The following is a 72,089-nucleotide window of genomic DNA, read 5'->3' on the forward strand; positions in this document are numbered from 1 at the left end:
GCTGTTCCAAAAATACCACAAAATTATCTCTCTCTCTCTACCTCTCCCTTTCTGTTTGCTTGTTTAGTAGAGACGATATAATTGGAAAAGAAAATGAATGGAACACAAAAAAGGAAAAATAGATAGCAAACAGGAAATGATGAAACACGAATCTGTGAACATACGTATCACTGTCAATTGATCTAGTTAATCCGACGACAAAAACATCAACGTTTTAAACCGAGATAAAAAGGATAAAATAAATATCTATCAAACGAGTTGAATATATATAAACCACGAAGCTTCTGTTTATATTTCGTTTGGAATTGAACGGTTGAAAGTTGAATTTGAATACACTGAAATTTATCAGGACTTTAACGAAACGATTGTGAACACGATACAAAGGACAAATCGCAAGTATCAGTGAGGAAAACGAACCATCGAGCAAATCGAGAATTAATAGGATTAATTGTTACAACGGCGAGTCAATATCTCTGCTTACCTCGAAGCTTGTTGAACGAAGATCTTCTCCTTTCAATGGATCCTGTTCCTGGCTCTATAATTTGATTAAAAGTCCGTCTTTTTATCGTAATCGATCAAACGGACCTCCAGTAGCAGCTGTATACCGACAGGATCCATTTCTGCGTTGTAGATGATTCGACACTTGCAAAATTATATTCACGCTGGAAAATTGATCGACACTCCCGATAGACCGAAATTACATTGGTATATGCGGCGAAATTTTTACAGTAATTTAGAAGCGAAGCATATTAGAGTAATTCGTCGATTAATCGCGAGCAAAGGCTACGAAATTTCCAACGGAAGCATAAATTAACCAAATATATATGTCGGACGCATGTCAGGATTGTGGGTGGGGGTGTTCGGTGTATCTTCGTTGGAATTAGCCATAGGTGCGATGTAACAATGGTTGAGTTTATTGACACAAATTAGGGAGATTTACAGCGTCGATAGATAATCGCAAGGTTTCGATATTCGCGGCGCTATGACAATGGTCTCGGCTCCGGCAACGTTTCCGCGGTCAACGGATACTGGACTTTACCCTTCGTTTGCGTCTAAGTCACACTATATGTTAGAGCACGGGGGCAATTATTTCGTATACGAAAGACAGGTCGATTACTGATGAGATCGCACTAGAGAGTGACTCTCCGTCGCGGTGACGCTGTCGAAGAAAACTATGATGGGTGTGCCTAAGGGCACGAGATCATCGGATTCGCGGAGAAAAGTCTTCGCTCAAAGGGTGAGGGAAATTGACGTTGCTGTTAATTGGTCAATTTCCATGTTGGTGGTTAGAGAAAGATATTAGCTGTCCTTGGGGAAAGTTGCTAGCGAGAAGCGTCGTTCGTGGAAGGATAGATTTCTCTTATCTTCCCGTAGTTGGGACACAGGCCATTTGTCTATTTGAGAGACTTTTCGTAATTGAAATTTAATATTCGTAGCGGGTCCTCGCCCAGCTAAACATATACTGTGAAGATGCGTTGGCATCTGGCAATCGTCTTACCCGAAGGACAAAGTCTGCGTGTGGCGAGCCACGGGACAGAAATCGTTGAAATGTTTACCGTCGTGCCCCGTCCCAAGTATTTCTTTTAAGGAAAGCTATAGAGTTACTTCATGCCTCTGTTAGATAAAACGTTCATCCCTTGACCGCGACTACGTTCGGCGACCGGTTGTCACCTCGAGCCCGAGCTCACTATCATAAATTTCGAATAAGTACAGTCGGATCGAATTACAACAGTTTCTTAGTGCGGCTATGATGAAATCTGGGTTACAGCGCTAAGGGGGTTCTCCCACCGCTCCAAAGGGGAGGCTCCGGTGTTCTTTCATCTCCGACATATAAATTAACGCAATTTCCTATCTCACCATCGATTCACAATACGAGTCGTGTACGAACGAATTGCGATCGCAACCAACGAAACTCGAAGATTAAGAGATTAGCGGAATTTTATTTTTTCGTGTTACTCGTTTCGACGTGGCAGACTTGAAATCCTCGTTACATATTAATGAATCGTTCACGAACGTCCCAAGATCGCGACCAACGAAATTCGAAAACTAAAAAATTAGCGAAGTTATATGTTTTTGGCACATTTGCCAATTATTTCTACGCGAGAAACTAAAAACCTTCGTCACATGTTAACGAATCTACGAACGTTTCGCGACTAACGAAACTCAGAGCCGGAATTTTGTTTCCTTCCTTCGTTTTGTCGTCGTCGTCGTTCGGTCGTCAATCGTTTTGACAGGAGAAACTTGAAATCCTTGCCACGTGTTATTGAATCTACAAACGTTTTGCCATCCACAACTATCGAAACTCAAATATCAAAAAATTTGCGTATTTCTTTTTTCTTCGTGCAGTACGATTAGCAATTATTTCAGCACAAAATGCTTGAAATCTTCGTCACGCGTTCGTACACAATTCACGGTATAACATTGTACAACTGGCGATCGTAACTATCGAATCTTGCAGACTGAAGAATTAGCGTGCTTTTCTTTCTTCTGAACACGGTTACCAAACGTTTCGGCGCGAGGAACTTGAAATTCTACAACTGTATGCGTCACAATTCGATGTGTATTTGTTGGTTGTTGTCACTTACCATAGGAATTCTAATTGAATTCCAAGTGGATTCGCAAACGCAACAAGGAACGCGGCGCTGCGTAGTCGTAATCTGGTCGATTCTAGAAATTCCTGGCGTGGTTAATCCGCCGGAGCGACCATCGGTGATGATGCTGAAAGAAAAATACGGTGGAGGATGCAAAATAAATAACGCCTCTGTTTGGCTACTGTTGCGTCGTATTGATTTAATCCGGATCGACCAAATGCAACAGATGCATTCCTACGGGAAATCATTGCCACTTATGAACGCGTGCTCTCTTCAGCGATTCCAAATTCGCGCGGAATATTTACCCTCGCGCGGTTTATGTGTACTCTTAATTCATTATATCATTTGCACGAATGTTGCATCCATGATAATGTAATTAACCTTAACCGCCATTACAATTATATTAATCCACCTTCTGCCATTACAATTATATTAACATTCCATGAATATCATCGTAACAAATCAAGAATCTATTTAATGCACCGTAGCTGTAACATTTCTATGCGAACTTATATTCAGCGATTCCTTATCGGTAGAATATATTAATTTCCATCGAGATCTGATCGATGGAATGAATTATGCTTGGTTACCGCGTGACGGCCACCTCGACATCAACGTGGTAAACGACGTCAATGGTGAAACTCGATCAGGTTGATCGAAATCGAAGGATCACCGATTCACAGGGGTAGCTTGCTATATCGCGACCGGTCGACGGCCGGTGGGGGTTGATTCCTGGGTCGCACTTTCTGGTGTGGGTAGAGCAACCACCGCCAGTAGTATCACGGTGACGAGCAGACGCGGTTGTCTTCTACCTTTCTCGCCGATTTCTTGGTTTTCGTTCAGTATCCGCTACGGCCACCCTCGAAACGACGTTCATCAATTGTAAGTAAATTGTCACTATTCTACGACACGTAAATTCCTCGAGACATTTGAATCTTCCCTCCCGGATTTTCGCTCCGTTTGTCACTTTGCCTCCTTTTGTCCTTTCGCGCGTCTTGTGTGATCAATGACGGGACGTGGAAATCAAGCGTAGATCAAAGTAAAAGTGAGGAAAAGTTTGTGTAACGATACTCTGCTCTATTGATATTTCTAGGTATGTGTGGAATTTCTGGCGCTCAATTCAAAAATAAAAGCTGCACGTTCGATGGGTAAAACAGTCGATCAACTCCTAACGTTCCGACGCAGTTACGTTGCACAAAGTGTACATTTTAATCGATAAACTTGCATGTATCGCGTAAATGATGTTTTTGTAAAAACGGTGCGTGCTTTTCATCGATTTTATTGGCTACGGGCAATCTGTTCCATAGAGTCTATTTAGATTAAACCACAGTTTTTCGTCGCGTGAGACCAGACCGCAGCATCTAACAATGCGATGTCTATAGTCACGTCATTGCATTACACGCCCCCCTCGTCGGTTAAACGATCAATTTTAATTACGCGCACGAAATTGTGCCGCTAATTTAACGAGTAACTGACATGCCAGATCTCGTCACTAATCTTCTTGTTCGACACTCAACGATGTCTCCTTCGTTTTATTCAAATTGTATGCAAATACGCGTTGGATAGTTATCGCTCCGACGAAGTTACCGCGCGGACCACGACATCTATGTTCGATATCAACGTGAAAATTCAACGACACGAACTTTGAATCGGACACAAGAGGTTAGGAATTTGCAGTTTGCTTTGCATTTTCTAACTAATATAACTAGACAGAAGCTGAACTATCTAAGGATGATAGAGCGGATGTCTATTTCTGGAAATTGAATTATTATTTTATCGCTAGATAAGAAGAAACATTCACTGGCGAATACTCCCTTACACTCACGCATGCACTAGCTGTACACACATGCACATATCTTAACCTAAGCCTACGTGTCTCGTAAGAACTGTACCATCTCGTTGTTGTCTGCTGATTTTAAAACTAAACAGAAGCTGTATTCCTTTAAACTATTTACAATGTAACATTTATCCTAACTCATACATTAACGCTACAATTAATAAATTCAAAGAACGCCGTGTCGGGGATAGCAGAGCGTAGGTAGAGATTTCTACCAAAGCTATTAGTCGAGAAATTCTGATTAATTAACATTACAAGTGGCAATTTCCTAGAGAGAAACAAATCAGAATTATTTTGTCGTGTTAGAGTACGTAGGGGTATTTTGTAATTTGCATTTATCCGGTATAACTTAATATATGGAAATTTATATTTCTATTCGTGCTTTTAAATTTTGTTCATTATATTTGTCTTAATCTTGTTTCGATTAAGATTTTCATTAGAATATTTCTATACGAGTCTACCGTGTTATCTGTGTGACAGATTCAATAACAAATTAGGATTGTTCTTTCGAAATAGAATTGTGACACAATTGTTGAATAGGAAATTTTCTAACTTGCATCCTTGTGGTGAAAAATTTATATGCTTTTCAATCTGAAAATTTTACTTAAAGGAAACTCGCCTTTCCTTTAGAACTTATGCTTTTCGTTGAATTTTGATCGATTTTCATTGTGAATTACTACGCTAATTTTGTGCAGAGAAACAAACACAGATTTGTTCTTTTGATAGAGATCTGTTTTATGTTAAATGAAAAATTCCTACGTAAAGGTTTCGTCCATGGCATTTTCCTACCGTCTTGATCGTTGAACCTCGATCGATAGAACGTCTCTAACGATATTTTAACATTCCGGTTATTTTGATAATTGAACGTTCCACGGAGAATGATTCTCCATTACTTATTATCGTGTTTGGCCTCCTTGCTTCCGTGACGATCAATATTTGGATCGTCGCTTGCTTAGGATGCTTAAGGTTAGATTAACTCGTATTTTTATGCGTCCCCAGCTCGCGTTATCGGATCGCGCACCTTTTACGACCAATTTCCCGTTTCTTTCCGGCATTCTGCACCCGATCGCCACATTTACGGCGTCGAATCGATGAAAATGTAACACAAAGGTTGCAAAGATGGACGACGAATTACGTAACACAAAGGTTGCCAGCACCGACGAAGAATTCCGTGATGCATTCAGACAACGCGTAAGAAACCGACTCGTACTCTCTCAGAAGCACTTTCGATTAATTTAACATCGAACTGGTCTATGAAAAGCTTTCAGAAATTACATTATTTAGGAAACCGGTGGTGAGATGCATTCGCGATTCGAACGAGATCAAAGGAATTTTCTCGAATCTTCTAATTCGATTTTAGAAAAATACGATCGCGAGCTGCCTTTATTGTTACATCCTTGCGTTCGTATTGTCGCACGTATATTCTAAAAGTGTCACAACTGAAAACTATGAGGAAAGAACACGATAAGTTTCTTATTCTCTTTTGATAAAAAACAGCTTTATAATTCAGTACGCCGTCGATCAGCCTATTACCTCAATTGCTTTTTGACTCTGGAAGTAAACATACGTTTCCCCATTCTCTTCGCAAATTTTCGAAATTTATCTTGTTTCATTCGTTTATTCATACGGGCAATACTCTTTGATTTAAGCATAATCAACACGAACATACATTTATCAACGTTTTACGGTTTTATCCACTTTACCCGGAAACACCTGCGTATCTCGAGAACAATAAAATAGATATTACACGATTTCCAGGGGTTTATCATGGTGATGTTTATTTCACCCCGAAGAGTCCTTGAAAAGCCCAATATTTTCTTATTCCACGTTCCTGCAACCACCATACAACATCAAAACATTTTCAGAACATTACCTGCTTCTACTACTACGTACTTTCCGCATAAAATATTATCGAAATATTAAATCTCAAACTTGATATATCGACATTATTGGCGTTATCCATTTCTCCGGTAGACTTTATACATCATTGATGGTTCTAAAAAGAGCTGTTTATGCGAGTACGTGTGTATGCACCGAAATACTATCCCTGAAACGACTAGTCGTTTCTAGATGTTTAATACAACTTCGCATCCTTCTTAAGAATTAATGTCCGGATATGGGTTTATGCAAAAAATATAAATAAGAAGCGCTTCAACGTCAGTTATGAAAATATGAAAAAAAAAGAATATAGTTCCCATTTAAAAAACACAAGCGTTACTTTCACAGGGCTTTTCAAAGTTATTCCAGCATAAAATAAATATCGGCATAATATGACCCCGTCAAAATTGTATAACATTTGCCTGAAAATCAATTTTCTTGTCTCATCTATAGTTTTCGAAATATTTCCAGATAAAACTGACACACTGTATAATTGGAATATGGCGTTTGTCATACGTGATACAAAGACGAAGACGAATGTCAAGCGTTTTAAATGTATTCTTATAAACGTGGGCAACGATTTACAGAAAAAGCGTAGCTGGCGCGTGAGCGAGTGGCGTGGTCACATATACGTTTAACACAACTAAATATCGGATGTATAGAATAAGGGAAATTTTCTGAATGTCCCCGGAGAAACATCGAGCTCCGATAGCTGCAGAATTTCCCAGCAATTTATAATATAGTCGTTTGCAATTTTGAAGACAAATGTAGTAGCGTATACTGCCCTCCCAGACACTCTGTATTTTCGAGCTATCGCGGGGAGACGCGGTCGTTAGAATACGCGTCAACGGGAGTCGTAAATTCCCGTTACGATTAGAATGATCGACACCACGAATAGTTCGATCCCCGTATTTCGATTAAGATAATAGGGGTGATTCAGGTATGATAACACTGTGGCTCACAGAGTTAAAATTTATATTTCCAACACTTAGTATACACGATTGAATAGATATAAACACTTAATAACTTAGAACGGTATGAGACTTAATGTTAGAAGTTAGGCGTTAGATCTTTGACTGTGGTAGGAAAATGTGAGAGATATAGGAACGGTGAGAGTTATAGGGAATGCAGGAACTCTAGTCACCGTGAGAGACGATGGAAAACTCTGAAGCTTATTCTAATGTGAATAAGGAGGAAAGCTTGGTATGGGTGTGCCCTTTGAACGAAGAACGCGGATTCGTTGCTTACATTTTTAGTTAGTAGAGTGAGGGCAATAATCCGCGATGTCGATTGGTTGGGACCAATGTTAGGAAGGAAGAGAGGAGGAAGAAACCTCCTACCAACTTGGGTCCTAGGCGACATTGTTTACAGGGAAACTCAGATTTTTCGTTAGGTATATCTCCGCTTTCTTCGTAATTCTTAAGAGCACATAATAAACCCAAGGACCTTTCTAAAAACCGGCCGAAAATACTTCTGGAATTAGAAAGTCTCTTCTGGCAAACAGATGTGCTTAGACCATGTGTGCGAACAATGCAGCTAGAATTGCAACTTTATAGTGGGTCCTTGGGCCTATGGAGTGTTAGAAGGACGGCAGGTAGACCGGTGGTTGGCAAGCCGCGCGGGATGGCGTGCAGATGTGTTGCGCGACAGAACACACTCCATCGCCAAAGAAGACTTCGACTACTTCCTGGACACCCTGGGCAATAGATTCATAGCCGGACGAGACTACAACGCCAAACACACCCAATGGGGCAGCAGACTGGTTACAGTAAGAGGCAAAAACCTCCTCAACAGCATAATAACCAACAACCTCAACTACCTTACCACATACGAACCCACACACTGGCCCACCGACACAAACAAAATACCCGATCTCCTTGATTTCCTCATAACTAAAAATATCTCGTCAAGACACGTCCAAATCAATTCCTCGGCTGATCTCTCCTCTAACCATTTCCCCGTGATAGTAACAATCAGTTCAACTATCATCCAGAATACACCTAATGGCTCCATTCATAACCAACACACCAACTGGCAGCTCTTTAGAGAAATCTTCACACACACAACTTCAGCCTCAACTTCACTAAAAACCAATGAAGAAATCGAAGCAGCCACGGAATACCTAAACACGAGCATAATAAACGCTATCCGCTTCTCCACACCGGCAATAACGTCCATCAGCAAACACGAATATCCCCAGTACATATTAAAAAAAATAGCAGAAAAACGTAGACTAAGAAGAGTATGGCAGACCCATAGAACACCGGAGGACAAACGCAAACTAAACAACGCAACTAGAAAACTATCCAAAACCATAAAAAACTACAATAATGACTGTTTTCACAAATATCTCGCCAGCTTATCCCCCACAGCCGACTCCAACTACTCACTATGGAAGGCCTCCAGGAAACTCACGCGCCCCCCACAAATAATACCTCCAATCCGCCGCCCGCAAGGCGGATGGGCGCGTAGCCCTATAGAAAAAGCCAACCTATTCGCCAAACACTTGTCTGAAGTATTCAAACCCCATTCCTCCGTAGCTGCTGCAGACGTTACCGAATACCTGCACACTCCCTTCCAAATGTCCCCTCCTATTGAGCCCTTCACTTCTGCAGAGATTAAAGAAGCAATCAGTCGCTTAAACCCCAAGAAAGCAGCAGGTCACGACCTAATAGGAAATAAAGCAATCAAGGAACTTCCCATAAAAGGGATTGCACTCGTCGCATCAATCTTTAACGCTATCCTCCGCCTTCAACACTTTCCCAAGGCTTGGAAAATCTCACTAATCACCCTCATCCCTAAACCCGGTAAACCAATATATGAAACCACCTCTTATCGCCCAATCAGTCTTTTACCTACCCTGTCTAAACTATTCGAGAGGATGCTCACGAATCGTCTCCTCCCACTCCTAGAAGAATTGAAAACACTCCCTGACCACCAATTCGGCTTCCGAAAACAACACTCAACAGTAGAGCAAATCCACCGCATAACCCACATGATCAGCCAAACCCTTGAAAAGAAAAAATACTGTTCAGCGGTATTCTTAGACATCCAACAGGCATTCGACAAAGTATGGCATGAAGGGCTACTCTACAAGATCAAAAAGATCCTACCCCATCCATACTACTCCATCTTAAAATCCTACCTAACCAACAGACAATTCATAGTTAAATGCCTAGGCGCCTCTTCCGCAACATTCCCAATAGAATCCGGCATACCCCAAGGTAGTGTCCTCGGACCCCTACTGTTCTCCATCTACACTGCCGACTTACCTATATCAAACGAGGTAACAATAGCAACATTTGCCGACGACACAGCACTATTAGCTACCCACGCAGACCCGGCAATTGCCTCATCCACTCTCCAGCGAAGTCTCGACACCATGGAAAAGTGGTTCCAAAAATGGGGCTTCAAAATAAACGAAAAAAATCCTCTCATGTAACCTTCACGCTCCGAAAACAAACCTGCCCCCAGGTCACCATTAACAACACAATAATCCCAAGCAAGGACTCCGTAAAATACCTGGGCATGACCCTGGACAGGAGGCTAACTTGGAAAAAACATATCTCAGAGAAATCAAAGCAATTAAGGGAAAAACTAAGAAAACTCTATTGGCTCACGGGCCGACGCTCCAAACTAAACATACAGAACAAAATAACCCTCTACAAGGCCGTAATAAAACCTGTCTGGACCTACGGAATCCAACTATGGGGAACAGCAAGTAATTCCAACATTGAAATACTCCAACGCTTCCAATCGAAAACGCTAAGATCCCTATTAAATGCACCCTGGTATGTTACCAACGAATCAATCCACCGTGACCTCAAGATACCTACAGTCAAAGATGAAATACACAAGTTCAGAAGCAGATATAACACAAGAGTCAACAATCACCACAACCCACTAGTCACCCAACTACTGGACACGACGGACCAGATCCGCAGACTAAAAAGAAAATACCCTCTAGATTAAATCCTTAGTTTCTACTAGAACCAACAATACAAAACTATTATAATCCATGTCATTGTATCACGCCAAACTTAGTTACTAAAAATTCTCAACGAGAATTGATTGTAAATATTCGAATAAATAAAAAAAAAAATGTAGTAGCATTGGCAATGAATCTATGCGGTTCCAACGTAAACAACCCGAGAGACGTTAAAAGTAAATCGTAGTTTTAAAAAATTGCTGCAGCGGAGTCGCCAATTTTAGAAACAACAAAACGAAGAATTCTATGTTGAGAGAACAGTGTTCGAGATGCGGGACAAACAGAACGGTATAGAGTTCTCTGTTAGAGGATTTTAAAAATTTGCCGACGGTCTAGCGATAATGGCGATATTCTTGTAGCTGCTTCGCAATTTGGAAGATTAGGTGTAAATATAATTATTAAGACAAAGTACTATTTTTATATTCTCATTTTATATCTCCGATTTTCTTTTAATCTCTCTTTGGCTGTTTTCTTATCTAAACTCTGTTGAAAGGATTGAAAGTGAATTAATAGATGACGTACGCTAAGAACTCTACTCAAAATCTCAGTCTGTATCGTAAAATCATTTGCAGTGTACATGGAATCGAATAACAAGTGATACAATAATAATATAAATATCAGAATTGATGAAAATTGAGATCAAGAAATAGAAGTATAAAAAGAATATTAATTATGTTACATCAGATGGACGAGAGACTTCATCGATGAGACGGCATGATATCAACGACGAAAAATGGATCTGTCGGGTGTAGGACGAACCTTTCGAACCAACACTTTGGGACAAACGTTTCGCACGAATGAGGGGAAGGAACGTTCAGAAGGAACAGTTGGAACGAATACTTGGAACGAACACTTGGAACAAACGGTAGGTTGTTTTCACGAAAATAATCGGCCACCACGCTTCAATCTTGTTCTACAATCGTGCACCAAGTGTTCTTCCTATAATTGAATATCTCGTTCCGTTGTATCGGTGTATCGAACATCTTGAAGAGGCCAGGAGTTCTCTGGTTCTCTCTAACTCGCTACCGTAACACGATTGAAATATGCAGAATACGGTGTTCCGCGGTGGGAATAAATATTGGACGCTCGAAGTTTGGTATCCTCTACAATAGATGAAATGTAAATGACACGAATGTACCTATCAAATAAATTCCAAACTGTTCGGTATTTAAGCTTCAAGAGCACCAATTCATCACACCGGCGCGCAGCGTTGGATTTTATTTGTCAGTTCGAAACAATACGTGCTTTGTTTTCCATACGCTGCTTTGTTCTTTTTATTCATCCTCTTTGTTTCAGTAGCCCAAAGTAGGGTTTTATAGGTGGGTAATTGGAGTATTATACTCTTTCTTTCTCAAACAACAGTTCGTTTTGTTCGAAGTTTTTATTCTTCTTTGGAAGTAGGAAACGGACTAGGGAATGTTTAGTAGTCAAGGGAATGTTTAGAGATTGCCAGGAACAGTCGGTACTCTCTTCAATTTCCTAAGGAACTATCCGCACGGTTCCCCGCCTTTATTTTATCGAAAGCTGAGGCACGTTTCTCAAACGAACACGACGGAGATCCACCAGGAAATAAACTTTGAAAGAGCAAAGGAACGCGACGGATCTTGGGACACGTCTTACTAAAGGATTCACTATGATTTCGTGTCGCCTTTACTGGCGGATATTGACGATGAATACTAATGCAACTATTTGATCGAATCGTGTAAAATACCTTTTGTCCGATCATCTCCATCTAATGTATTTTAATGTACCTTAAAATAATAAAAGCTTAAAAATGTTCAAACGTTCAGTCAATTAGGATGCAATTCGTCCATAAAAATTACGATCAAAAGATTTGCTATGATTTCAGTAAAGTAAAGCATTTCAATTTTGTTATCTCAGCTTTCTCGCGCAATAATTTGCAATTTTACAATTAGTCAACTGACTGATATCCTTAAGTTTATTTATCAAAGCTGCTGGTATAGACAATTACATAGTTCAAGTTTAAAAAATGTACGTAATATCGTTATTTTTCTCTGCTTTTCAATTTACGGAGTTCATCAGCATGGTTTTCAAGCGATTAATGCAATAAAACATACTTTAAAAAGTTCTTTATCTTCAGACCGCTCGTAAACTACGAGTCAGATAAAGGAGGTACTTCTAAACTCGCGCGAAGATTATTAACGCTGTTTCCAGCAGAATTATCCAAAATCCGGAAGTACGTCAACGTGATAGTGTACTTTATCTGAGAAGAAGATTATTTTTTATTTCTATAACGTCAGAACTATCAGAAGAGCCAAGCGATCAATTCATAATTCTTCGTAGAGAAATTTCGTAAATTTACAACGACGCATTTTTTAAAGAATATTGATTAATTTCAACTTTGGTTCATTTCTTTGTATTATATATTTTTTCATCCTGATTCCTTTAATACGAGTTTCATCTGATTCTATACGCGATCCTCGTTAACAGATTATTTGCGTTTATAATCTTCCAATTTCACGAGAACACACTAATCACCGTCTCTAGTCATTGATTTGCCATTAATTTATACATTTTGGAAAAATTGGTATACCATTACCACAAGTGCACATGGCAATTCAAATGGTTCCGTACAATAGCGTATATTGCCTATTAAAGATGTTAATTTATATTTCGCCGGCAGACTTCATTTAATTACTTAATGGAGATATTGACACGTCATATTGACATGCAATCTCGGTACTGCGCCGAATATCTAAATTTTGTGGCGTACTAACCACATAAATGTTCTCTGGAATAATACCGCAGTCTAAACAACAGAACGTACACTGGTGGCAATGCGCAACCCTCTATTGGCAGTTATAGAGGGTGGATCAACGCCGCCGACGGTCAAGAGCAGCCACTTTCTCAACTTTACGATCCTCCCGCTCGATGTTTACTCATAGCCTGGTGAAAATAGCTTTAAGACTACCGGAGGCTTCAGTTCGATATTTTTATGGGGGCCACCCTCAAGAAAGACGAAAGTCAACCTTACCGTCACACTAATTACGCAAACATCGCTGATGATTCAGTTTCTTATCTAAAACTGTTCTTTCAGTAATCGCGAGAAATTTATTTTTACGGTTAATAATTTAGTAAACAATAGTTGTGGACTATATAACGATACATATATGTAGTATCTAAATGGGTCTTTATGTTGGGTAATGATGGATTATTATGGGTAATGATGTTTTGATTTAATAAATAATATTCGAAGCAACGAAATGATTACAATGCTGTCGTACGTCTTATTTTCATACGCGGCTTTCGACTTCCCGATTCACACTCTCCGGCTTCTACACTCGCTCGCTCTCGCTTCTCACTCACACTGCACGCTTTTTGCATCCGTTCTCTCCGGCAACTCAACTAACACTGCCTTTAGCGTTTCTTTGTCTTTTCTCGTCCTATCGGACACGTGTCCCGAAACGCCCGTGACCAGGGTCACGCAGCCCCTTTCCGCGAAACTATCCACTTGAAAGGACCGCATTGATGTACCCGACGATGCCGCGGCTTTCGCGACTTTGTTTACGGTTCGGCCGATATCTTAGGCCTTTTGTCCACGATATTACATATATATTCCGAACGAAGTTTGTTAAATGTTACATAGGAAAAATATGATAAATGCTTTTTTGGTGATTTTCTAACTTTTACGCTACTTGATGATCAAAAGGAAACGCTTTAATATAACGGTAGAATTTTAGTGAAAGTAACGATTTTTCGAATTCAAAGAAATCTCGTTTGGAAAGAATGTTTAAGGCACTGCCAAGATGTGAGAGATGTACTACAAATTAAAATGCATTTCTAGATTCGTTAAATATCAACTAGCAAGCCGCTTGTTATCAAAACGTTCGTGTTCACAAAGTAAATAACAATTGATTAAACTGTGTCATTAACTATTTAATCCGAGTTCTTAACACTTAACTCGATTCTTCGAACGAGCTTTTCGAGACGCTTTAATTAAACGAAAAACCAGTGTTCCGTATTCACGTGACTTTCTAGTTAGCTCTTTGTACAATCTAGAATGTATTAATTAAGCCAGAAAGCGTAGAATTTGCTTGTAACTTTTGTTGTAATGTAACTTCCTCGGATGTAGAGATGGCGTTTTTAATTTACCCCCGTCACGATGCTAAACCGTAAACTCATTTCGCTCGCGTTTCCCTCGTCCATTGTTAAAGGTACGTAAATACCACTGTAATAAGAAATTTAATTCAATATGCCATTCCCCCACACGTTTCATTATATTTCGAGCTTTCCATTTTCGCTTAAAGATTCTACAATGTCAATGATGTCCATCAAATTTTGATAAACTGGTTGAGAAAATGAGACGTTTAAAATTAATTTATCAACGATAGAAATGATATTTGCTGAGGGATAACCAGATAGAATTATTGGGGCGGCTTATTCGATTTCTCGAAAAACATACTGTCAAGATGTTTCTATATATATTACATATTACATACTAGTTCGTTGTCCGACGAATACAAAGAAAAAGTCGAGCAAACCTAACTAATCCTTCTACTCGTTATGGTGTAGCATAGTCAAGCTCGTAAGAGGGGTTAAGAAGCTTAGGTTAGTTCAACTTTAAGCCTATCGACATATTTCCTCAAACCAAATTGTTTTTTTTTTTTTTTAACGGCATGGTATCTCCGTGTCTTTTGTGATTCTTTCGAGAAGATATCATCGTCTTACTGGGATTAAATTTGTTTAACGTCCTCGGAACTCCATTTTATCATCTAGCTTTACAGTGAACGCGTCAATCGAGAAAGGATTGATGGATTGAAAAAATTGCACTTGCGTGCGATGAACGGCGTTGACGCTTGACGGCCAAATATCGTGATATTTTTCAGTTTAAAAGGACCAACATCTTTCTCAATTTCCCGTAAACCTCTCTTTTTTCGATATAATATTCAAAATATTCGGACGTTGTGTTGTCACGAATTACTCAACATTTTTATCCTTAAATATATGATCTTTTAAGATACATATAAAACGTCTGTGTCAACGATTTTGTGCCATAAAATCATAGAGAAATAGTTTTACAGGCTAGTCTCGTTTTTTTTTTACTCGCGATTAAAAAAAGAAGCTACAGTCGTTTGAATAAAAATTATTTTATATTACAATTTTGAATTACGTATCCGAGAGATATAAATAGGTTACCTGATGACAAATTGAAACAATTGTATTCGAAATCCCAGAATTTCCGGAGTTTTTCTTCAATCAAGCTCCAAATAAGCGAATTAAAATATAGAATATTAAAACCAGCTGTGCCACCTTAATTATAATCAGTCCGGTCAAAGAAGCACCATTCATTCGACAGAATTATTAAGCTCCAGAAAAACTTGCACGAGTTCAGAGTTTTGAAACGTTCCAAGTGATATGGCGATCACAGTTCTCTCAGATGATGACGGAAGAATTCAATTCGTTAAATTTGATACACACTGTAATCATTTTACCCATTTATTACAATTATCCTAATACGATGAATAACAAGAGATCAGAATTCAGGGGACTAGTTCAAAGGATAGGTTCCAGTACAATGGATATCGGCGAAGCTGGATGAGATTAGTAGTAGAAACCGATATTAGTCAGACGGAAGACAAAAGCGCTGACAGTGCCGTTTAGCAATGAAACAGAGGATTCTTTGTACCCAAGGGAGAGTGGACACTCGAAGACTGTAAATACTCGAAGACTGGATTACCTTCTCCTTTTCTTTCTTATACTGCAATTTCATAGAAACCGAGTCTGTAAAATAATCTCGGTTCTCCCATGCTGCTCTTATCTTCATATATCCTGCCGACCACAGATAGGAAATTTTGTTGCACACGCATATCGTCCGACTATAAAGATAGGTAATACAGTGGAATCTCACTTGTCCGAGTAGGGACCATGGGATTTCGGATAATCGAGCAGTTCCAATGAAAAAGGTTCACCAGCTAATCCTCTCTATTTCTTTTTATTAGTTTGGGTAATAGGAACTGTCCACCTTGCACGATTGAACTAATGATACTTTACAAGTGATCGATAATAATAAATTATAATTTTAAATGTAAATTTTGGAAATTGCATGTTATGCAATTATCTTATATCGCGTAAAACTGTGAAATTGTAAAAAATACATGTACAATTTGCAGCTTGTCAATTGGCTAGTATAGCATTAGGTTGCTAAATTATTCTGTATGGAAGAAAATTGCTTCCGCATCGCGTTCTTCCGCATCTTATTTACTTTTATTCTACTCGACAAGAACAATAATGCGGCGAGCAATAAACTCGATTGTGAATAAGTCTTCAAAATGAAGTCTCTTTTAATCGAATATTGATTGAAAAGTGTAATCTTCTCTGATGATTTGGAATTATACAGTCGCTGGAAAAATAAGACTATTTCTTTTCTGTTTCATCTCTATTCATGTTTCCAATCTCCATGGTTACTGACCGTTTACTTCGCGCGTTTGCACTTAATATAATATTTAAAACAGTACTATTTTTAACTATTTTAACAGGAAGAAAGGAATCAAGGATTTTACTAATCGATTTGACCGGTTGTCCGCAACTAGCAATTATTTACAAATTTAGCAAGTGCAAATGAAACGAATAACGTTGCTTCGATTCGACCATGAGTCCGATGCATGATTATTTTGCCAACGCCCCAATTAGTAGCCCCCATGCGATTTCACGATTCTTCTTCTACGAAATCGAAATCGATCATCGGAAGTCGTTAAAACGTTGCTAATCTTGTGCGGTTCTTGATAGGAAATCCGAGTTTTTTCTCGCAATCTGCTCTCATCCATACCAACCACGTGTAATCCAATTCAATTTTCATAACTCGCGTCTTTGAAATAATTTTACAACTCGCGGGTATTGTATCTGGTATAAAAGAACCAGGTAATAAGAAAACCTCTGCGAAATAACAATGTATTGTTACATCAGCGGGACGCACGTGCATCGTTTCGCTGGTATTGGAAAGAATCGTAGTTTGATTATTTCATTTGTGCCTGTATGGAGAACCATGAAACGAAGTAGAGCGATGCAATGCAACGTTTTCAGAATTTTCCGCCGCAGTAATTAATCGATTTTCACCGGGTTTTATTAAAACTTGTTAGGTAACATGCGTGGTACCGTGCAACGCATTCTACACGTGCCTTTTTAAATGATACACGAGCAATTAATTATCAAAATATCCAGGAAATGTGGTGCTGTGAAGATTTCCATGGAAATTAACTTGCGTACAGGTGATACCGGGAAGATTGAAAATATCAATTCGACGAATTAATACCAACGATGTAAATTATTTTCCCAATCGAGTTCTATGTTTGCTTATTTAATTGAAAGTTAACTCGTGTGCTTCATGACGATGGTGATAATTCTAAATCCACAACTTTTCCGTTCTTCTGTGTATAAGGATTCGAATATTCCATCATTCGACAAAAATGAATTCTGCTCTGTTATTTTGAGGGCTCTTCGCCCAAACTATATTTCTCTATTATTAGAAAATTTATCGAAAGTGAGAGAGGAATTATTATCAATAAGCGCGCCCCCGTTTCAATATACTATAATAATTTTTCCATATAGTTGAAAGTTATTTTTTCTCGGTTGAAGCTAAAATAAAATTCAATTATCCAAAATTTAAACCGTAACAAAGTTAAATTGCAATGTAGAAAAAGCTCGAAAAATAAAAATTCTCTATTAGTTCCTCTTCTAAAACAAATAGGCGCGATTGTATTAATCGATAAAGCGAAATTTTTATGCCCCGGGGAATGACGTCGCAACGCCAACCAACTTGAAAATCGATAGTCGAAGCTTAATGACGCCAATGATATTCCACCAACGTACGTAGCACCGTCCACGAAACTTCCTAGTTCAATTTACGCACGAAAAAGACTGCTATATTCTCGAACGAACGAAATCGATATTTCCAAGCGTGAATCACATCAACCAGAGAAACTGTATCTATGCAGAATTTTATTAACTGCAGCCGTGAGTTGAAAGATAGAGAGAAAGAGAAAGAAAGAAAAAGAGAAAGGAAGAGATTGTCCAGAAGTATTTTACCCGTTTTAAATTGTAATTTCCATTCACGTTGCTAGATTGAACAACAGGCTTTTAGTAACAGGTGCCATGGACGCTAGTAAATTGATTAAACGAACGTTTTCTTCACGCATTCCCGTACCTTCATATTCCTGGAGTTTCATCTCGTTATTTTTAATGCGAATACTTACAGCTCGCCAGATTGTCGAATACTTAACCATCGAATAACGATCGTAATTTATTTTTCCACGTAAAAGTGGCTTGGAAAAAATATTCTTTGTCCTCGTTATTGTTGTTTTCTACTATATTACATTCTTAAAGTTTTGAAATTCCACTCAAAACGTACACGAAACTTTTTTCGAAATTAGCAGGTTCTGTTCTTTATGCAATCATATTTCGTCAGTGTTTACGATGTACTTTTGCCAAAATTACGAGACGCTAAGTGGTCTCTCTGCTTTATTATGTATTAATTCATGAAAAATGTGGACACGCGTTATACACAAGCTTTAGATAGCCAGGCCACTGTATATATCCTGTTTAATCCTATCACGGCCGCTATCGCACTTAGCCTCATTTAATGATCCTAAATGTCTTGGGCTTCGATTTACGAGGTGCTAGCTCTGTCTTGTCGCGTATGGATCATCCGGTCGTCGTAACGGGTCATCATCGAGAATAAATACCATTGTAACGTGATATCCAATCTGGCCAGCTTGTGATTGAAACCGTGTTATAAAAGGGTTTATAGTCAACCGGCTTTTATTAAATTATTTTTCCTTTTCCAGACGCGTCTCGTCAAATTCGTTTGGCCAAACTGTATCTCGCTTCAAGGTTCACGCGTATACGTACACCACGAATAAAAATATAGAGCGATCATAAAATGAGCGAGAGCTGAGATTTACACGTTTCGATTGCACGTTTCCTTGCAGATGTAAGGATTTTGGTAAGTGTTTTTTTAGAATGCGAGCAATATGAATTCGCGAAGAATGATATCACGATGAATTGGAAAAATACTAGAAACATACAAGAATGTTAGGTGTATTTTGAAAAACAGTTGACGAGTTCCAGGTGGGAATTTTCGTGAGTCTATCTATTAAATTGTTTTCTAATGAAGAACGAATTTCATTCGAGACAAATTTTTATATTGTCTGTGCGTAACACATTATCGTAAATTGTGACTATACCGATAAGAGTCACTTTCGAAAGCTTTGATTTAGCATTCCGTTGATACACTGTTTGACTGCTGTTCCACACGGTTGAAGGTTCTTCCATCTTCGAATGAGATTTCGCGTCAACCGGGAAAGATAGCGGCGTTCGAGCGAATCCCAGCGTGAAATTGTTGGATGATTAAAGTGGCCGGAGATCGGTTTACCGGCTCTCTGTCGAATTAAACGAGACACTTCGAGTTTAAGGGATGATTCAAAGTTTGAACAGTTTCATTACACCTTGTGTTCATCCGTTCTGAATATCTTGAGTGGGTAAAATAGTAGATAAGTGAATTCAATCGACAAAAGTTCAGTTAGTCGGATATTAAATAAAACTTCCTTCCAACAAATAGAGTCCAAGTGAATGAAATCCTGCTTCTACTTCTGCAGTTCTACTTCTGTTCCCAAAATTCTATTTCCAAAAAGTTTATTTATTTAAAAACAGAATAATATTTTCGAGTAATTTCTATATTGAAAACTCCAACTTTATGACACGTCGTTGAACCACTGGCGATGATATAAATTTTTAAAATCTGGGGCAGACTCTTACGTACGGCCTTAATCGTAGTTAGATCAATTAGTGACCTTGCTTAACGCTTTACGACCCTACTGAATTGTATTTCACCTACTACACTTATCGTAAATTGTCTCAAAGCTGAATGACGTCAGATTAATTGGCCCCCAAAGACATGCTTTTTTGGAAGAAGGTGCATTATTGCCAACGTACACATTGCTAAGGCGATAAAATCGGGAGAGAAATTTCGAGAATGTAACGAGTCAACAATGGCTACCTTGGAACGATATCAATTGCGCTCGAGAGGCGATGAATCGTAAATTCGCGTGAACTATCCTTTACAGGCATAAATTTGCTTAAATTCCTTTGCCAAAGAATTGTGTACATGTTCGTGTGTAAACACGAGTTTGCATTGTCTTTCATGGATCGAGGGACGCCAATAATCAAGTATGCTTTTACTATTATGCAGCTCACAAAAGACCCTTGCCTATAGTGCCTGAAATACTCGAGTGTATTCCTTTTTCCACGACATTCGCGAGAATGCGCTCGCCTGGATTTATGTCGGCGCCTACTTGATTAAATTAACCGCATAAAATGCTCGCACAATTCCTTTGAATATCCTTCAATTGTGTTACATCCTTTAGGACATTTTCGTTCCAACCATTATTTTTATTGCTATGAAATTGATTAAATATCTTAAGGTGAAATTGTCTCGTGTAACAACAACAAGAGTAGTGATTATTATGAATTTTCTTTTTAGTCTAACTATCGGTTACGCGGTAAATACTAGACCTTTTTAAGATATAAATAGATAGTTTTGAAGTACAGATGTAATTTGTTTGCTTTATTTTTAATTTGATGATAATTATTTTTCGGGTCATTATTATTTCCTTCCTCTACGTTAAGGCTGTCTCTATATAGTCGTCTTTGTCCGGATAATCCTCTCTAAATTCCTATAATCTTGGTGCTTTTGCAACACTAAACTCAAAGGAAACATAGCGACACATCTACTATCGATGCCATTAACAACCAAAGTTTCACTCAAGCTCCTCCTACTCATATTTTCTACGATACTGTACCTATTCGCGTAGGAATTTAGTAACGCACAATTGATACTGTTTTCTACGGAATTAAGAAATTTCAAGGTTCTCTTCTCTGATGAAATTTCCACATTGACTTTGTTAAGCATTATGATGGAATGAAACATTTGGTCAAAGCGAAGAGAAGTATCGTTAGCTGGAAACTCTGCTATCGGAAGCGATACCGGTGGAATTATAAGCATCAAAGCCACTCATTACGGTGGAATTATGCAGGCACGATAGAAAAAGGTATTACCACGAAAATCCACGTGTTCGGTTAACGAGGTCACCCAGCACCGCCGTTAACGTTTTTCACACGGCAGAAATGCACTCCTTTATATTCTCTTTCTTTCCGTGAATCGTGAATTTTTATTGATGGCGGTTTTATATAGCGTACGTGAAGGTATAAGCAGCGAAAATCTCATTAGATCGCTGTTGGTCCATAGTATCCAAGTCGTTTCAAGTTGCTTGTTAAAGTGCGCGCAAGAATGTCGTCATCTCTTTGTTATCCTCTTATACATATACCGTTAGCTCAGCTTGAAAATAGATAAAAATCCATAATTGTTATAAAACTCCGTAAGTGCAATAATTAAAGTTCCGATAATTCTAATTAAATTTTGCCTATTCTCGCCTATTATCGAAAGTGAGAGAGGAATTATTATCAATAAGCGCGTTATCAATAAGCGAGACTCTACTACGTGCGCACGTAGTGTACTCTTGATTTTGAATTATTACCGAATAATGTCGTACCTTTGAGAAGCAAATAATAATCAGTTAGAAGATTTCTAACGAACGTCATTAGAATTTTACAGACGATTCGACGAAATAGTATCTTGTGTTGACAGAAATTTTGTCTCGAGGTTTCAATTTTATCTCGGATAATGTATTTTTGAAAACAAATAATAACCGATCAGAAAATTTCTACTATTAACGTCAATCGAATTTTATAAATCAATTCGACGAGATAGTATTCCGTGTTATCAGAAATTTACAGGAAATTTTTCAACTATGACTCGACGTACGTAAATCCGTAGCCAATGGAAACGTTTAGACGCTGAACAACGAGCCGCGATACGCCTCGTGAAATCGCTTACGCGTGTTTAGATTTCGTTGTTTGTGCAATCGATACACGTAACAGACTTATTGAAGTCAGGCGCTAGAATTTCCTCCATTAGAAGAGCTGATGTGCCTGCCTTATGAAATCCATAATGTTCAATGGGAATGTCTGTCTTTTATGATGATCTTATTGCACTGTTTGAAAGCGGTATGATCAAATCGATAATATGGAAATTCTCATGAAATAGGAAATTCTTGTGGCTTTCGAAACAATTTCGATTTAGGATCGCCAGGAGTTCCGCGGGTCGGGTAATTAGAAATTGAGTAACGTGTGCTAGAATTAAGTAATCAGCCAGCGTCTCGGACACAATGCGAGCCTGGTGCAATTAAACATGCCGTAATGAAGAATAAGTCGCGAACGCTATGCTACAGCTAAATTAAATCATCAAGCTGGATATTTCTCCGTATTCCTGCTAACGTCGTTGTGTTTAATCGAGCTGATTTTGCGCAAGAGAGCGTGTAACACATTACAGAAGAAAAATAAATATTTGATGTCGGCGAGATATCGTGGACAATAAAAAAAAAAAAAAAAAAAAAAAAAATACTATCGAGAGAGCGGAAGGCGTTAATAGTAAAAACGTGGAGGAGATATTGCGTGAAAAGGCTTGGAGCCTTTCATAGGATGTTCTTCGTTGCTCAAACACTACCAAACAACTTCTTTATACACTGTGAAACTATCATCTTCCATATTCATCTGATTGTTCAAAGGAAAAATATGAAATAGCTAAACAAATGACGAAATTTATCGAGTACTATTTTTCATGTATATACATGTCGGAGATCGGAGACAATGTCGCTCCGATTTTCGAGGTTTATGATAGTGAGCTTGGGCTCGAGGCGACAACCAGTCGCCGAACGTAGCCGCGGTCAAGGGATGAACGTTTTGTCTAACAAAGGCATGAAGTAACTCTATAGCTCTCCTTAAAAGAAATACTTAGGACGGGGCACGACGGTAAGCATTTCAACGATTTCTGTCCCGTGGCTCGCCACACGCAGACTCTATTCTTCGAGTAAGATGATTACCAGATGTCGACGGGTCTCCACAGTACATGTTCAGCTAGCCCGATGACCTGCTATAAATCTTAAGATCTGTTTAACTAAAGTCCTTCAAACCGACAAACAGTCCTCGTCCCAACTACGAGAAAATAGGAGAAATCTATTTTCTCACGAACGACGCTTCCTCTTCTCGAACTTTCTTTTAAGGGCGACTAGCACCCTTCCCTAACCACCAACAATTGACCAATTAACAGTAACGCCAATTTCCCTCACTTTCCGAATGAAGGCTTTTCTCCACGAATCCGATTATTTCGTGCCCTTAGGCACACTCGTCATAGTTTTCCTCGACAGCGTTACCGTGATGGAGAACCACTCTCCGGTACGATCTCAAAGACGATTCAAGTAACTCTCAGATACGTAGTGATTGCCTCATGCATTAACATTGAGTACAACTTAGACGCTAAAGAAGAGTAGAGTTCGTCATCCCGTTGACCGTGGATTCGTTATTGAGCCTAGGGATCATCGTCATTAGCTTCTCGAGTATCAAATTATCGCGATTACTTGTCCAATTCCATCATGGTCGTGTTTGCATTGGAAAATATCTCCTCTATTGCATAATGATCACGTCCAGTGTCAATAGGGATTCGTTTTACGCCCTTAACCCTAACTCTAATCGTAACGCCAACCCGACATACAAATATCGTTCTAGTTTTTGGAATTAACAAAGGAATAGTAGCGATCGAGAAAGTGTTATTTCTATGAACAACGAGAAAATCGGAATGTCAATTCCGATTCGGCCATTTTAAAAGGACTTACGTATGTACGACGTCCAGCAGGGAAAGTGCCGCGACTCTTCGCCAGGAATGGCGAGGTCGAGAAAGGCGAAAGGAGAGAAGAAGAGGAACTGTGAGACTCTCTGTGGAATTTTGTAAGAGCCGTACATAATCCATAAACGCGCCTGCCAGGCAGAAGCCGTGCGAAAGGAGGAAAAACGCTCACGCAATGAGGTCCATCCGTGCTCCAGTTCTGGATGAAATTGCAAAGTGGAATTCCATGGCTCAAAGAGGATTCTTTTAAGGGGTATTCTAGTCTACAAATTTGAAAAAATCGAAAATTTATTCTTCATATTTCCAAAGAATAGACATTCAAGAATATGCCCTTAAAAGGATTTTTCAAAATTTCAATTATTTTATAAGTTACAGCCATTTTTGTGACGCGGCATCTGCTCCGGTCCGACTGGAACAAATGAAAAATAGACGGTAGACCCTGCCTGAGTAACTACGTATGAATACTTAATGAATTGTATTTTATCCCTTTTTAATGTATCTTTAATTCTCTAATTCAATTGGAACGATGTTTAGGTTCTGAAACCCAAAATAACAACGAATCGTTAAATTCGTTAAAATGGACTTTTGCTCCGAAGCACACCCAGGCAGGAACGCAGACAATTCAAATTTCCACTTTCCTCGCAGTATATATTTTAAAGCCAATCGCACGGAGATTTTCATCCAATAAACCAATATCTGATCTCTTTTACATGTACTTTTCTAAAAGAAATGAATACTTTAACGCGAGCATAAAAAGCTCTTCGTCTTCGCATTGAAATGATAAAAATATTCCAAGTAATTTAATATTGAAAATTTATATGTTAATTCTAAATAATGTAAGATTAGGATTTAATACGATAATAATTCCCGATCATTTTAATACAACAATTTTAAACAACGTAGAATTCGAATTCCTTTCTCAACTTTTTCACTCTCGAAGCTCATAACGAACTTTTGTCCACGAGAAACACGTAATTGGACGATCTATCAGATCCGGAGAAGTCGCAGCCTGTGAAAGGAGAGAAAAACGCGGGCACGATGATGCACAATGCGGTCTGCTCGGCCAATTATGGGAAGAAGATTTGTCGAGCAGCCGGCTCGCGGTAAAATGTGCGCGTTTACAATGGCCCTGTCTGTTTTACTTTCGCTAATCCCGTTTCTGCGCCACAAGCTTTTGAGCCTAATACAGATTGCTCAACATATGGCTGATGTCTTCATTAACGCGACAACGGATGCGTTTTTTAACGAGCTTCTTATAGCAAGATACGTCGCCTTCTATAATTATGGGACCTGGTAACAATACTGCTACCGACAATTGTATCGACACTTTCCGTTGGTTTCATCCGTTGCGTGTAACTCGATTTTTCTTGTGATATTTTTTAAAATACTGCCATTTTTCTTATACAGAGACGTTGATTAATGTTAATGCGTTAATTAAATTTTTACACCGATCAAAAGACTGAAAAAATAACCGTGTATTACAAACGATGAAAATCATAAAATATAACAGAATTACTTTGCAATCATTCTTTTGAAAGAATGACAAACAAGTTAAATAGACGACTGATCTAAGGATAACAAACCAGTGAAGTTCGGTGACGATGCTATCGCAGAGCAAAAACTATTGCTGAGTGTTGGTCGCCTAGTGAGGTCGCTTGTGGGTGGAAAGGAACGTTGAACGTGAAAAAAAACCCGACCTTCCCATTTTTACCTTGTGCAGTAATAATCATAAGGAACGTCTCGACTTGCATATATTTTATAACAATTAAGGGCCCTAATGGTAAAATATAAATGTTTAGTTTTATAACAGTTCCTTAGGATTATTGTGGTCCAGCTAATTATATTTGCATAGCTAATGGCCGCCTCGACCGGGGAATGGATTCTGAGTCACTGGACGTAACAATAGATAAATATAGAAAATACCTAAAATACAGTAATCATAATATAGTATTTGATGAGCGAAGAAAATCTCTACATTTTTATTCAAGTCTATTTATTCAATTACGTCGATAAACATGTTGATGAGTTGCATAAACAACTATGATCGATAGATAACAAACTTGCACAACATTCTCTCACAGGTTTTGAAAAGAAAAACAAAGAAGAACGGAAGAAATCAAGAAAGTTCCAGGAATATCTCTTTCCTCTTCCTCTTTTCTTCAAATTATATCTTTAGCGGTTCTAAAGGTTTCTGGTATCTTGTGAACACACATATACATTCCACGTTGTTCAGCACGCAGGTGCGCATACAAGTCGGAAAGGTTACGCAACAAGTTTGTATTCTACGAAAAATGGAATAGGCACTGCCGTGTATCAGCGCAGCTAATCGAGCAGCTTCAGCCATTCGCAAGAAAAAATTAAAAAAAGAAGGAAAGAGAGATTCTCTGATGAGGGTCGGTTATGTAACTTGGACAAGCATTACACGAAAGAGTCCAGGGAATGCAGGTCGTACTTGCAACTGTGGAACTTGCACGAGAGAAAAAAGCGGTGCAATTTTGATGGGCCCATACGTGCTCAGAAATTGTGTAAATGGCGGGGATTCGATTGCACGAACGTGTTTATCACTTCTATGACTATTACGGTGAAGGAGATCAGCCAGAAGTGATCCAGTCGTTATATCGCCTCACGATTTCCGCTCCAATCGACCGCGAAGGCGTCCAAGATTAATGGACACTATAAATTAAATCTAACGGAGGAAATTGAAATAGTTAAACCATTCTATTTATCGTTTTGAATATATGATTAAGCGGACGTAAACAAATGTGCGTTTCAGTGGCGATTTTCCGTGTTTAGTGAATCTATTTTAGACGTGAGACATGTATCTATATTTCAAGGTATAACTCGAGGAAAATAAATTGATCCTTTAAAGATAGATATAAGATTTTAAAGTTGGCAATAAGAAGTTAAGAAATTAGGAAATTTGTTGCACGTTGCTGAAATGTGACAAAAATTGAGTTGTTGGTAGCTAATGACAGAATGCAAAGTCAACATGACACTTGTTTATTGATTGCACGGAGATGTGTATGTATATATGTTACTTCCACCCCGAGAAAGCGAAGAAGGGGAGAAAGTTACGAGAAAATCATTGGCTTCCCGCGTGCGCCATCGCGTCGTCTATGAAGATACGAAGACAAACAGACATGAGCATCCTGTCCAACTACTTACACCTCACACCAAGTCGAACATAATTTACAGTACGTTCGTCTGTTGATTTATGATTTAAATTACCCGTGAGAGAGTACATTCGAAGACACTTAACGGAAAGAGACGACCTGTAGCGGAAGTTCGCCATATCTCTTCACCATGAATTTCCCCGTACTTTCAAGAATAAAATGTAAATGACTAATTGAGAAAATGAAACAAGTTCCGAGCACGTGTCTTGAGTAAATAGAATTTCGAAAAAAAATAAAAGTAAAAAGATATTCAATTCTTTGACGATTCTCCTAACGAAGTATGAGATTTTCAATTGTTGGCGTCGATAAAAAAAAATGGAACTAAATTGCAACTTACAGTTACATGTTGATGTCGCATGACAAACTTCCTTTTATAGAGTTGATGTTGCAATATGAATTTCGACGGTTGTTTCAAGTTTATTTGTAGACATTGGCAAAATGAAGTAAGTAGATGCTGTTTAGTGTAGGAAAAAGCAGATGTTTAGTGCAGATGGAACAGGAACTGCTAGATAACGTGGAAAGAAATATTCTAAAAAGTTCGAAATGATGAATGATATTTTAGATAAATATTTAAGTATATATGGAAATATATGTATTTTGATATGATAAAAGGTTTGTTGTGTATTACTGCATTATCGTATGAAGAATTTTTTGTCTTCACTACGATGATTAGAAAAATATGTAACACGTATCCAACATAATTAAACAATTGGAAGCTTATAAAATAATATAAAAATAAATAAGAAGTGATACAGATAGAAACAACATATATAAATACTGCTATCTTTTAAAATACTTGCAGTACAAAAATATGCTGAAACACGATATAATAAAAAATACTTTACTCTTCGATACAAAGGTAAAAATAAAAGAATGTAATTTTGCGTTTATGTACATCACTTTTCACAGCTCATTGTCCTTTTATTTACACCATCAATCGTTTCTTTCACCCAAGCACCAATTATTCACAATTATTGTTACGATATTTAGGAATATCAATGGAACTGCAACAAACAACATATTTGTGTTATATTTAAATTAATTATCAAACGAATTAAAATAATTTGTTTGTAATTACTTCGTGCCACCGTTCGTATGGACCTAATAAGGTTCAAAATTTGTGACTTTACTGTAGGAGGTTCTCCGAAGCCTTGAACATTTTGCCACGACGCCCAACCAACTGTAACAATGTTTAAACAAAAATTAAGTAATATATTCCAATATACAAGTAAAAACATATACATATGATTTATATATTTATCATACTACGCGATATATGTAAATACAATATGTATAAAATCGAGCTATCGCGGGGAGACGCGGTCGTTAGAATACGCGTCAACGGGAGTCGTAAATTCCCGTTACGATTAGAATAATCGACACCACGAATAGTTCGATCCCCGTATTTCGGTTAGGATAATCGGGGTGGTTAATGCGGTATAACACTGGGAGTCAGAGTTATAATAATGTATATTTCCAACACTTTATACAATCACACAAAGTAGTAACGCCGTTGATTAAGATAGAGATAACGAGAGAAGAGTTAGTCTTGGATGAGAGAAGGAGAGCTTTAGGCGCTCTGGGCCCTTGAGAGTTATGGGAACTGTCGGAGTCCTGGATAAGTGAGAGCCGTAGAAGACTCTAGGCCGTGTAGGCACCTTGATGAATGATGAAGGAACTCAGAAAGATACACGAACGGTGAGAGTTGTAGGAAATGCAGGAACTCTAGGCACCGTGAGAGACGATCAAACTCTAAAGCTTATTCTAATGTGAATACGGAGGAAAGCTTGGTATGGGTGTGCCCTTTGAACGAAGAACGCGAATTCGTTGCTTACATTTTTAGTTAGTAAAGTGAGGGCAATAATCCGCGATGTCGATTGGTTGGGACCAATGTTAGGAAGGAAGAGAGGAGGAAGAAACCTCCTATCAACTTGGGTCCTAAGCGACATTGTTTACAGGGAAACTCAGATTTTTCGTTAGGTATATCTCCGCTTTCTTCGTAATTCTTAAGAGCACATAACAAACCCAAGGACCCTTCTAAAAAACCAGCTGAAAACACTTCTGGAATTAGAAAGTCCTTTCTGGCAAACAGATTGACGTAAACCATGTGTGCGAATAATGCAGTTAGAATTTCGACTTTATGGTGGGTCCTTGGGCCTGTGGAGGGTTCGAAGGACGGCACGTAGACCGTTGGCTGTCACGCCGCGCGGGATGGAATGCAGATGTGTTGCGCGGCGTAACACAATAGATAACATAACCTACAAATTCTTCATTTCTATGCAGGGGAAAAGTTCAGTATAAAAGAATAATACAAACAAAAATATAATGATATTGTGTACCTTTTGCAAGAAATCTTTCTTCGTTTAAAACGCAGATCGCATTCAAACACAACATAGTAGCTTCAAAAAGTGTCCAAAGTGTAAACGCCACATTATATCGATATGATGAATGATAACATTGAGAATATCACGCAGCGCCACTAGCGTAAGGAAAGGTAAAACAGCTTCAACGCATCAAACAATCAATTTGTATTGATTAGGAACCGTCCTGCCATCTTCCGTGTTCAGCTGGAAACTAGCAATTAAAAAAGTGGCGTTATGCAGGAAATTTGAATTAAAATTTATTTTTACTGTGTCAAAATATATTTAGAGTAATCTCGAGCGATTTAAATATCGCTCGAGATTCCAAAAATAAGATAATCTTGGATTTCATCGATAACGTTTTACAAATGCTTGCAAAAATAGTACTATATGGAAACTAAGAGCCTTAAAACGATATTCGAAAGAATCGGTAGACTTTACAAGTAACTTAACAACGCGATAATACAACGGATGGTTGGGAGCATTATTCTATTTATAATAATTGAACGACAAAGCGCACCTTCTTGGCACTAACGCTTTAGGAACAGGAGTACGAGTGTTTCTAGACGATTCGACGCTCTCTTCTCAATTGAGTTACGTTAACGATTCATGTGTGCCGATTTAGTTATAGAACTTAGAGTTCATTTCATGCTACCCTCGATCGTTCATGACCTCTATCATCATTTTATCACGCGCCGTTCGAGGCACACGTTTATCACGTGTAAGGAAATTCGTGGATTTTAATATTCTGATATCGTTTTGCGTATGCAAAGAAAAGTCGGAATCTTCCATATCGTGATGAAAGTCACGGACGTATTTGACGTGTGCAAAAATCTTTCTTGTTTGTAGACGATAAGTATTCAGCAAAAGCTATGCTAACTCACAGCCTCGAACAAGTGTTGTATTACTGCAAAAAATTGCAACACAGACTAAACTCGCGTCGGCGGAAAGTATGCGTGAATCACGTGTACCAAATGTCACGTTTATGCAACTGTAGAAAATATTGCATTATGCTAGGTTTAAAAAAAGTTTGAGACAAAACTATCATTAATTTCAGGAAAAATTTCCAACCTGTACAATGCACGTTTTATTTGGCAACAAGACAATATGGGAAAATTGTTCCAAAGCCAATGTTTCCTCGACTAATTTAGATCTTCCACGAATTCATTCAAATCATTCATCATCCCCTAACAGATAATAATATTTTTCATATACAACGATAACGACTGCCTTAATTTTAGCTATCTATATAAATCACAAGATACTCTGATTCATTTCTCCGATAATTACGCAAATCGTATGATTATAGATCTTCTGTCTTCATAAAAATGTGTACTTTTCAATAAACTAGACGCAGCAATAAACATACATTATAATCAAACTTATAGAATCAATTCTAAGAAATCGTATGATTCAAATCCACATCAGTGTGCGAACTATTTCCATAATTTATGGCGTATTAGACTGTACCTGCTGCAATTTCACAGGGTAATAACGCGTTACCATTCACCGACTGAATTAAATGACGCTGAATGTGAAGTACACGAGTCTGACCGCTCATGTTCGCTAAATATCATCGGAGAAATAGAAGAAACAAACGTGGACTTTGGTCGGTTAACGAACGAAGAAAAATGAGAAGGTCGATTTGTGAACGTTAGATACCGATCAAAGCAAATATTATTTCAATCGTCGCATAATTGCAAAAGAAATGATATTCAAAGCTTGCATCTTTTCATCCAAGTAGATTGTAAATAATTATCATTTGTTATTGCAATCCTGTTTTCAGTCCGAATCATGTATTATCTAATCTATTGCCTGCAATAAATAATACTTGGGTGACGTCGAAACTGTTACCCAGGAAGCAAGAGTAAAATGCTTAAGCCGTGCAATTATGAATTACGTGATACGTTACGGTAACAATTTATGAGGCATAAGGTCCAATGATGGAACGAGAGGAAAGAATGTTCTGGTATCAGTTCGTGTGAACTGAAGGCGTGTACAATTGTACACTTAAGAACGAAATTCTATGTTGTCTTCGTTTTAAGAATTAATACGTTAATGGTCCAAATTAGACTAGTTTTTATAATACAATGTCTAAGTAATGTCTATAATAATGTCTAAGTAAAGCGATTATAGTTAATCGACCAAAATAAACGTAAAGAGCACTATAACGGTGATTCAAATTTGGTGGAACGTAGCTCGCGTCTGTCGAAATTATAGTTGAGACATTGTACGATGTTATATAATAAAGATTCTACCAGATTCCTCCATGACCGCTGTTGATATTTTCACGCAGATTTGTAAAATATTATGTAAAAAGTCGCAATGTCTAAGGTTGCAGTGGCCCAGTAAATATCGACGTTTTGTCCTCAAACGTAAATACATTCGACGTGTCCCCAATATGATTGCTGTATACTAGTAGTGGGGTGAGCGAATCGTTGATTGGCCAGTTTCAACAGAGGGAGCCTACCAGGTCCGGATCGATGTTGCTAAAAGCTGCAGCAAATGGGGGAATATCAGTCGCTAGTACCACCTCAATCTGACTAGAGACGACCGTTTTCACTTCACAATTTTACTTCGTTTTCACTTTGACTTTTAAACACTTTCGTATAACTTCAGTTACAGAACCGGATTAGGCGGATTTGCACGCAACATACAGTGAACAAAACATCAACAAACGCAGAGATTAGAATCAGACAATAGAGAGTCGACAGTTATATTCGAAGGTCTTTGGTGGATAAAATTAATCTGGTAAACCGGTTGTACGAGAACTGATTCTGCAGAGGCAACTCCACAGATTGTCCATGTGAAACCACGTTGTCGTGGGCGGTAAAGGGAGAGAAAAGGAGCTAAAAAGGGTAAGGAATACCTTACATATAAATATACATAACCGGAGCAGAGTTGAAGTGGTGGCGAGAAGGGAACACCAGTATGCTGGAAATCGGTGAGGCAGCACCGTGACTATGTAAACTACTAGCATATACTTGTGGCAGCGCGTGCGCAGAGTCGGACAACGTCTGTATCGACAATATTTATAAAGGTACATCGTAACGTGATAGATAGATCGTCGACGATCAAACAATCAAGTGAATCGAGGGTAAAAGAAGATTTAACCAAAGAAGAGGACAAAATCGGAGAACTGGGCTTTTCTTCGAACATAGGCAAAGAAGCACGCAAACTGGCTCCAGAGGTGAGGATCAAGCAAATTGGAACGAGGGAGGACCTGTTGTCCATAATACGGCACACAAGTAGCGATCATTTTTCGGAAGAACTCTAGCCGAAGATTGAGCAGCAAAACGGGTAAAAAGGAGACTAGCAATAGACCACTGTTTCCGAGTATTTTATACAAATAGAGGGCTCTTGTTTGCTGGATATTTCAAGCAAAAGCGTTACCAGGATCACTTTCATTCTCTTCCTGTAATTATCGACTTCTCGACTGGTCTACCTGTTGACTTGTGTTTTCCTTGGAAGGGAAGGGAAACCAAAGACCCCAATTTGAATAGTTCATCGTCGGGTTATGCCCTGGGTTGCCGCCTGTCTCGACCTGTTGGCAGCACCGATTCTGGGTTACTGTCTGGCCGTGAGGAAACTTGCACTGCAAGCCGGTTTTTTCCGGTAACACAAGCGGTGAACGCTATCAATACGTCGACTATATAAAAGGAGACTGCGCCGTGCGCTGATACGATGGCACCAAGCGTCGAAGAACAGCGCCAAGGTAAATCGATTAAATGGAACACTAGTAATATGAGTTTCATCTAATTGATATTATTTACTCGTACAATCACACCATGTTCGATATATTCGATAGGTAACGATGTTATTGAATAGCAATTCAATCGGTAATCAGGTTGCGAAACATTCGATGGGAAACGTTATTTATTTCTTATCTATCGAAAACGAACGCATCAGATTACTGTGCGTTATGCAATGCAACAGTCATCATAAAAAATTGCATGGAAATGCAATATGCAAACGAAATTAAAAAATGCCACCTGCGGAAATACCGGATAAAATAATGGCTTTTTTCATCGTTTGTTTTTCTCATTGAAACGCATTACGCTTTTTCGCTCGTTCTCTTTGAATTTCTCGATTCGTGTCAGCTAGATCTTTAGCTATTACACCGAAATTACCACGAAACCAGGCCACGGTTTCACGAATCTGTGATCTCCACTTGTAATAGGAGTGGTGACTATAAATAAAACACGATTTAAATAGATATCCGTGTCGTATGTTCGAAACGCGTGCGACGAATGAAAATTCAGCATGTAACAAATAACTTAAAATTGATAAACTTGTTGTTTTCATTGAACTCGCATGGAAAATGAAAACAATAAACAAACAAAGATTCACAGTATAAAAACGGGGAATCTGTACATAGATTTGCACTTGTCGCGCTATCTGAGAGATAAATTTATCGCGAGAGGTAAGTTTACGGCGTCTAATAACGGAGGTCTGTGGCCTAAAAAGTTAGTATGCATTGATAAAAAATATTTTGTCCTTTTCCATTTATCATCAGTTCAGTCGGACCAATTAGCGTGCACCTTTCAAAGAGGCGTTTCTGTCGCCTAAGGTTGTCCCCGGTTTTCTTTTAACGACGATAAATTGCGTGTCAATGAAAAACGCGACGGGTACAGTCACACAGTTCGTAAAAGCAGAAAAGATCCCGAAGGTCAGCAGGAGTCAGAGATGTAAACGAGAAAATTATGGTAACGACATGGATTATCATGATCCCTGCAATTATTGTAATCTCGTCGCAGGGGAAAATCGTTTCTTAACCTCTTGCGTTGCTACTATTTTTTATAAATATACATAATTAGCTATACGCTAAATCAACATTTACGGCGCTTTGAACAAATTTTAATTTCTATTTTGTAATATATTACATTGTGCTCTTCCTAGTTTTTACAACCTTATAAAATACTACAAATAGATATATTCTCTACATACGCATATACGTATACCAGATGGAGATTATATAACATGGTGGGAAAAAAAACATTATTTCATATTGTTCCTTTGTGAAATGCTAAATAATTGTTCTATGTTATTACGTCCCGGGACCTATCTATATTTCATGTATAAATAAAACTATTCTTATATATTTTATACTGCATTAATTTCGTCATACCATTGTAGTAACGATGGTAATAATAAAAAATTTATAACTATTGATAAATAGTTATAATTAATTGCTAATAAAAAATAATTATTCAAATTATGTATTGCTACTAATCTTGGGGCGCCGGTCACCGGTGACCTCGACGATGCCACGGCCAAGTTGAGTGCCGGCCACCGGTGACCCCTATGGCATTTAACGTGTTAAATAATGACTGAATGTTTCGCGAATTGTTGAATGTTTCGATGAAAAACAAGAATCACAGGAAAAGTAGTGTAATTTCAATTTTCTCGAATGCTTCAAAATGACAAATGAGACATTGACAAAGAAGGGTAGTTTAGCTCACTATATTTTACGCCGTACTATTATATTGTTTCCATCTAACGATACAAACGTAAATCAAAAAATATCCAATTATTTAAGCTCTCCTACACCCTTCCAACAACTAATGAATTACATTTAATTATTACTTTAGTGATGAGGGTTAACGACTACCGCAGGAAAAGGCTGGAACCATATGGAGAGGCCGTATCGCACGAGCTGTTTCTTCCGGACCATACGACGAATGCAGCGTTGAGAGCTCTGGCCCAACGAAACGCGATGCACGAGTGCGCTACATGGCTCGCAGGCGGAAATTCCGTAGCTGTAAGCATCAATTAGACGCGTGACAAACATCTAGTAAAGATGTGAAATTGAATAGAATCTGGAGATAAATTCAGTATCGAAAGGAGAATGCGTGCCGTTGCATTCGATCGAAAATAATCGCAAAAGTTCAAGAGATTTCAGTATCGAATCGAGAACAACAACACACGCGATTGTATTTGATTGAAAAGAATTGAAAATAGTTGAGAAAGATTCGGTATCAACACGAGAACGAGAATACGCTTCGGTTATGCTTGATTGAGAGTAATCGAAAAAAGTTGAGAAAGATTCAATGTCGAAACGAATGCAAGCACGCGCGATTGCATTTGATCGAAAATAATAGAACAGAGTTAAGAAAGAATTTTAATCGTTGCGCATTTGAAGAATCCGACCGGATGAAGAAACACGTGTTTTTTTTGTTATTATGTAACCGGAGCTGCAAGAATAGATTAGAATATTAGAACAGTCAAGGGTCGTATTTATACATAGATCGCGCTAACAGTGGACGACGCGATTAAACCGAGGCTAGTCAAGCCGGTCTACCTTTCTCCGACCGAACCGAATCTCGTCGTACGAGTTTTACCTTGCTTAATATTTTTAGTTCATGGTGTTGAAAGTAGCTTAAGATCGGCTCGTTATTTTCTCGATATTATGCGCTTTAGAAATAGTCGAGAATTGAACAAATATGACACGAATTCAATATGAAGACTACAACGGTAAAACGTGTCTTCACGTTAAATTTTAAATTCTATGTGGAAACGTATCTTAGATATTATAGGAAACTAATTATTTAATTCTGAAATTAACGGTGCATTTTTCCTTCCAAATTATATCATATTGAAATATTCCTATTTATTCTAATTTATCGTATTCTTTCTATGTGGTCTTGATATATATGTTAACAATAAGAGAAACCAACATGTAAATTCATATATAAATTACTCGCCATAATTATTAGGACATCTACACGTTATAAGCATCGATTGGAACACTTTGACACTTTTCTTTATCTGCTATATCTTACATTACAAAGTACATATGCCGCGAATGAAATAACAGATTTATAACGAAATTACTAGAAACGAAAGCACTCCATTCGTATTAAATATCAATATGTGCCCTAATATTTATGGCCGGCGGTGTTCTTAATTGAACAAAGCGATAATTAATTTTGACGAAGGGCCTGTAGCAACATGAAGACACTTTCAGTATTTAAATTGCATTTATTGGGAGAGAAAAACAAAAGTATAGCTTTCATATTCAAATGTGTTTAAATAATACAAATGTTAGTTTAGATCATGAATTTATAGCACGTGTCAAAATATGATATAGTTTTGGTTAATTTTGACTTGCATTCTGCTGGTTTACACAAATTATTGGAAAGCTACCTCCTTGTTGCAGCAATCTCTCCAAATATACAATACAAAGAAAGACAACTGAAAATCGATATAGTCTAATGTCTATTTAAATAAAATGCGTAGGAAGAAATATACTGAAATTTGAGTTTGCGAGTCGTCACAGTTAGTTGCATTTAAGAATTTTCCTGTTTGAAGATCCTGGACGCCACGTTGGTGATGCGAGCGCAGCGCGCCGAGGTCTTCGACTATTTTTCCGGGCAGCGGTTATCGCGTCATCTTTATCGAGTGCGTCTGCGACGATCCGGTTGTACAGGAGCGAAATTACAAGGAGATATTGCGGTACAGCGCTGACTATGTTGGCATGGATTCAATAACAGCCGAAGAAGATCTACGATTGAAGATAGCTCATTACATTCGATCTTACGAGCCAATGGATGAGAAGACGTATCCACGAATCCGTATCGACACCGGCAGCATGGATATCGAGTCCTGCAACGTGTCAGGCCATGTGGAGACAAATATCTTGGAAGCGTCACTGTTGAGCCGCATACTCTTTATTTCTCTCGGGTTGGTAATCCATCAAATTTTACATTTGTCATCGTTTAATCCTCATCTCAAATGTTCTAATCCTAGAAGCTCAGCCTTAGCGTCTTTAGTCTTAATTATAAGAATTTTTCGACAAGTGATAATGATAGCGATAATGAAGAAACGTGTTTGTTCTTAGATTACAAGCTTTTTTTTGCGTGGGGAGGGGAAAATGCTATTACGCATGCCCAGTGACCCGCATCACTGGGTTATGTGGGAGTCGGTCGGATGTCGTTGCCATACCCACTAAAAACCCCTCCTCCTTCTTCCTCCGCTTAGAGGGCAGACAACCCCGGTAAAACCTGTCGGCAGTCATCAGGGTTGTCCTTTCGTGCCTCGTTGTATCTACTTCTTCGGGCAGTTACTGCTCATGTCGTCCTCTTAGCCAGTTCAGAATACTGGACTGGTCTCCTTCTGCGGTTTTTCGTTGTTTCGTGTTCTTGCCCTCATTGCTCCGCGTAGTTGTTGTTACGCTCGTTCTCCTCCTTGCCACTTTCCAGGCCCTCGCTGTCACCCTCCTGTGACACATGACGGTCTTGCAGAATTGCCTGAATTTATTCCAGCTCTCGTCCTTGGCGGTCACCGTGGCGATCAGATTGCCCACGTCTATCTTCCCTCCCAGAGCGTTCTCCAGCTCGATCCTTCTGTCCGTCCACTTCGGGCACGCGAAGAGGGCGTGCTCTGCATCGTCGTTCGGGTCTCCACAGTCGAGACAGTTGCTGTCGCTATCCCTGCCAATCCTTTTCCTATAGACCCCGAAGCTCCCATGCCCGGTTAGCAGCTGCATGGTGTGGTGATCGATGTCCATCTTCTTTTTGGTAAATAGCAGCGCACTCGGTATTAGCTTCTTTGTGATATTTTCTTTTTTGTAGTTGTTCCACTCCTTCTGCCAGTCCTCTTGGGCCTTCTTGCGAATCCTCCTTCAGCTTGGAGCCGTCATCCATGCCAATTCTGGACCCATGGATCTTGTTCCTCTCGTAGGTCTCTCCGAGCATCTTTATCTTTATGTAAATCGGGAGATTCCCGGTCAACACGCAAAGTGCCGCGTGGGAGACGGTACGGTATGCCGTCGTTGTTATGCACAGGGCCGTTCGTTGTGCTCTTTTCAGCTTTTTCCTGTTCTTATCGGTATTCGCTGCTCTAGCCCACACCGGTGCTCCGTAAGTTACGATGGACTCCCACACATTGTAGTAGAGCCTACGAGCCAAGCTGGGCGGCCCGTTGATGTTGGGTAGAATTCCCCTAAGGGCTCCTATTAACTTGTCGGCTCTGTTACACACCATCTCGATATGCGCACCGAACCTCCGACTGGAGTCGATGACGACTCCGAGATACCTGATGCGATCGACCGTTTCGATGTCCGAGGAGCCCAACCTGAGTTTCACCACTCTCGGCACTCGCAAGCTTGTGATGAGCATGGCCTCCGTCTTTTCCCTCGCCAGGGTGAGCCCGACACTCGTGCACCAATCGTTGGCGATCCTTAGCATCGTGTTGACCTTGACGGAGGCATCTTCGTTCCTTCCGACGGAACATGTGATGGCCAGATCATCCGCGAAGGCAGTTGCTCTGACCATTGGCATGTTGTCGAGTCTCTCGAGCAACCGGTCGTATACCAAGTTCCACAGGAATGGTCCGAGGATGGATCCCTGCGGAACTCCCGCCGCCACCTCGTGCTCCACCGTGCCATGCTGGTTGCTCACGATGATCCTCCTTCCGGATAGATTACAAGCTGAGTCAAGGACAATTGAGCCAGGTCGTGGCGCTTGCAATTATTAAAAAGATTAACATACATAACTGAGCACTTCATTTAGCATGACGAGCCCTCAATTGTTTACACACAACATGTTTTAAAAGCATACGTATACGTATACGCATACGTAAAAACATACATATTGTATTTTTAAAATCTTGCTATCTTATCAGGGTTTGGTTCCAAAAGTAATTTCTTCTCGCCTGATCGTAATCTTATCATTGCTACGCCTCTCTTTTTGAACGTAATCAGAATATTCTACGATTTGGTAAAACTAAAGCTCCCCCGCTCTCTTTTGATTACAGCACGGCGAAAGCGAGTACAACGTATTGGGTAAGGTTGGTGGTGACGCAGTTTTAAGCGCACGTGGCGAGAGATATGCACAAGCGTTGGCCACCAAGTTCAACGCTATGCGTATTCCCGACCTGCGCGTGCTAACTAGTCGCGACTGCTCGTGGCGTGGAAGCGCCCCAAGAACACGTGGCAGCACTCAACGAACTCCACGCCGGTATCTGTGAGGGGCTGTCTTATGAAGAGATGCAGGAGCATTATCCGCAGGTAATTTCAGATCAAACGCGTCTTCCTCCTCGAAATTTCGTCACTGCTTGCATTGAATTACGTTTCAAGTGTTGTTGATCAAAGTGAAATAGCGAGTGAAGATAATTTATACTTTTAAGGATGATTCATCGAAAAATGTGTAAATTCGGTTTCACTTACTACTTGCCTAATCTTCTGACTGTATTTAAACGAGCCTTCAATCGGTTGAATTTATCAATCCCTAGCTCTAAGAGCTTTAATTTATTTGTGTAGTAAATGGTAGATAGCTGTAACAGTTATCATTGTAGGTTATAGGGTATAACGGAATCAGCTTTTTGGGTATATAGAGTATATATGGTTTATAGGGTATAAGCTTTTTGAATTAATCTAATCGTATCAGTATTATGTTAGAAACATTGTACTATAATTGACACATTTAAGATTAGTATTTGATCAAAATTTTCCCAGTGATCGATTAGTTAATGCAGTTATAATTTGTATTTCAATAAGTTTGGGATCCTAGATATGGAATATTTATTATCTATTAGGTTTGTCAATTTAATTCTCTAAGCGAACAACTTTCAATCTTATCTTGGAAAATGAATAATAACATAAATCTTCACGGATGACTCAAGCATTGAATACTTGGCCACTGGGGAAAAGTATCGAATGACTTAACGTCTGCGTTAACAGTCTGTAACTGATTAAAATTCAGTTGTATGCAAATTTATCCACTTACATCCACGAAATATTTGCTTGACTAATGAGAATGAGCGTTGAAGTTCAAAGAAATATTCCCAGTCAAGTACATAGCACATAGACGATAATCACAATGTTTCACGTTGCTAGATCGAACTCAATCTGTCTGATTAATCTGGACGAAGTTTTAGAACATGGACAAATGAATATTATAATTACAATACGAAGTTGATGTGTACTTATTAACCGTGTACTATAACGAAACTTAAATCATACCATGATTTGAATATTATATCGCAGGTCTGCTTTATTAAAGTTTATGTTTAAAATCAGCCATTGTTCCCTGACTTTGCATAAGCTAGGTTTTAATGCTTTGAGGACCTCGATATACGAAACATTCCATGACTTAGGCAAAAGTCTATATACTTTAGTATATAGTACATAGATAGCGTATATACCTTCTACATCTTTAAATCAATGCTTTTGCGTAGGAATCTGCATGGCGCGATCAAGATAAGCTGCGCTATCGTTATCCATGGGGAGAAAGCTACATCGACGCCATGCACCGCGTGGAACCGGTTATTGCTGAATTACAGAGATCCAACAACATCTTGGTCGTGTCTCATCAAGCTATTCTGCGCTGCATCATTGGCTTTTTCACAGATAAAAAACCGGAAGAGGTGCCTTACGCTGAGGTGCCACTGCATACCATCATCCGAGTCAGCAGCCAGGGTTACAATTACAAAGTGGACTTCTTCAAGTTACCCATCGAGTGCGTAAACACGACTCGCGTGAAGCCGAATAATTGTAGCGCGGACAGAACCGCGGGCGATGCTCTGCTCACAGTCCCAGCACATTTCGACATACCGGATCCTTGGCGAAATCTTGGCAGCGGACCCACTCTCGTACAACAACACTGAGAAACCGCTCGGAGATCCACGATCATGTCGAAAATTCGATGTCTGTTTGTTTGTAAGCCCTGGAGCTTTCAGCAGTGATGTCTTCTTGGAATATTTTTGCTTTTGAATTCAGGCAGGGGATGAAGATTTGAAATATCATGCAAGTATGGATTGAATATATTTTTAGTACGTATATATGTATAAGTAGATCGCTTTAAGGTATCTTTAAGAAATACAGATTCGATGAGACGGAAGATGATGATATCGGAGTCAATTCTAGATAAATAGATTGGATAGATCGCGTGAAAGAAACGACACGTAAAATCAAATAATCGTTATCGAGACTGGAAATTTATTTCTGAAATTTTCATTTTCTCGTGAATCCCGAGAAACTTAGGTCGTTTCAACTTTGACTTGTTTATCGTTGAGTTCCGTTACCTTCGCGGGATGTACTCCGATTGTCATGTTTTTCCTCGTTGATTCTGTTCCCATTGGCAATAATTTAGTATCCTGCTGCTGGAACCCTCTATACGTTATGTTTAAGCAGTTTAATTTTAATAATCACATACAAGTCAAATGTTACATTAAGTCTAATATGTCGCAGATGACTATCGCAAGAAATATTTTAATTGTACATCGTAAAATTCAGAAAGACAGGCAATCTTTTAAATTGTAGGAATGCGAAACATGTCTTTCGTATTAAATTCTATTTCAAAATATTGATATAATATATACAACGAACACACGACAGAACACAGACAGTTTTTTTAGTATTGTACTATTTATAGGTGATAGAATTTTAGATTTATGTATTTTCGTTTGCCTAGTTCCTAGCACAACGATTGTAAGCCTTGAGATTTGGTCGATATTAGGATTTTTATTACTGTAAAGTACAATTGAAAGATACTATATCGTAGCGTTATATAAAGTTTGACTATAAAACGGACCTGATATCATTGTTAACAAGGAAATAACGAATATTGTATTTTTCGAGTGTGTATGAGTGTTCGAACGATAGATGTATATTTCTACGCACAAAATTAGCGGTATACTGTGCTACGGTCTCATTAAGAAATGTCAAACATTCGAGCAAAGTATTTTTCTCTACGAAGGAAAGCGCGAGAAATAATCAACAGAGGCGATTAAGAAAGCAAAAAAATCTATATCGAATGGTGCCTTCTTCTGTCGATATACTGTTACGTTTCACTTAGAGTTATATTCTATCTCGTGGACCGCATAAATATGCATAATATTTTATTAGGCATCACGTGGAAATCTCCGAGCAATCCATTTATCCAGAACAAGCTCGAGGATTCGCAAAATGTGAATAGAATAAAAAATAAATAAGCCTTACGGAACTAATTTATTCTGAGATGAACTAAGTATGGCAGAGGGCAAATTAATTTTCTATACAAGTATACAAATGGCACAAGTTATCTAGTCCATTCATTGCTGAACATTCTGGTGTTCTTTCTTTTCTCTTTTGCTATGCGGGAATCGACATAAAAAATTATACAGCGTTCTAAATGTTAAGTCGTATTAATACCTTTTAAACTCCTTTGTTTGTTTGTTTTTTAATTGTATATTGTATTTTCGAGCTATCGCGGGGAGACGGGGTCGTTAGAATACGCGTCAACGGGAATCGTAAATTCCCGTTACGATTAGAATAATCAACACCACGAATAGTTCGATCCCCGTATTTCGGTTAGGATAATCGGGGTAGTTGTTGCGGTATAACACTGGGAGTCACAGAGTTATAATAATGTATATTTCCAACACTTTATACAATCACACAAAGTAGTAACGCCGTTGATTAAGATACAGATAACGAAAAGAAGGATTATTCTTAGATGAGAGAAGAAGAGCTATAGGAGCTCTAGGCCCTTGAGAGCTGTAGGAGCTGTCGGACTTCTGGATACTGTGAGAGCGGTAGGAGACTCTAGGCCGTGTAGGCCTAACATAACTTCCGCAATTAACATTCAATGACTCGTGTGTATGACTAGAATGATTCAATAGAAACAGGTACAGCTTTGAATAAGTTTGACTAGATAAAAAGTGATTATCAAGTAAACTGCGAACATGCATTTGTGAGAAACTTATGAACGTACGTAATATGCAAAAATATATAAAGTACGCAAAATAGAGTAGTCGTTAGAATATTTAGTAAAGCAAGTTTCTGCTTAGGTTGGATTCCTTCAGCAGTATCCATAAAAATATGAATTTGAATAAATATTCGCAGTTTACTATTCAAGACCCTGATGGAAGCTTAGACAAAGTCTTAACCACAAATCTTAAAAAATCAGCAAAAGTACAAATATTTCATAAAGTTTCACCATTGTTTCAATGAGAAACGACGAGATTCAATAAAATCCCGTCAGTATCCATTTTAAATGCCCCACCTTATCAATTTGGCAGTATAATCTCTTTGTTTTCTCGCCAAATGGAGTTCCAAGCTCCTCAGCATTCTGTCTTGAATCTCCTGGTCGTGAGACGAAGTACTTTTCCATAAACCAGTTCTACAATGCGCCATTCTCGGCTCGTTCCTCGAATAAATCCCCAGACGAAAGGCAGAGTAATTCGATTGAGACGACTTCGAGTTTACATCCCATTTCGTTTCGGGAACAACATTCTTCATGAACCCCACTGTAGCTCTGCGACAGGTGTCATAACCCAACAGTTGAATCTTTTTACCGTGAATCGCGTCGAATTGAGGCTTATTTAATTTGCTGTTAGTCACTCGGTTCATGATTGTTTCAACGGAGTCGGGTGTTCCGGGAAGATTCTCGAACACTTTGCGAAGAACTTCATTTGTCAGGTCTTCCTCGCTGCTGGACTCACCTGGCGAAAAGTTCCAGGTGTTAACTTTGTGTCTGGTTGAATTAACTGTAAAAACGTAAAAAGGCAGGACGAGGCACGAAAACTGTTACATATCGATTCCGGTTTGTAAACCAATTTTAAAGAATTATTATTTTCCATGACAGTAACAAAAAATCAAAATCAGTAAAAATATCGATTTCTACGTCCATTATATTTTGATTCTATACTTTGTACGGTTCTGCCTTCTTTACATTACAAAAACAATATTTAAAAAATTGTTTGCTAATATCATAACTACATCACAAGATATTTGTTTGTTTTATTATTGTAGTATCGGAAAAAAGGACAGGATTAGGATAATTTAGATTTGTAAAATTCTCCTAATACTATTTATTTAAGATAAATAAGAATAACAGAGATTAATTGGACAGAGAACGATAGATGTTCAACTTGAACTAAAACACAAAAGTCTTATTCCACTCAAATCACTCTCGCGTCTCTTTGTCTTTTCTCGTCCCATCGAACACGTGTTCCGAAACCCCCGTGGCCAGAGTCACGCAGGCTCTTTCCACAAAACTATCCACTTGAAAGGACCGACGACACATTGATGTACTCGACGGCGCCGCAGCTCTCGCCACTTTGTACACGGTTCGGCCGATATCTTAGGCCTTTTGCCCACGATACTACATTATTTTCTTTTACTTGTACTTAATATGAAAATTCTTCTGAATATCACTTTTATAACATGCAGCGAAAAATGATCGGAAACTTCTTCAAAGAATAAAATTCTTTTTACGATGTTTTTCAATACATGAGAGAAAATGGATTGAATCATTATAAATCTAATGCTTTACGTTATAAATTAGCTTGCAAGGAAGCTAAATAGAATATCAAGACAGTTTTCAAAAAACAGATACAAGATACTTGGGTTCCGGAGACGTTTCAAATTTCTGAGGAGCATGGGAAATTAATGATCATGGCAAAGAGGCCTCATAAAGAGACCAGAGAAGATGCTGAAAAAATCGAATAATAAATTTATAAATTAATGTTACCGAGATCGCTGGTATAGTCCGTTGTGTACGTTCCCTCTTTGATCTCTCGTTGCAGTTCCAAGATTCTGGCCAGCGCCAACTGCAGATACTCTCTGGCATTCGGCTCCTGTATAAACACCACATGAGTATACACGCTCTTAAGTACTTAGTTTATATCTTACAATTTGCAGAATCGATAATTCTCTCATAATCGACATTCGCGCCGCACTCATGGAATTTACCTTCATCGGTTTGGCCTTCTTGCTGTCGTTGTTTCCATCTGCCAAGCACGGAGCCTGTATCGTACGAATAGAACACAATTAAAAATTAAACGTGTACACAAAAATCCTTTTTCTCGAACCACTTACCGACGAATATCTTTTCATTCTTACTGAGACACAACAAAACCACGAAACAACTTCACCATCGATCCGCTAACGACCTTTTACGAACGACTTCACGCGATAACAATTTCTTTGTGGCACAGAATTAACGGTAGTCAAAAATAAATTCCTGATCTCGGTCTTAAGCTTCTGTAGCTTTTCTCTTCCTCCCTGGATCAGAGATATTTCCCCTTCGCGGTAATGGTTCTTTTGTCCATCCAGATTCTTCTCCTTCCCCCGAAAGACGATTCTTTTCTCTTTCCAGAGTACGGTAGTTAAGAATGTAGGAAGACCGTTGACTGGCGTCGATGGGCATCGACTAACCACGTCCAAATCGTAGCAGTCCCTTGTTGCAGTAGAGACTGCTGCGAGGGTGACGGTTTGCCATGGCTTCACCCTCTCTCCGCTCCCCTTTCAAAACACCTAGAAATGTGCCCCTTGCACTGGGCCACCCCTGCAGATGCGAACCATTGTATCGGGAACCCCTGTTTGTTCGTGCCCTGTGCCCGATAAAAGCGGTTGGCACGCGCCCCTTACTCGAAACTCACAGCGAATACGTTACGGACATCCCGGAACAGCGGCCATAGAATTACTGTTTGTTACCCGTTTCACCGAAGATTGCGGGGATAAGACTCTAATAAATCTTGCCCCACTGGTTACTATCGATTCTTACGCAAAATGGAAACAAAACTGTACAATGGAATAAAGAATGGTTTATTCGTGGAAGTTAGGTTGAAAGGACATGGAAGTGCTGTGTTAACTGGACAGGGTTTTGGTTTGTTAATGTTATGGTAATTGGTCGTTGGCATCTGCACCAGATTTTTAAGTCTTTCGTATTACGTATACATCTGTTCATAAGTATTAGGATACTTGATTCAACCTGATCTCAATTCTAAGCTGAATTATTTAGAAAATTTTTTATTTTTATGAAACACATATTGATTGCACACTTTTTGCTGCTAGTGCATGTCTGGTATTCGTATCTTACTTGCAGTCAACGCGGAAAGGAGATATTTGAAATTTCTTAGAAAAATACCTTTCTCGATAATTTCCACGTAAAGTTCCAACACGTGGCTTACCGTGCTTCTTTCAGGATTACGCATCGTTATCGATCACAGCATCATTTCATTTCCATTTTGCACGTTGCACAGAAATTTTTCTCGAGTTCTTCCTATTTTTGCCTTCCAAAACCAGCCTTCACCTGTTCCGAGTAAAACACGAGCTCTCGAAACGACAGGAACGTTTATTTTCTTCGTAAGGTCACTACTACACGAGCGTTGTAATAAATTTTTCAAATTCACGGACACTGTCAACACTCTACATGTTAACATGATTTAATCATACCCAATTACTAGTAGGTTGCTCAGAAAGTTTTGTAGTTTTGTTATTATGAACTTCTATCGAATAATGAACAAATACTGTTTTAAGTTGGCTACTAAAGAGAATCGAAGAGAAACATAGAAAACAATTAATTAAATAATAATAAAACAATTTCCTTTTCCCAGTGAGACTAGTAACTAGTATATTTCCCAGTGAATATAGTAACTCGAATAGCTAAGCATTAGGCGATATTTGGCACAGTCCGCGCAATGCTCGGTCATTTTTTCGAACGATCCAGAAAGCCAACTTAACACACAGCACGCTACGTCTAGTGGGAATAACAAACCCGAGTCCAATTTTTATTCACAGAAACACGGAAAGATTATGGTACAAGTCAGTTGGCTACAAGTTATGTCCGGGCATTTATATATTCCAACCTTGCATCGATTCATTTGGAAACGATTCCGTCCTTGCGTGGCCTAATTACAGTTATAATAGGGGTATCGAGAAGACGTCCAGACGTTATCTGAACGACGAGAACATCTATAACTTACGGAAACGCGACGGCCAATAGACGTGCGAGGCTAAATCCTGTTAACAAGGGTACACGTCAAACAGAAATTCTCGATTAACAAGCGAAGGGGGCAAGGTCGTCAGACAGAACACAATTAATGCACACAGTCCCTTCTAACGCCGTCTCTAATTAAATTTCACCACGCGATTCAATAACGTCGGGATCCTCTCTTCTCTTACATGCGTTGTTCAATTTGCCCCGATACAATCCGTCCAAGGACCAGAACCGGTCCTTCTTGATACAGAACTGTGATAACTAATTATATTACACTATTATTACACTATTATTATATATATTACACTATATATTATATTATATTGTATATTACACTATATATATATATTACACTATATATTACACTATATATTACACTATATATTACACTATTATTTTACATCGAAGACAATTAATGATGTTGAAAATTCTTAAGTTAAAAGCTGAAGGTATACTTTACATCAAAAAAAAATTATCACGATTGCACATATAGATTTACAAATATTTATAGTTACAATGAAGAATTTGACACATGTATTCATTATCTCTAGTAATTCAATCATAATCGATCATTAAACATAATTGAAACATTCAACATAGATCTACTCTACTTGGGAATGGTTCTTGATTTTTAACAAAATATTCGCTGCGTTGACATCTACGGATTGTTTTAAAAAATGAATTATGATCTAGAGTCTTAGGTCGGTCTTGTGTCTTCGGTACTTTTTAACTCGTGAGGAGCGGTCGCGTTCAGTTCCTGTGTGTTTCTCCGGGACGTCGAGCTGAAGCTGGTTTCCTTGAATTTCTTTCGCCTAATCATTCGTTTCCTTTGTGAAAATTTCGTTCGTCGATTGCCATCGCTGCTCGTTCCTGCTTGACAGACGCTTGATCTCCTCTTCTTCAGAAAACAACAAAGATATCTGTTGAATCTTCTTCATCTGCTTCCTACCGTATCACATCTTTATGATTTGGTTCCACTTTTTTGCTTCAACTATGAAAGACTACAACAACTATTGGCACATCTTCAGGATTATTGCTTTTTGTATGACCTTCATTAATAGCTGCATCAACCCTCTCGTTTTATATTTTGCCAGTACATCATTTCGCGTGAGGTGAGTATGACAAGATAAGCGACCTATCAAATGTCAGCTATTAAACCTAAAACATTGTAAAACGAAATAACAAGTCGAAGCACACATTCTCCTTAAAATACTATATATAGAATGGAAATGTTTATGCAAATTTATGTTCTTACGAACACGATTAGAAAAATGGAACCTAAACAGAATTTTGTTCCACTCCCCTTCTATCTTTTTCCATGTTATTTAAATATTTTGAAATGCATAAATATCAGCATTCTAATTATTATATTACATTCTGTACTACATGTTGCATGAAATGATAACATATCCATACTCATTTCACTACCTCTACATCATAACTGACTAAAGAAACAACAAAGCAGTATAAACGAGTACACGTCTGTAAACAAACAGGTTTGTAAACCGAAAACTCAAAAAAGCAAACAAACAATTGAAAAATGATGTACTGGCAAAATATAAAACGAGAGGGTTGATGCAGCTATTAATGAAGGTCAAACAACAAAGATATCTGTTGAATCTTCTTCATCTGATTCCTACCGTATCACATCTTTATGATTTGGTTCCACTTTTTTGCTTCAACTATGAAAGACTACAACAACTATTGGCACATCTTCAGGATTATTGCTTTTTGTATGACCTTCATTAATAGCTGCATCAACCCTCTCGTTTTATATTTTGCCAGTACATCATTTCGCGTGAGGTGAGTATGACAAGATAAGCGACCTATCAAATGTCAGCTATTAAACCTAAAACATTGTAAAACGAAATAACAAGTCGAAGCACACATTCTCCTTAAAATACTATATATAGAATGGAAATGTTTATGCAAATTTATGTTCTTACGAACACGATTAGAAAAATGGAACCTAAACAGAATTTTGTTCCACTCCCCTTCTATCTTTTTCCATGTTATTTAAATATTTTGAAATGCATAAATATCAGCATTCTAATTATTATATTACATTCTGTACTACATGTTGCATGAAATGATAACATATCCATACTCATTTCACTACCTCTACATCATAACTGACTAAAGAAACAACAAAGCAGTATAAACGAGTACACGTCTGTAAACAAACAGGTTTGTAAACCGAAAACTCAAAAAAGCAAACAAACAATTGAAAAATGATGTACTGGCAAAATATAAAACGAGAGGGTTGATGCAGCTATTAATGAAGGTCATACAAAAAGCAATAATCCTGAAGATGTGCCAATAGTTGTTGTAGTCTTTCATAGTTGAAGCAAAAAAGTGGAACCAAATCATAAAGATGTGATACGGTAGGAATCAGATGAAGAAGATTCAACAGATATCTTTGTTGTTTGACCTTCATTAATAGCTGCATCAACCCTCTCGTTTTATATTTTGCCAGTACATCATTTTTCAATTGTTTGTTTGCTTTTTTGAGTTTTCGGTTTACAAACCTGTTTGTTTACAGACGTGTACTCGTTTATACTGCTTTGTTGTTTCTTTAGTCAGTTATGATGTAGAGGTAGTGAAATGAGTATGGATATGTTATCATTTCATGCAACATGTAGTACAGAATGTAATATAATAATTAGAATGCTGATATTTATGCATTTCAAAATATTTAAATAACATGGAAAAAGATAGAAGGGGAGTGGAACAAAATTCTGTTTAGGTTCCATTTTTCTAATCGTGTTCGTAAGAACATAAATTTGCATAAACATTTCCATTCTATATATAGTATTTTAAGGAGAATGTGTGCTTCGACTTGTTATTTCGTTTTACAATGTTTTAGGTTTAATAGCTGACATTTGATAGGTCGCTTATCTTGTCATACTCACCTCACGCGAAATGATGTACTGGCAAAATATAAAACGAGAGGGTTGATGCAGCTATTAATGAAGGTCATACAAAAAGCAATAATCCTGAAGATGTGCCAATAGTTGTTGTAGTCTTTCATAGTTGAAGCAAAAAAGTGGAACCAAATCATAAAGATGTGATACGGTAGGAATCAGATGAAGAAGATTCAACAGATATCTTTGTTGTTTGACCTTCATTAATAGCTGCATCAACCCTCTCGTTTTATATTTTGCCAGTACATCATTTTTCAATTGTTTGTTTGCTTTTTTGAGTTTTCGGTTTACAAACCTGTTTGTTTACAGACGTGTACTCGTTTATACTGCTTTGTTGTTTCTTTAGTCAGTTATGATGTAGAGGTAGTGAAATGAGTATGGATATGTTATCATTTCATGCAACATGTAGTACAGAATGTAATATAATAATTAGAATGCTGATATTTATGCATTTCAAAATATTTAAATAACATGGAAAAAGATAGAAGGGGAGTGGAACAAAATTCTGTTTAGGTTCCATTTTTCTAATCGTGTTCGTAAGAACATAAATTTGCATAAACATTTCCATTCTATATATAGTATTTTAAGGAGAATGTGTGCTTCGACTTGTTATTTCGTTTTACAATGTTTTAGGTTTAATAGCTGACATTTGATAGGTCGCTTATCTTGTCATACTCACCTCACGCGAAATGATGTACTGGCAAAATATAAAACGAGAGGGTTGATGCAGCTATTAATGAAGGTCATACAAAAAGCAATAATCCTGAAGATGTGCCAATAGTTGTTGTAGTCTTTCATAGTTGAAGCAAAAAAGTGGAACCAAATCATAAAGATGTGATACGGTAGGAAGCAGATGAAGAAGATTCAACAGATATCTTTGTTGTTTTCTGAAGAAGAGGAGATCAAGCGTCTGTCAAGCAGGAACGAGCAGCGATGGCAATCGACGAACGAAATTTTCACAAAGGAAACGAATGATTAGGCGAAAGAAATTCAAGGAAACCAGCTTCAGCTCGACGTCCCGGAGAAACACACAGGAACTGAACGCGACCGCTCCTCACGAGTTAAAAAGTACCGAAGACACAAGACCGACCTAAGACTCTAGATCATAATTCATTTTTTAAAACAATCCGTAGATGTCAACGCAGCGAATATTTTGTTAAAAATCAAGAACCATTCCCAAGTAGAGTAGATCTATGTTGAATGTTTCAATTATGTTTAATGATCGATTATGATTGAATTACTAGAGATAATGAATACATGTGTCAAATTCTTCATTGTAACTATAAATATTTGTAAATCTATATGTGCAATCGTGATAATTTTTTTTTGATGTAAAGTATACCTTCAGCTTTTAACTTAAGAATTTTCAACATCATTAATTGTCTTCGATGTAAAATAATAGTGTAATATATAGTGTAATATATAGTGTAATATATAGTGTAATATATATATATAGTGTAATATACAATATAATATAATATATAGTGTAATATATATAATAATAGTGTAATAATAGTGTAATATAATTAGTTATCACAGTTCTGTATCAAGAAGGACCGGTTCTGGTCCTTGGACGGATTGTATCGGGGCAAATTGAACAACGCATGTAAGAGAAGAGAGGATCCCGACGTTATTGAATCGCGTGGTGAAATTTAATTAGAGACGGCGTTAGAAGGGACTGTGTGCATTAATTGTGTTCTGTCTGACGACCTTGGTACGAGTGGTACACTCGTTAGGATCACCTGAAATAAACGAAAATTAAAATTAAAAATATACACGTGTATTTTATTGTATTGTATTTCCACGGTCAATTGTACTCGTGTTATTCAATCTACCCTTTATCGAAATTTTATTCGTATATTTTTCTGTACTTTTGCGAAATTTAATTGAATTCTACGAATATATGGGAAACGTTTTAAAATCTGTTTCGTTGAAAACCCTTTATCGAAATTTTATTTGAATATTTTTCTGTAATTTTGCGAAATTTGATTGAATTCTACGAATATATGGGAAACGTTTGAAAATCTGTTTCGTTGAAAACGACGCCTTCGACATTTCGATAGGTGAGAGCGATAAAATAAACAATACTTGATATTATATTTGTACGGCATCGAGCATATAGTAAAATTATTAGGAAAACATTTATCAGGATTCATTGTTATCGAGAAAATTAAAATAAAAACAATCCGCGATTATGATACAGAAAAATCTATTAAAAATATTCGTGATGAATTCACATCCCACGTCCTTTTAACATAGTGTGTAACGTTCACTCAATTTGCGAAAAAAAGATTCCCTCATTAACTCGCTAAATCTCGTCTGAAATACGGACGTCTCTGATGAATTTCGAGATAAAAGGGGGATATTAACAGGAACGTTTTGTATTGAATATTATAATAAAAAATGTAGATTAAGCGAATTTTCTGCAATTTCATGCGGGATGTACAAATTTCGTCGTATGATCGAACACTCAATTATGCTGTTGTACTTTTTTCTCAGTTTTAATCGTGAAATACACATTTTCTTTTTGTTTAAGCATGATCGTTCGAACACTATAATCGAGAAAATATTTATTTATGATTTTCACAGATGATATCGTATGGATCGCATTAATCTTTGATTATTCTCCGTCCGGCTATAAATTGTCCATGGATCAAGATGTATAGCTACATATATCATAAAGTAAGCTCGATATCCACGAAAATAAGCGCGTTTATAATCGAACTCGCTATTGGTCCACGATTACGTGTCCAGAACAACGGAATTTTAACGTCTGATTCAAGGTCTCATATAGCATGTGCTTCTTTTAGAAATTATTTATGAAAATATTTGAATATTTCTAGAGATTTTTATGAACGTATTACGTGTGTGATAGAAAAAATTTTGAAATTTCGTTACTAGACTATTATGATCATATTGATAATATATGTAACAAACTAAAGAACATGTATAGAAGTTACAAGATATTTATTTCAAGCATACAATTCACAGAAATCGCTATATCATATAAAAATATATTGTATTATACAAGAATAATTATACATTTCTAGGAGACTTAAATTCTTCTATATTATATGTGATAATAAAGAGTAATGTCTGCGTATTTGTACGATATAATACATTTTATCAATATAACCACGACAGTCGACAATGACAATAAAACTGTCGTAATATATATCCAGACAAATTTTCTACGATGGGCCCTCAGATGCTTTCGTGCGTTATCGTACCTACTTACATTCTACGCGAAATCGATGACGGAGAAAGTACCGGATGTTCTGAACTCGCTCGCGACAGATTTATACGCGCAATCCGACAGTCTGAATAAATTCGATATATTGCCGGGATACAAATGACATGGGGTCCTAGCAACATTTTCCAATTGACGGGAAATCGAAATGTAAAAAAAAGGATCCCGACGAAGGAAGGAAAGATTTTTCTCATCTATATTTGGAATATTCATGGATTGTTAGTTTTTACCATTCCAGCTTTGTCGCAATTTATTTCCAACTTACTGGACATTCATTTTGATTTATTATATATATTTAGACGCGGAATACAATGGGTAGCAGATGGCTTTTTCAAGATGTATGAATCATAACCACAAGAAGTACAATTAAATATTTATCCCTTCCGTGTTAGTAAGCTGATGAATCTTTTGATTGTGGCTTGCAAGAATAATAGTAGATTAGTTTAATTCTACCCAGTTAATTATTCATATAGAAATATGTTTTTACAAAATTTATGCTATGAAATTTTGAATACATTTTATATTTTACGAGAGGAAACTTTCGACACGTCTTGTCCATCTGAACGTTTCTCAAACGTGCACGAAATCTTTTTCCATTTTATTCGACGTCAGAGATCCTTTTTTTTAACGTCGGTCTTAAATGGTACATTAGAGATAATATATACACATATTGTACTTTCTTACCAAAATATCGCCCAGATCCAACGAAAACATATAGTTAGTGGATGTATTTCTTGCTGCCGAATCTGTACCCAACGTAATCATCATCAGTCCATTTCCAAATACACCCACTATTAGGATTATTAAAAATAATCCTGGTACTATATAGGTTTCTGGGCGATGTATATATGGAATGTAACCACCCTCCTGAACCAAATTCGTCACATTCATATTCATGGCCATCTGTAAAAGAATAAATCCACGTCTATGCATTATGTATGTAACTATGCGTTATGTATTTTATTTTCATTTTCAAACGTTGTATAAATAAATAAGTCTCTTTTATATTTATCATTCAAAATATTTTAGTTGGAAATGGAAAGGAATAAGCCTTGCGCTATAGTGTGATTTTTCATTTTCCGATACGCCGTTCCTTTTGTCCCATGCAAAACCCACGCGTCCATATCTGGATGCTCGATAACGAATCGCGGCACAATAAAAACTAATCAGATCGATCGCTTTGCTATATGACCTTTCTACCATTTTAAATTGATATAAACTCAACGACAGCGAGAACTTCGAACGCTGCACGGTACGGCATTTAGATGAGGATTTAGGACAAAAATCAGAATTTGCTGGCCGCGTTCGCACGCTTGCGGGCTACGTTTGCACGTTTGCAGACCACTTTCTCAGGTTCTACAGTGCGGCGTTTGAATGAGGATTCGGGACAAACATTTTAAAAATATATATAATATGCAGTTTTCCAGAAACTTAATATCAGGGAATTCGATGTGAATAAAAGTCTGTTTACCAAATATCCCTTAGTATTTTCCCTACTTCCTGGTTCAGTTCAAATATTATAATTATTTATTGTTTTTGTCTAGTCCCTTTTCCTAAATTAAAAAAAATAAGATTTTTTGTCAGATATTATAAACATCTAGCAAAGAACAGAGTTTTTATGTAAAAAATTTTGTTGAGACAAGTGTGGTAAAGAATCAGCCTGCGTGACGCTGTTGAGAACTGTTCGACTCGAAAATGCTCGTCGATGCTATTTCGAAACTTCATATTCTGACGAGAAATCAATACAAGAGTAATTAGAATAGAAGCTACTATAATAGAAGCTACAAATTGTTTAGAAAGTCAATTTTCCATGGAAAAAGGTTACTATTGTTGACATGTATAGCAGCAGTCCTCAACTACCTAATGGTGAAATGAACGAATGGTTCAATATAAAAATTTACAGCTGGAAAGATAATTCCAGATTGACTATCATAATGTAAGGGTTTATAATGTAAAGTAGCAGCATTCAAAAGAACAAATAATTCTGAAGGCAAGCTGAATACGTAATTCCAATTTCTAAAAGTTTTTTCAGTTTCGTACCAATATAGACGACTGTTATCGAAAAAATTTTTCAGAAGTCGAACAATGAAAGTTGATAGAGTTGGTCAGTTTAATTTCCACGTGAATCGAATGTGTAATAGATGTCCTGATACTAATCGAATACTAACGATATCGCTTTAACGATACTTGAAAAGGAGTTCTAGCTCTTCTAATGAAGTAAAACGCAGATACACACGAATTAATGAAATCTCGTTCTACATCGTTTGATTTCCAAAGGAATTTCTTATCTTCTTAGGAAACAGTGTTTTATACGTAGTAACGATACCATCGATGAACGTATGTGTAAATTTCACGAGCTGAGTCGCGTATCTTGCACGATCGTATTCTTCGAAACTTTATGGCTCCCCATAACGATTCTCCCGTCTGTGAAACTACGTATTGTCTTGCTTCGTTACCGGCGAAGTTAAACGTGGTGTCGAAGTGATATTTCACGGAGTTGATAAATAAGAGAAATGGAATGAAATCGACTGCGTTCGAAAGAAATTGCACCATCTGAGTTTAATTTATTCACGTCGCAGAAGCGCTGAAACCTCGTTATTTCACAAACATTTCCAACGATTTCATCACGCTTTCGTGATTTCGTGACTGGTAATATATTCCTTTCGATTCCCTGTTTGTAGAATTTTACGAAGATCTCTGCAGCTTCAGCGCGATGTTCCATGTCCCATGAATCAGACTAGATTTACGCCTGAACTTCGTGAACGAGTTTGAAGCGAATACAACGTGTGACGAGTTTCGTGCCATGCGTTAAAAGAGTCCAACTTAGTTTTCAAACAGTCAGTGAAACGTAAAGCAACCCTGGCCATGGTATAAAAGGATATACAGGGTGTTAGAGCTGTGGACGATATTTATAGGATTTTATATATTACATGTCAAACGTGAAGGTAATGAAAAAACGCTTATATAGAAAAATATTATTCGAGGCTTATTTTTTAATATACATAGTTGGTTAACGAATTATTTTCGAAATAAATATTTATCCAGGATAGTTATTCGAAAATCATTTTAAATTCACCGATAGCTGCATAGATCGATGAATCAGCTGATGAAACTTTCTCTTCATTCTATTCACATCTCGCGTTTCTCATTGTGAGTCAAATAGAAATTAAATATATAACAATGGAAATTCTATCGTCGTTTATTTTCTCAGGAACAAGGGACGTAAAGTTCGAGTAAAATAAAGAGAAAAAGCCGTAATTCATAAATTTTTACCGCAAAATTAAATTGTTTATGAATTGAAAAATAAGCTGTAAATCTTTTTGTGTATGAATATTTTGACCTGTTGAATGATACACTATAAATGTCGCCCACTTTTCCTCATCATCTTGTTACAAGTATCGTGTTAAAGATGTAGTCCTCAAAGTGTTTTTTTAATCGTCTACAATCCCAGATGAAAGGAGAACTATCGTATTACGTTCTCTTAGAGCAATTGAAAAATAACTCTCATACTTGCGATCGAAACATTCAATCTGCTAGTTTCAGACCCGTTAATGGCACCAGTACCATGCCCTCGACATTCGGAATATGGTAGGGTGAAATTGAATTGCGGTTTTGGAATTTCTCGATCGCAAAGAGAAATGATCGTGATAGAAGGAGTATACCTTGTGTCAGACTCTATCAGTTGAAGTAAATTTACGGAAAACAGAATGCCACGGAAATGTGTCAAGTTTGACATAATCCAATCACATAGATTATTAGAAATATTATAATTATTAAAAATGTAACTCCCTCCGATAATGCACTAGTAAAATCATCTTGTTCCGGTATGCAAGCGATACACAATTTTATAAACTATACTATTATCATTATACTATTCTTTGCATAAGTAAAATATACAAAATTTGGCAAATATCGACAGGCATTTAGAAATCGCCCTACTACTATAGCTCGCACACGGAATTAAAAGGATTGTCATTGCATTCATAGTTGCAGTAGTATTTGCAATAATTGATATTAATGACGTTATGCGAATATTATCCGCCTTGTCGCTGAAAGTGATTATTCGAAATTGCTTCGGACTGAAATGCCGTGAATTCGTTGCGACAGAGAGTAACAGGTGTCATGTTGTAAATATAACGCAGCGGGACGCGACTAAATGTAATTTTTTAATAACGACAATCCTGGTCGTACTCGCGACGAGCGAAATGGCGATTGCGATGCGCAGATTTAACGTTGTAAAAATACGTCTGTCATATACATATTCTATGGTGTGCCACGATCAACGGACTGAAACCGATTGCCGATGAAGTATGGCCGAAAAATGGACGATGTATGTATAACTACGTTTCAACGATCTATTCTAATGGGCCACGCAAATTCATTCACGTTCAAATTCGACCAGTCGTGCGAAAAACGCGATTTCATTCTTTTATTCTTAAAGGCGATAATCTGGTTTCATGTATAGAATCAGTACACAATAAAAGCAGCTGATATTACGATATTGATTTATCGTTTTCACGAGTGTTGGATTCTCTGTACCTGTTATAGGAAATTTGCCCAGTTTGATATTATACACGGATATACGATACAAAAAAATTAATAAACTAACTCGATAGTATTTCAATCTTATGTGTATTGAATGATAAATTTGTTTTTTAGCCGATCTGGAACGAATACCTGAATCACGCTCTAAAACCAATTATATTCATACTAACATACTCCACTGTAATTCTGTTTTAGAATAGTAAAAACTTAGGTCGAATATGAGAGATGTGCTTATTTTGGAGGTTCTCTGTGTACAAACATTAGAACACTTTCCAGAAACTAATGGACAAATACCTTAGAACGAGCTAGCTTATTTCTTAGAACGAGCTAATCCGAGTGATAACAACGGTATTAAAATATATCTATTAATTTCAAGTATATTCTACGAGTTAAATAATGACGTTGATTCCTGCTCATACAATTGTTACGTTTCTGTTTTTATTCATTTTAACAAGACAATGGACAATGCATTGGAATAAATATTTTTATATTTAATATGAAGGGAAGACATTTCTAACGAAAAAAGATGTATAATTTCAAATAAGATAATCGTATCGACGCAACGTGTATGTATAATGGTAATAACTATATTAAGATAAACCACAAATGAAATATCTTCAAGAGTGTTCTTACGCACCAGCGTATGGGAACATTTTAATCAATAATATACATATGTATGTAGAAACCAATACCTATATAGAAGCTCCAATACATTCATAGCGTTCTGTACTGCAGATGATATTGCAATGGAAACCGAATGGTGGCCCATTAATTTCGGGATAACCAGAAATTGGTATTCGGAAAGTCCAAGCTATGGTTTAGGTTCCATTAATTATTTACTAGTCGGAACTTGTGAGTTTGAAGCGTGCTCTTTTAGAAAAAAGTTCCTGATGTAATGTCGATGTCGTGTTTACGGATGAACTAGCATTAAGTATCGATAGATGAACATACTATTTCCACGTTTGCGATGCGGAGATATTCCACAGCTTGTGTAACTTTAATTAATGTCTCAGCTTCGATTAAACCTTAAAGCGTTTTGAATGGCATATTCACGCAAGTTCGCAAATGTTGTGTCGAATTATAATGATTTGTAGAACCACGCACAGTGTCGCGAGACGTCGTCCTAACGAAGAAGATGAACGATACATCGCCGCGTCGAAGGAAATGGGGGACTAAGAGGTAACCATTACAGGGAAGATCCGATCCGAAATCCACTTTACGTATATTTATCGACCATATTCTCTGTTATATTCTTTTATGAGCTATGGGATCGTTTAACTTCTCCCTAACGATCGTCTCTGTGTCACAGAAATTGCATCGGTGGATCGTTTCCTTGGTGTGTAATAGCTGAAAATTTTCTGATATGAAAGAGATATTCTCAATACACGTTCGTAATACGTTGGTAATAGGCTCGTAGATAAAATACTACGATACATTCAAGCTATTTGAGGCGAGTAAATGCACGATACACTATAGAAACATAATGGCGCTGGTTCCGTAGTTTTTCAAGGCAGGCTGTTTTCTTTGGTCTATAATTTATGGAATGTTCGCGCGAAGCTTCACAAAGCGGGACTCTAAGGCAAAGTTCGCGTGGCTAAAGGGTTTTCTAAAATGTAAATACCGCTTCCTGGAAGTAGAAGAACATGCGAAACCACTTAGTACACGAGGTAATCTTTTGGGTATAAGTTATTAATCCTTAAATGCATAGTGTCATCATTTGATAATACAACTTTTTTCTTAACATAGCAAACATATGCGAGGCATTGTGAACAGAGATAGACTAAAATATATTTCTTCTGAATGTAAGTTTATGAATAAAATTATTATACTACGCATAGTTCGATCCAAGTAACATAAAAATACTGTCAAATTAGTTTATTTCATTTGTACGTTTGATCATCCTATTGTCTTCGTCTCTTGTTACAGTCAAATGTTTTAAAAATTGTGTTATGCAATCAACGAGATAAATAACTGACTATATCTTCGCGATAATCGACCTGCAATTTGCTTATACCTTTCAGACACGTTATAGCCATCTTTGGTAACAAAGTACTTTCCCAAGTAAAAAATTAAAAAAAATAAATGGCGTGAATTCAATAATTTTTCTATGATTTTGTGGTTTGATTATATCTAAGGAGAAGAATCAGGGTTTGACAAATCTATTGCGACCATTTCTCTAACTCTTTAGCTACAGAAGTGTTCCACTTCGCATTCTTCCTTCTGGTAACGCGAAAATTCATCACGACGGATATCTTGAGGTACGAAGTTAACGAGAAACTTTATCCACTTTGTGACAATCTCCAGAATATAACTTTTTCAATTAGGTACAGAATTTGAACTTTCAAATCGAAATTTCCGTTCATTAGTTCGTGTACAAATGAACCGAACGGAAAGGAACAAGTGCCGTGCTGATGTTGAAGTTCAGCGTCCTACGAAAATAATTCGTGAAAATTGCGAACTGCCGAAGAAGTCGAAAAAGTTCTTAAAGGTTCGTGGATAATCTTAATTTAGTTCTAAAGCGCAAAAAACATTTGGATGCGATTAAAAATTTCCGCGTGAATATAAAGGGTGATCGTTAGGAATTGATTTCTGCACGATGTCATAACGAAATTGAGAGAACATATAGAACCAAACCGAGCAAATACATCATTGAAATTGGCAAGCACCTGTCGCGTCGATATCGCGACACGCTTTTATAGGCTTTCCCCTTTCATTAGCTTCCCAAATTGCAATATTCGCGAGATTGGAATCAAATTAGTATAGTATCGGAAAAAAAAGGATAAGATTAGGATAATTTAGATTTGTAAAATTCTCCTAATACTATTTATTAAGATAAATGAAAATAACAGAGATTAATTGGACAGAGAACGATAAATGTTCAACTTGAACTAAAACACAAAAGTCTTATTCCGCTCAAATCACTCTCGCAACTCTATAACTCTAACAACTCGATCTCTCTACAACGCTAGCAACTCTACAATTCTCGTCTTCGGCATCTGCACTCGCACGCTCTCGCTTCTCAACTCATACTGTACGCCTTTTGCATTCGTTCTCGCTGGCGTCTCAACTAACTCTACCCTTAGCGTCTCTTTGTCTTTTCTCGTCCCATCGAACACGTGTCCCGAAACCCCGTGGCCAGGGTCACGCAGGCTCTTTCCACAAAACTGTCCACTCGAAAGGACAGACGACACATTGATGTACTCGACGGCGCTACGGCTCTCGCCACTTTGTATACGGTTCGGCCGATATCTTGGGCCTTTTGCCCACGATACTACATTAGAATTATATCTTCGACGATTATTAGAACGAGCGAAAATTTCTACGGATAGTGATCACAGAATTTGTCAATCAGCTGATAAACGTATTGAGCTAACATGATTTGCAACGGAAACCTTCCGTTTCCATATCAATTTCAAATCTATTTGGCTATGATCGCGCATCCCTCGATTGCCGCATTTTTATGGAAAACTCTGCTTCTCAAATGTACACAGGCGGGTCGAACGATGAACGGACTGTTCCATTATTCTTTCTAATAAAAAATTATTATTTTACTTTTGGAATGGACCATCGAATTCATTTATGAATAAAATTTCTGACCATGATTCTTTGTACACTTTAGAAAATTGTATGTTGACTTCCAACGTATTAAGTAGCACTCAAGTTTTGTTAATAGAATGTTCTCCTCTCGTGTCGTATTCTGGAAGGTGGTTTCATCCCTTGAACTCCAGTTATCGCGACTAACAAGGATGTGCAATTATAAATGTGACTGTTCTTCAAGCCCACAAAGTGCACCCTCGAGTTTCATCCAAGTTTTGTTATTGGGATCGAATGCAAATTTCGAATCTGTCAGATTTTTCTCTGTAAATCAGCTAAAATGTCCGAAGCTATTCTCTCTAGTAACTTGTAATAACTAACCCTTACTCGAGTCTCTGCCCTGGGCAATGTGCACTCCATCGATCAGCAACTTCAGTTACCGCTCATCCTCACTAAAATCTTTCCATGACTCAATGCCTCGTGGGTGCACTTCCAGCTCCAACTGTTTTCTTGGACAGTGTCCACTAGCTACATCGATGGCGGAGAATAATCTGTCTCTCTAATCAGTCTCTCTGTAGACGCTGCCGTGTAAACTTGCAATTATTTCCTTGACAAATCACCTTCTGTGGACGACGTCCATTTCCTGGTTATTTAGTGGTTACTTTCACCAAAATTGTCGACCACCTGATCACTGCGAAACTTTCCGGGGGATTCTTAGTAGTTTCACCTACTTTCACAGACAGTGTCTATCCAAGATTGGTAAAATAAACAGACTATCGGGACATTCTTTGGAAAGTAGAACGATTTTCGCTATCAGAAATGCAGATTCTATCAAGCAAAAGGGAGACACTCCGGAGAAAAGAAATTGACGCTAAAACATAGTTTCGCAATCTAAACGAAGAATGTCGAAAAAGGAATATGCTGAGACTAAAAAAATGTTAAAGGCATTAAGAGAAGTTCTAATAAAATACAAAAAAAAAAAAAATAACAAACAAAGCAATAAAAAACAAAACTGACACGAAATTCGAAGAATAAGAATAGATCAAGAATATCACCGAATAAAATACGAAAAAAAAGGTAGAAGAAAAGACTGGATGAGAGCACTAAACTGAAGTTTTACTGATAAAGAAACAGGAACACCAAAGAGAGTAGTTCAATCAATAAAAAATAGCCTAACGATGCTAAAGATCAGTAATAAAAAAAGGTATACGAAGGGAGAGACGGAATTGCAGCACGTCTGTACTACCATTCGCGGTATGATAGCCCTGCTATAGCGAAAACTTTTTACCTTGTTTTCAATTTAATCAAATTTTTAATCCCACTGAAAATTTTTAATTTCAGTTCATCCCTTAACTCGCACTACTTCGAGATTTTCTCGTTGATGGCTGTATACAGTCAAAAGCGGGGAAAAGCTAACCATTGGCAAAGGTTTATTTTTCGACAGAAAAAATCTCGTTGAGACTATTCTTTTTAATCATTGCAACGCCGAGATTTCCAACTTCATTTTCTGGTAATAAATCCAGCTGATATCAACTACTGGAAGCACCGACGTGCACTAACACGTTCGTGATATTCATTTCCAAATAACGCGCGTGTGTTTTATTTTCCCTGAGTATATATTTCCCCTTTTTCATAACATCGTCGAACATTCGTCTGTTTACCGACGGAAGCAGGAAAACGAGGAAAAAATACGTAGACGAAAAAAAAAATCTGTTTTAATAACGAACTACGAATATCTGCGCAAAATTTTACGAACATGACATCATGAACGACCTATATCTTTATTTGTTGTTGAATAAAAATTAACGCTGCTGTAAACACGGTTATCATGAGATCTACAACTTCACGATTTTATTAAATATACTTCTTTTACGATATAATCGCAAAAACATTTACCGGGATTATGTATTATAATGAATATTGTGTAAATAAGGAAATTGAAATGTATCGAACACAAATTAAAGATATTGAAATATAAGAGTCATGTACCGTAATGAATATTTTGTGTATCAAACAGAAATGTATCAAACAGAATCAAATGTATCAAACAGAAATTAAAAATGCCGGAGGATAAGAATTATTTATTACGAGTATTTCATTTTACAAAATTGAAGCATTTCAAACAATAATTAAATATGGGTGGAGAAGAAACATTTATAAGAGTTAGGTTTGGGTTAGATTTCTCTTACTTATCTCCCTGTCTGTCTGTCTCTCCCTCTCTTTTTCTTGGGTTTATCTTAGGGGTGCTTTAATTTGTCAATACAGAACCTTCCTTCTACATCTATCTTCTTCCCAATTAGCAATTTCATATTTCAGGTAAATAATTTCACGTCCGCGAAAGAATAGAGTTACTAAACTAACGAATTACATTACTGTCTCGGCAAAGGCGTTAAATTCTGTCGATTCATCGTCTACGAGGTACAAGCGGCTGAATGACAGCTACTTTATCGAGGGAATTGCGTTATAATGTTGTCGGCGACCGGCAAAGAGCTTTAATCCATTGATCGTCATTCGAGTAACTGAATTCGGAAACAAGCTCGTGGTAATTAAAAAGAATGTATCGCTAATGTATTTAAGATTCGATAAAAAAGAAATTTCATTTATCCTCGCCGATAAGGATAAAGGTAAATATCAAAAAGGGAACGCGTTTCAGACGATAAACTCGATTTTGATCGACTGGTCATTGAAATTTCCTGTCACGTTCTTGTTACTAGAGTTGACGTTTCGCCGTTTTAGTGCTTTCGTCCTATTATTTTATGTTACTAATTAGATCTTCTGGAAATGGCAATTATTGATATGAAAAGCGACCAGTTGATCGTCGTATTTGACCGTTCTCATTAACGAGGTATTTATCGATCATGTAACAAATATCTCTTAGCCATATCGCTTTGACACAGCTGCTGATCTGTCCTTTGCACCGTGTGTAGGATTTAGTGCAATTAGCATAGTGCTTTATACGTCTCTATATAGGATCGATTTGCATTTCGTGGTACGATACCACCAGAAACGCATGTTTCGTAGGTACAATTATTTTTAATTATCTTTATCAACGACAGGAAACAATCTACACATTTTGAAATTTCGTTGAAACCACAATGAAACACATTTACACCGATTGTATCGGTGAAATGTTAAAAGAATTTGTAAATGTACGTGGAAATTTGAAAATATTTATTGCAAGCATACGCTTCATAAACATGCTCGAAGTATACGATTAGTTATCGAATCATGATAATAGTGTTTCATTACATCTCATTACCTCATTAATTAATTACTCAACAAGTTTCGTATAACATACGATAAAAGACTTTCTCCCCTATCTACGAAGAGAATTTCTCGATGAGCCTCTACTACGTAATGCTCGTTCTTTTGGATGGCGCGACTGGTCCACAGAAAAATTATATGGTTCCGTTGGAAACCGACGAAAGCAGCTGACGCGCCAGGCAGAGAGCAGAGGGAATAAAATATCACGGAGATGAACCTTGATTCTTCTGCTTAGTGGAAAGGTTATCGATTGAGAGCAGGATCAGAGGTCTTCGTCTCACGATTAATTACTCCACGAAAACATGTCAAAAGGAAAGGCGGGTCTTTAGAAGTTGGTCAAAAGTCAGGGCAATCGTATAGAAAGTATTGAATTATTATTTCCTTTGAAACGTATGTAAAAATATGTAGAGATAAAATGTTATGATAAAAATCTTATTAATTTTACTATTAAATTTGTTTTTATTTAATTTCAATATTCGATTTAGATTTTACGGGTGTTTCAGGGCGTATTATTAATTTCACAACTTGTTTAATTTTCTTACGCTAATTAATATCGATTAAATGTCCGTCTTTCTCGCCCTTTCGTAATTGTAATTTCAATCTAGATTCGCGATAAGTTGTTTTCGACGAGGTAAATTCGCGAAATTGTTTTCTTTGAAACTCCATAGTTATCCTCAGTGTTGACCCAATATTAATCTTATTCGCTTCGTGCCACGGTAATTAGCCTTCGCGTCTGGTTGCTCGTTTTGAGGATCGGGACACAGTTTCTCATTTTTAACGGGCACTTTGCGCGGTCAATTCACGCGCGCCATTTCTTCTAGACGTGACCGATTCTTCACCAGACTTCTACTTCCATCTTTCTGGTACCATCATGGCCAATGTGTTTCTTATTCTTCTCCAAAGACTTTCCACGTCGTCGTCATGAATTCCACGTTCGATCGATACTCGAGATCTCACGCTATTTTTCTTCCGTGCACCTATCCAAATATCAGACACCTGACCACCATTCGAAGAAACATGAACATCTCCATTCTGCGATTTCGATGCGAAATTTCAGTCAGTCAGAGCAATTTCGCTGGCCAGAAACACAAAACCAATTTGTTTAAATTTCCCACATTGTTTATTCGAAAATTAAACCACCTATTGCTTAATGTTCGTATCGGATATCATTTGCCTGCATTATGCAACCAGTTTAACGTTACAATGCGCTTGTTAATTCACGTTTGTAACAACTGTGGTCACATTTGCATACGATACGAGATTCCTCCCGGAAACTCTGGTTTTGGATCATTAAAGTTAACTCAATATATACACAGCAGATAGAATGTTCCTTTGCCTTCAAACGAAATCAGACTTTCAATTCGTTTCATATAACAGTTTGTTGCGATATGAAGCTCTTTGCTTTCGTCGAAACGGAAGTAGATGAGATACGTTCAAGTCAGACACGTACACTTAATGAAGTTTAATTGAATTACAGTATTGTCGTACATACTTAACACATCTTTGACCGGTCACGAGTTAACTCGTGTTTTCATGGCCAAATTGTGCACCATTACACGCGGATGATTGTTACACTGTTTATCATACGAAAAAGAAATATTAAAAGATGAAATAAAAATATATAACATTTATTAAAGTTTATTTATATTGTTTTACTTTCACATCCAATTACGAAATAATAACCGATGACATGAGATAAATTCTCAGTAAAATTTCCGGTCAACAATGTGTTAAATTTTATTTATTATATATCCTTGCAGTGCAATAGATTATTTACCTAATTATTGTAATTACACGTCTACTCTTTTGTGTAAACAAGCCGTATTTTCTAGTCGCTTATTTATTAGATCGATTAATCCCACAAAACAAAAAATAGACAAAACTGATGAAATTATGTAAAATAAGCGTCGATCAAAAAGTGCTTCGGCACTAAAATCTCAACAATTTCAAAAACTCCAGCTAACCATTGCGGCCTAATTCAACGATGTTTCAGCGATACCTATTTCCACTATCTGTTCGTTTATTTCTGTCCGAAATTGTAGTCGGTCGAAGAATATGGAACATTCGATAGAACTCAACTTATGGTCAAGAGCTACCAGGCTACGAACTGGTGCTTTAATTCTCAAATACAAGAAAAGGGATGGAATAATTCATAAGGGGGTTGCCGTTTCCTCAGCGTTTTGTGCGTCCGGAGCTTCCACGCGGAATAGCTCCTTTTCAAGCGGATTATTCCACAAGCTACCAAGCTAATGCAGCTTCCAAGCAGCTCGTACCTTCGTCTAGCAGTTCCTGGTACGCCTGGCCTGTAATCCGTCACTTGGGAAATATTGATCCGCCATCGAACATAAAAGGGACAAAAAGAAAAACGTGGAGAGAAGATGACAGATTTTCCTGCGGCGCGACGAAGAGATCCAAGTTGTCTTCCGCTAGACTCAACCAACCAATTTCTGCTGGCTCGACGAACGTGATTAAGGAAAATTAATTATCTCTGGTCGACCATATGAAACATTTGTTTATCCTCGTCGAGTTAAGCTTTCGTGGACTTCGATAATTAATTAGCGACATCCTCGAAGACATTACAGTCGATTAATCGGGATAATTGAGTAACCCGGCTTTCCTCGTATCATTATCTACCATTTTGGAATCTTTTCTATTCCACACAACTGGTATCTGCCTCAGCTCTACTTCAATTTCCTTGCTCTCGTCTCGATTTATCGTCCTGAATTTCCGTCTACGCTTGCCAATTTCCGTGTGTCTTCTGATTCAAGATGATCTTACGATCCTTTGCTTCTTATTAATTAAATTGGCCACGATAAGCGGGACAGCGTACGTGATATAAAGTTTTCATAAGTATTTTGACATTTTCAATAGGAAACTTGTATGTCCATATTGTACGCGCTACATGAAACATTTTGAAATTTCATTTCATTAGCACTGTAACATGACATGATTATTTTTCTTCTTTTTTGACAATTTGGAAGGATTAATTTAATAGACCAAGTGTAAAAAGATTTCGAAGAAATTGCAATTAGTCGAAAGAAGAAGAAAATAGCAAAGATCTTTCGATGTCTGTTACTTGATTCCATTGATCAACCAATTTCGATAAAATGTTCAACATATCTGTAACTGAACAACGTCATCATCCTCCTACGTACATGAACTATGAACTTTCGCGCATTTAGAGGAAATTTAAAAATGCAAAATTGCGCAAAATATACATACATATATATGTAAACTCCCTAGAGTTCATGTAGGATAGGGATTCTTTTCGTTTTACGGATAGCACGACAGGCTGTGTTTCATGGACAGAACGATTTTCCTTTGTTTTACGGACGGCCATTTGAAGAAACACGTTCTTCCCAAACGAACGGACAGAGAGTTACATTAGAGACAGATAAGGTTACAGAATAGTTATTTAAGATTTTAAAGACTGAAGGAGAAATATTGGTAGCTAAGGACGTTGAAAATCGATTCTCGATTTTCAGGTAAACATTGTATCAAAGACTTGTTATTTCCCGTGTAGATAATTATCGTTATTTATTGTTATAGACGCATATTAATTGTTTATTTTTGTATTTTTAATTACTTCATAATAAAAAAAACTCGATTTTCAGACTTCAGAATCGATCCCTGAATTATCCAATTATTGAACCTTATAAATCGACTTTCCCTACGCCATGTTGCTGAAAGTTAACCTACGCGTCGTCATGAACGAGAACGCGAAACAGTAGAAGATAGAGAAGATATAGAATCTATTAGAAGACCAGAAGACGAAATATGCTGTATTTTCCCCCCGGAATATCAAGAAGAAAAGTACCATCAACAATTATTCAGTTTACCAATAGTGAAGAAGGTCGCAAACAGTCTAACCAAGGTAGGCCAATGTAGAAATATTAAACTCACAATAGATGACGAGACAGCAACATTGTATATCAATACGGATTCAAGCTTCGCATTCCGAGACATTGTCTTAGAGGAACCAGAAATAACTCGCACAAGAAAAGCAAAGACGGAAATTGACATGGTAAAACTTCTAGAGACTCTCAGAAAATGAGATAAGAGGGAAATAGAGGAAATAAACTTCAATATAGAACAATTTGAAGGAACTCGAAGAGCCACAGACTGGATATCGGAGCATGAAGAGGAATGCAAAAGATACAAAATAAAAGGTAATGAGGAAAAAGTCAAAGGTTTAAGAAAGTATCTAGGAAAAACAGCAGAAAGATGGTACCAAAGGAATCAGCTGAAAGCTGAAGGACACAACTGGGAAGATTGGAGGAAGCATTTCTCAAAACTTTTAATCCTTTGAGTGCTGTGGGCCCATATAGGTGTCTGGTGAAAGCTATCAGTAAGGACTAAGGATATATATACTTGTTTTCTGTAAGTGACTGCCATGGACTAACGACACATGTATGGGTTTCTCAATTGTTCCAAACACCTACGTAGAAGTAATACTATTACATTTGTGTGAAATAAATATAAATGCATTCCTTACGGCATTAAACAAATGCCAATAGTGTCTCCTTATTGTTGAAGTGATCACCACTTGTAAGAAAACTCTACATATGGTTTTGTTAGTTTCCTCAAGCACTAAGATTTTCACATACAATTAAATTATTAACTTGTGTTCTATTTACTAAATTTAGTTTTCTAGTTTATTACCCAAATTCTAGTTAATTGTAAATTTCAATGTTTATAATAAATAATTAAAAATAATTAAAAAATTTCTTCAATCATTTAATATCGCGCAAAAGAATTGCTATAATTTATAACGATTTGTGCTTTGAATAGTCAATCAATAGAGTTCAATCTACCGAAAAATTATTTCGTCCATAGCGATCGTCAGCGATAGATACGCGCCGTAAGTACGGACGGCATAGGCCGCGAGTATTCAGCACTCAAAGGTTAAGAGTAAAGGTTGGTCGGTAATACGATATGCTTACAATTTTATATACCTTTCAGGTTCGTTCATAGAATATGCAATAGAGAAAGAACGACTAATATTGGAAGTAAAAGAAGTAAAAAGAAGAATGCCTGAAGATGTGAGGGTGCACCTGATTGTCATTGGATTACCTATCGAAATCCAAGATAAAATCGAAAGAGAAAGTATACAGTCAACAAATAACCTAATGGGAATTTTGGGACAATATGAAGATTGGAGAAACTGATTCCATAAAAATTATCCGTGCAGATCGATGCCCAGTAATGACATCCAAAGAAATTCGAGTATGCGAGAAAGAAGAAAATTAAATTAATTTTCACCTCGACAGACTGTCCATCCTCCAATGGACTAAACGAGAGGGTAAATCAGACATTAGTAAACAGCATCAGATGTAAGATCAATTCGAAAAAAAAAGAGAAACTGGACAAAAATCGCAGAAGAAAGCGTAGAAGAGTACAATAACACCAGACTGTAATGGGATTTGCCCCAAATCATTTACTGTATGGAAAAATGATTGAAATCGTCCTTAAGGGAATAATGGAGAATAAGATAAACCTAAAAAGAGACAGAGGAGAAGCATTCAAAAACTCAACAAGAAATTTCGAAATCAACAAACAAAAATACGATAAAAAAGAAGAGAACACGAATTTCGCCTGTTTCGCTGTGGATTCGTTTAGTGCCGCAAGAGAAACAAACAGTTGCTTTTTCCGTCGCAGTAAATTCATTCGTTTCACGGATCACTGTGTAGCTATGCATATATGGCCAGGTGGGAAAAGCACGAAACTAGTTTGAAATGGTAGGCAGTTTCTTTGAAAGAGCTATGCCCCACTCGACCGGAATTATAAAATCAGAGTCGAGTGTTTGCACCAAATATTTGGTCGGAGAACGAAATGGCAGGGAGGAGAGAAAGAGAGAGAGAGAGAGAGAGAGAGAGAGAGAGAGAAAGAGAGAGGGATGGGGAGAGGGGCGAGAAAACGCCTCCATTCGAGGCCACACGGTGTACACTTCACTGATCCATATTTCAGAAGACGGCCAACTTTCGTGTATTCAAAATTCAAACACATGTTCGAATCGAGTCGCGAAACTCCAATATCGAACCACCGGGACGATATTTCATATTCCATCAACAAGTCTTTTCGAATATTACATTTTTATTTGCCTCCTGGTGTTATGTAACAGCATGTTCTGTAATTCAAGTCGAGTGGTTTTCCCAGATACGAAAATTGTATTTGACGTCGTTCAAGGGAACACACTAACTTTAGAGTTTGAAACAGTGAATTTATTTTTTGTAATTTTTGTGAAATTACTGATATCAGTTCAAATTTGTGACAAAATTACGGAAATAAATACGCGGGAAATTCTTAATTTTTATTCTAACATTTCTCTTAGATATTTTCGAAACTATGGTTCTTTACCCGGTCGTTATAACATCTACGGAACTATCGGTGAATTTGTTCAAGAAGGAATATATTTTACACAATGCACTCTACAATGTAGAACAGGATTTAAATCATGATTTATTCAGTTATTCACGACTTCCTTATTCTCTCTCCATCCTCTTTATTGCTTAATCCTTCATTGTGTCATCGGTATTTAACAATTTGCGTATTATGTGGTTGAAATAGCGGTTCAAGTAACCGCAAAATGAGTTCCATTTACCACTGTTGAAGGCGACTAAGAAATTTTAATTAAGGCCAACTACGATGGTACGTATGGACGTTTGAATATTCGCACAGTGGATAAATTCCCGGCGACGAGGACTCGTTCAAGCATGTCAACTCTTTATCTTAAACCGTTTTAATTACGATGGGACACGGAGTGGAATCCGCTAAGTCGATATGTGCAGATGGCATTGACGTGCAGCTCAATACAACTACAATCACGTGAATGAAGTAAGTCTGTTCGTGGCTCCTTATTCTACTGCGAGAGTCCTTGCGTTTTGAGTATTCTCAGAAGAATCATAATGCAACGAAACGTAGCTATTACCACGCTTTTTAGCTTCAATAATTCTTATACAAGGTATTTTCTATTTTGTCGTTAAAAAGGTAAGGGAATTTTCAAGCGAAAATAAGAGAAATCTGTTGTAGCGAATTTCACAGTAAACGCTTTATTACAAAGTTATCAGCCAATATCGAACACAGTTTGAAATATAAAATATGCGCATGGGAACAAATTTGTTGTTGCAGAATATATAAAAGTAACAACGCAGGAAGAATTAACACAACTAATTAATAAGTTAGTTGTTTATATTTGATAATATTCTCGCGATATCTTCAATATAATAAATTTGATTTATTTATTTATGATTTATGACGAGTTGGTCGACTATTTTTACACATTTACAT

The 72,089-nt window shown here is 37.5% G+C and overlaps 1 protein-coding gene, 5 long non-coding RNA genes and 1 pseudogene across 8 annotated transcripts in view; 5 read left to right on the forward strand and 2 right to left on the reverse strand.

Moving 5' to 3' along the window:
- The first annotated feature begins 3,359 nt into the window (after window positions 1-3,359).
- Window positions 3,360-11,461, forward strand: LOC125386936. Its single transcript, XR_007227543.1, has 2 exons — window positions 3,360-3,473; window positions 10,979-11,461. It is a non-coding gene; the product is annotated as an uncharacterized LOC125386936 (long non-coding RNA).
- A 16,586-nt stretch (window positions 11,462-28,047) lies between these two features.
- Window positions 28,048-32,121, reverse strand: LOC125384658 (immediate early response 3-interacting protein 1-like). 2 transcript variants are annotated; one of them, XM_048414137.1, is made up of 3 exons: window positions 31,839-32,121; window positions 28,299-28,400; window positions 28,048-28,224 (listed from the first exon to the last, which is right to left on the reverse strand). In XM_048414137.1, exons 1-3 carry the CDS (start codon window positions 31,963-31,965, stop codon window positions 28,154-28,156), a joined length of 300 nt encoding a protein of 99 aa, XP_048270094.1. In that variant the 5' UTR covers window positions 31,966-32,121; the 3' UTR covers window positions 28,048-28,153. The 2 variants fall into 2 exon arrangements, with proteins under 2 accessions (XP_048270094.1, XP_048270095.1); XM_048414138.1 differs by lacking the exon at window positions 31,839-32,121 and adding an exon at window positions 29,560-29,721.
- A 1,036-nt stretch (window positions 32,122-33,157) lies between these two features.
- On the forward strand, window positions 33,158-42,519 carry LOC125386935 (annotated as a pseudogene).
- A 6,110-nt stretch (window positions 42,520-48,629) lies between these two features.
- LOC125386938 lies at window positions 48,630-49,843 on the reverse strand. The gene is made up of 2 exons (XR_007227545.1): window positions 49,717-49,843; window positions 48,630-49,025 (listed from the first exon to the last, which is right to left on the reverse strand). It is a non-coding gene; the product is annotated as an uncharacterized LOC125386938 (long non-coding RNA).
- LOC125386937 lies at window positions 48,752-54,464 on the forward strand. The gene is made up of 2 exons (XR_007227544.1): window positions 48,752-48,878; window positions 49,570-54,464. It is a non-coding gene; the product is annotated as an uncharacterized LOC125386937 (long non-coding RNA).
- Window positions 54,465-61,166: 6,702 nt separating this feature from the next.
- LOC105666051 lies at window positions 61,167-69,316 on the forward strand. 2 transcript variants are annotated; one of them, XR_007227539.1, is made up of 3 exons: window positions 61,167-62,792; window positions 62,880-68,287; window positions 68,417-69,316. It is a non-coding gene; the product is annotated as an uncharacterized LOC105666051 (long non-coding RNA). The 2 variants fall into 2 exon arrangements; XR_007227538.1 differs by having other exon boundaries at window positions 61,167-68,287.
- A 1,015-nt stretch (window positions 69,317-70,331) lies between these two features.
- Window positions 70,332-72,089, forward strand: part of LOC125386932 — a 1,900-nt gene continuing 142 nt past the window's right edge. Inside the window, exons 1-2 of the long non-coding RNA XR_007227540.1 lie at window positions 70,332-70,540; window positions 71,438-72,089. The exon at window positions 71,438-72,089 is cut by the window's right edge and continues 142 nt beyond it. This is a non-coding gene — a long non-coding RNA (uncharacterized LOC125386932). The remainder of the gene's footprint in view (window positions 70,541-71,437) is intronic.

The sequence above is a fragment of the Bombus terrestris genome, unplaced genomic scaffold, assembly GCF_910591885.1.
Source record: "Bombus terrestris unplaced genomic scaffold, iyBomTerr1.2, whole genome shotgun sequence".
In the NCBI taxonomy this organism is placed as follows: Eukaryota; Metazoa; Arthropoda; class Insecta; order Hymenoptera; family Apidae; genus Bombus; species Bombus terrestris.

Bases quoted from the DNA above. Each gene is read 5' to 3' on its own strand.
- LOC125384658 (XM_048414137.1), bottom strand. From the start codon at position 31,965: ATGTATTTACGTTTGAGGACAAAACGTCGATATTTACTGGGCCACTGC. The intron at 28,401-31,838 runs GTAGAATCTTTA...ACATTGTTACAG, and splicing joins AGCGGTCATGGAGGAATCTG to TTGGTTGGGCGTCGTGGCAA. The intron at 28,225-28,298 runs GTAATTACAAAC...TGTTTGTTGCAG, and splicing joins CATACGAACGGTGGCACGAA to TTCCATTGATATTCCTAAAT.